This window comes from Helianthus annuus, chromosome 2 (genome assembly GCF_002127325.2).
Source record: "Helianthus annuus cultivar XRQ/B chromosome 2, HanXRQr2.0-SUNRISE, whole genome shotgun sequence".
NCBI classification, from domain to species: Eukaryota; Viridiplantae; Streptophyta; class Magnoliopsida; order Asterales; family Asteraceae; genus Helianthus; species Helianthus annuus.
The window spans coordinates 152,553,391-152,625,479 of record NC_035434.2 but is presented as its reverse complement, the minus strand read 5'-3'; the positions used below and the strand labels follow the sequence as shown (position 1 = coordinate 152,625,479).

Here is a 72,089-nt window from a genome sequence, read left to right as displayed (position 1 = left end):
AAATGACACAAAGCAGTTATCGGCTCCAGTATCAAACAAACATGATGCATATATACCATTCACAAGGAACGTACCATTGACCACGTTGTTGTCAGCTTGAGCCTGACGTGCATTGATGTTGAAGGTTCTGGCGTGAGCGGCTTGCTGTTGAGGCTGTTGTTGTTGTTGCTGTGGTTGTTGAGCTTCTTGTTTCACCACCCTGTTCGGGCACCGGTTTGCGAAGTGGTTAGGGTCACCACATGCAAAGCAGGTCCGAACATTGTTTGCTGGGGCCTGTGCAGCTTGAGGAGCTTGAGGAGCAGGGAGTAGAGCTTGGTTAACAGCGGCTTGAGCTTGAGCTTGACGGGGACCATAGCGACAACTCGCAGTGAAATGCCCGTAGACGTTACAGTGTGCACAGAATCGGCAAGCCACACCTACCGGGTGATGATAAGAACATGTAACACAGAGTGGGTGGGGGCCGGTGTACGCACGCTTTGCTGGCGGCGCATTGATCACTGGCGCTGAACGCTGTGGCTGTTGCTGCTGCGCTGGTACAGACTGTAGTGGAGTAGCAGTGGTTGCGGCAGCGCAACTCTTCTTCTTTCTTCTCCTTGAGGACTTGGAGGCTTGAGCAGTAGGGTTGTCGGTTGATGCTGCGGTGACTTGATGCAGAGACTTGTTTGGCTTATCCCAGACACCAGCCTTAACTCGCTTGTCGTTAATCTCAGCGGCGAGTAGGTAGGTTTCCTCGATCGTTGCGGGTTTGGCGGCGTGAACAAAATCTGCGACACAATCCGGAAGAGCACGGATGTATTTCTTGATGGTCATGTCAGAAGTCTTGACCTGGTCGGGACATATGATACTCAATTGCTTGAAACGAGCGGTGAGACCAGCATTGTCTCCCTCCTTCTGCTTGATACTCCAGAACTCATCCTCCAACTTTTGGCGTTCGTGGGGAGGACAGAACTCGTCCATCATGATCGATTTCAACTCCTTCCACGTCAGCTCGTATGCAGCGTCGTTCCCGCGCTTGTTCCTTTCTGCGGTCCACCAGTCCAAAGCTCGCGACTGGAAGACACCGGTAGCATTGAGAGTACGGAGGTGATCTGGGCATCCGCTTTGACGAAGGGTAACTTCCACAGAGTCAAACCAATGAAACAGAGCCGTAGGGCCATCTTCACCGGTAAACTCTTTTGGCCCACATGCCTTGAATTGTTTGAAGCTAAAAGTAGCTTTGTTGGAGTCCTTGGGCGTGAGGGTTCGGGATTCCTCAGATGACTTGCTTGCGTTCTCGAATACTTCACTCACAGCCTTTGCTACTGTTTTAGAGAGGATAGCAGCAAGACGACGATCTCTCTTCTCCCGACGAGTAAGACGTTGACGAGGCCTTGATGATGACGACATGGTCTGCAATTGACATCGCCATAGGACTCAACACAACGAATTCGAATCTCGCACGTCTTAGTTTACTAAAGCTTAGAATCACGTTGCATCTCACGTCACGTAACACATATAAACACATAAACACATAATCACAGAGACACATAAGCACAGAAGCAACTAAAGCACAGAAGCAATTAAGCAAATAGAGCACTTAATCTCCTAAACACGTACGAAATTTTATCACAGAAGCAGTCAGAAAACAGAAACCTATATCCACATGTCGAGTGTCGTTTGTTTTGCATATCGGATAGCATCACATTGTATCGTCTAACTTAGTCGTATAGCGTAGCCTAGCACACTGGTTTCGTTTAGATCACATCTCCAGAGATTTGAATCAAGATAGGATAGCAACAAAAGTCACGCTGATTGATAGCAAATGGAGCAATCAACAAATCTTAAAGCACGTAAACAGGTAAATCATATAAAATCAACAAAGCAACACTCAAATCGGAAAATGGATTGTCTGCGGCTACTAGACTTTGACTAACCATGGCAATTTAACTATTCGCAGTTGACTTGTCGTCACTTTCGACTCTAGGGGACATGTTTCTGCCTCGATTCTTGGGCATTATGCATGCGCATTCTAGGCCATACTCGTGAGTTCAGGTCGTTGGAGTCCGTCAATTGCCTTGGTGAGATGAAATAAAGTTGGAATGACTGCTAAGGTTAGGGTTTCACCCCTAGCTCAGCAATTTCTTCCTTGTTTTAAGAAAATTCAGAGGAAGTTTTTATCAATTTATGGGCTTCAACCCCGAATTTGGTATAACTTTCCCCCGTTTTGTTGATAGAAAATCGCACAGAATAATTGGCAAAAATTTGTAATTTAGGCAGGAATTTGCGGGTTTCACTCCTAATCCCGTCCAAATTACAAAATTTGGCTCGGAGTTCGGATGTAATGATAGAATAGAAGGAAACAACATAGAATAAGCACATAAACTTAGTCTCTTGGTTCCTAACTATAGTCTAGGTCTCTAAGACAGCGATCCGGACTAGATCGTGTCTAACCTAATTCCCTATAGTTATGGCTCTGATACCAATCTGTCACACCCCAACCGATGGCGGAATCATCGGGGCGCGGCACTGAGCGAAACAGATTGTTCAGAAGTTTCCACAACAACTATCATACAATTCAGTTATATAACACGTCCCATACCGTGTCCCAAACAATAACAAGTTATCATAGAAATCAACTAAACAATATGGGAACTGTTCCGACAACTCGGATTCTTAATTATTACAAACCAAAGTAAACATTGTCTTAAGACTTCTAGACAACTACTGTGGATCTTACTGACTACAGGTGCCAGTGCAAGATCTACAGATAATTATGGCCCTGGAACAGGTACGTGGACACTGTCCTAAGGACACAGACTCCTAGAAGTTTATTATTGCCTCGTTTCCCTAGCACGCTAGTAGCTTAAACACCTGTCACATACGTTAAAATAAAAGTCAATACATATAATGTAAAGGTGAGTACACAAGTTTGATATAGCATATAGAGTTCGAATAGTTTACGCATAACCAAGCACGTACACAAGGGCAAACGATGCATGTAAATTATCAACATGGGACCATCGGTACCAACGACTTCGGGTTGACTGTCCGAGACAGTTCGCAATACATGATTACCACCGTAATCCATGCAAGTAATTGTCCTTAGCAACCCCCGTGTGAACGGGTGCTGAGTCCAAACTATAGTACTATGTTGCTAAAGCAGGTAGATAGCACTCCACGTGTAAACATAATAAACAGCAATCATTTAGACAAGTAACACATGCAAATAGGTTAGCGTTCAAATAGTTTGTGTTGATTGTGATTTTGATAATTTACGTATGTAACACCCAAAAGTGCTGAAAGCAAAAAGGGGTCGAGTATACTCACAGTGGTTGATTGTGGATTGAAGGGAGCACTGAGAATAGGTTAGCCTGAATAGTTCGATAACACAACGATGAGTAACGCGGAAAAAGTAAGCAAAGGAAACTGGATCGGATAGACCAATCGATCGGACAGCAGTTCGATCGAGTGGGCTGTTCGATTGGTTTGAAAGTCCGTTCGAACGTCCATTCGATCGGCTGACTGGCTCGATCGGCTGGTTCCTTCAAGTGGATTGTTTCTTCCTTTGATGTGAAGGAGGTGTTTGTGTATGATGGTTTGTACTACCTTTCAAGTTGGTCGATCGAACTGCTGTTCGACCGGTTAGCCCAACCGATCGGTTAGCACTTTGTTGTTTTCAAGTATGTCACTCGATCGGTTGGTATGTTCGATCGGGTGACATCCCAATGCTTTGAAAAGTCTAAGTGTTTTTAAAGTATAGTATCTCATGATCCGAGCAGTAATGATTACAATCGAGTGGCGTAGTCGATCGAACAGTACCTCGTCAATACTACACTTTGTGAGTTGGTGAGTCTAAGTGCTGGTCGATCGGTTAGCCTAGTCGATCGGCTGGCATAGTCGTTCGGTTGGGCTGTTCGATCGAACAGCCTAGCCGTTCGGCCAGCTTCTCGATTTGGTTAACTTATCACCTAACACTTGGTTATTCCCGTTGTTTGTTGGTGTTTTAGAGATATTTTGACTACGAGTTGAACCACAAAACTGAAGTCCCCATTTAGCCTACTGACTTGAGCAGGAATCACCCAAACTCGGTCAGAGACGGTTTGGAACCCAAGTTTAAGTTTAACCCGAAATCGGTATATCTCTCGGTAGGACCCGAATCTTGAACCATGTGTTTGTTTAGAACGGTTTATAAATCGGTTCAAGCCTCGTTTTCACCGGTTTGAGTGTAAAAGAGCTGAAAGATAGAGGAAAACCCATCTTCCAATCCTTTTCCACCGTGAAATGTTAAGATCTTTGGAAGATTTTAGGTTATCTATGTGGAAATCGGTTAGATCTAGCTTTATTCATGGTTGAATGAAGTCAAGAACATGAAGTTCTTGATGAACACCAAGAACACCATGATGACATCACTCAAGAACACCTAGATCTTGGTGATTTCATGGATGAAAATCAGATTTTGAAAGATAGAAAGATGGAGAATCGATTAATGAACAAAAACGTACAAGGATTAGAGTGAAATACTTACCGGTTTGAGAGAAATCTTGGATTTAGTGAGAAGAAGAGGCTGGTCGGTCAGAGCTTTTCCAAAAGTGGAAAGGTTGACAAAGACAGCCCTATTTATAGGCTTCCAAAAGAGGAAAGGTCAGCTGATCGAACAGCATCCCTGATCGAGCAGCTGTCCGATCGATCAGTCCTGTTCGATCGGCTAGCCTGTTCGATCAGGTTGCCTTGTTCGATCGGCTAGCCTGTTCGATCAGGTGGCCCTGTTCGAACGGCTTGCCTAGTTTTGAGTGTTTCGCGACGATTTGATATTTCGACTTCGATGAACGATGATTTGAGAATGATAGAATTCCTAATCAAATTACTTTTAGTTCCAACTACTATATCTAACATACAAACATCCTTACAACCATTTCGGGTTCGATTTCCATTGAGTTTGATTCACCTTCGATTCTTGATTTATTTGATTGATTCACCACACACTTTAACATCAAAGTAAACATGCACAAGTAACACATAAAGCACACACACACACGTATAAAAGTACTAAAATCCCCACACTTGAGTTCGATGATTGACTTGATTAGCTCGATTATTGGTTGACTAGCTTTATTGCGTTGTTACTTCCTATTATTCACAGTCGATCGTTGACTCACTGTTCGATTATCGGTCGATTTAGTTTGATTATACAACACTTACTCCAAATAATACGAAAATCAAAATGAAACTAAAATGAAAATAATCTTTATTAATCTTTAATTCCAATAACAGTCAACACTTGACTTTGACTTTGACTTTGGAAAACACGGGGTGTTACATGGTATGCTTAAAAACAAAAAGTAATATTTTTAACATACACATAATATGGTATGCTTAAAAACAAAAAGTAATATTTTCTTACATACACATAATACGAAAATTAAGTAACTAACAGCTATATAAACTTGGCCCTAGCGAAATTCTGTGATTTTCGGCTATAATTCTATATCCTAACATTTTCAAAGAACATGTACAGTAGTTTTTTTTTTTAACTTTTTCTATTTTTGTCTTTATTATTTTTCTTTAAACTTTTACCCCTTTAACTTTTAGTGTTAACAATTTCAACCTCTAAACTTTCTAAAAATTTTGTAATGAAGCTTTATTAAAAATTTTGTAATCAAGCTTTATGTGTTTATTTTTATGTACGTGTTTCTATAAATTTAAATTGATTTGCGTTTAGACGTAAATAAATCCCGTTAATAAGTTGGGTCAAATATAATATATTCCTTATGCTTATTATTATATACATTTTCTGTTGGTTTACATTTTGATGTATTTTTTTTCTATAAATGAGCCGGGTAAAAAATATAGGGAATATTTCACAGAATAGTAAGTGTTCTAATTAGGTCACTGGTGTCGTTTTTGTCCCAATTAGATAACTTAACATTCAAATCGAGCCATGTACTTTTTTCCATTTGTCAAGAAAAAAATGGAGTATAAGATGTTGAGATCGAATTATTTTAATATATGAAATTATATTTATTAAAAATAGAAACCATTTAATTACATTAAAAATTAAAAAAAACAAGTTACAATCCACGTCATAACTCGACGTTAGCATCAAATAAAAGAGAAAAAATAAACAAAAAAACCACATCACCACGGTTACCTATGAAATGGATAAAAAAAACCCTTAATTTTAATGAAGAATGAATATTGAATGACCTGATTGGAACATTTTTGAAACTTGAGTGAACTAACTACAACAAAAATGATTTGTTTAGGCGGTGTAAATGGGGATTATGAACGGTTTTATGACCACCTAAACAAATGTCGCAGGAAAAGATGTACGATTAATTTCAGCGGTTAAAAACCTACCCAAAATGAAACAAACTCCGCCAAAAAAAAAACATGTCAAAAATTTATGATTTTGTGATTTTGGGCGGTGGTTTAATATCCCAACCGCCGAGAATTAATAATGCCTAAAACAAAATGTTGGCTCAAAATAATGGGTAATGTTGGCTCAAAATAATGGGTAATGGAAGAGCTCAAAATAATGGCTAGTTAGAAAAGTGTATACACAGCAAGAACAAAAACAAATAAAACTCAGTCACTATCATAGAACCTTTTGATTACATAATAACTTTCAAAGTTCACAAAAGTTGTTCAAATACTACACTAACCTAACCTACAACAATAAGCTATCAATCTTAAAAAACTACATCATGATGTATTCAACCAACCTAAACTCTTAAAAAACCGCGTCATGATGTTTTCAACCGACATGTCAATTTCCTCTTATGTTACGCTTGTTATTTGGGTCCAAATCTAAAAAGAAATCAAATAACATATATTAGTTAACCCGAAACACCAAAAATAAACACAAAACCCGAATAATATAACTGTAAACTCGGATTGATAACCGCAACATGCTAAAGTCAAAATAAGTAAATTCTAAAAGGAATACTTACATTGTTTGGAAAACAAAATTGCTTCTTCAAACGAAACTGGAACATAAACCAAATCACCATGAACCCACACTCCCAAGACCTGTCTTGTTGCATACACTGCTTTAAATTTAAAAGAAAAATTCAGTTACTAAAATAATCACTTAATTGTATAAAATATAAGAGAATTAATCCGTGTATATTACTGATAACATACTTGAACCATGGTCCATGTAAGTCCATTTCCAAAAGAAGATTCTATTGCTCTCGAAAGAGGATAATCATCTTTATTCTTGTGGGCCTTAACCAAAGTCGAATCTAAAATCCAAACACTTCGTTCCTTAGGAGAAACGATAAACAAAACCCAATGGGCGCTAGAAAAAAGAAAGGTATAAAAATAGTGTAATAAACTAAAGAAAATTAACTTGAATACACTAAAAAACAATAAAATATATATTACCTATAAAAAGGGTGGAAGAAAATATTTTGTGCCCTTTTTAAGTTTGTAGACACTTAACAAGTGTTCTTTTACACTTGCAAAATTTGTCTCGCACTCTTTTCCAATTATTTTGTGGATATTGAAGTAGGCAACTTTAGGGTCTTCTGGAACTATTTTGTAAAATACTTTGTTATACAAATATCTGATATCAAACAAAAAAAATTACAAGGTTAAAAATTCAACTATGTTTAAAAACTCAAAGTGTTGCAATATAAAATATATATTACCTAGACCAAAGTAACCAGATCACTAACCTGTGGCTCATAACATGTGACATCTTCCACTTTTTTTTGTCAGTCTTGGTTTTGGGGAGTTGTCTCTGTGTTCAAAAGCTACAATTTAACAAACACATTAGCAGAAGTCTTATTAAAAGAGTAAATAAAGTCATATGTATAACGTATATTAAATTACCTTTATGGCAAAACGTGGCCATTGAACATATTTACCATGAGCATCACCTAAATCTGTAACCTCGCCATAACATGAAACTGGAAGGAGAGGACTGCTCTCGAATTTTTGATTGATAATATCTACTTTGACTTTCACATAGTCGTCCTCCCTTTGAACCTCATCTAATAACCTATCCATAGTAGGATACACAAGCCGTGGACCGACTACTTTTTCTTTCGTAGAAGGGCCCGAGAATAACAATTCACATTCAGCATGCTCCTACAAAATGAGACAACATTTTTAAAAATAATATTATATATAAAACATTGTACAAATATAATTACCTCTATAGGTGGATAATGAATATGGGATCCACCAACATCACTCGCGCCACGGATACTAGGGCTCAAGCCCACCCCTCCATAATCGCAAACCACCCCTAAACTTTGAGTGGTGGACACGTCCGTTTGACTATTTAGTGCTCCCTTAGCCTTTGTGCGTCCTTTAATCAATATGTAACCAATATTTAACCACAAGTATTAAACACTTAGTGCTCAAGCCCACCATGAAATAATCCTTCCTTAACCTGTGTGCGTCCTTTAATCAATATTTAACCACAAGTATTAAATCCAAAAACTCATTATATATTTATCTATATAATAATATAATATTACCTATAATATTAGAAATAGTACGTCCCTCCATGTTCCCGTCCAAGTAGCCTACTTAGCGGATCCTCCACCCCAGAAAAATAACTGCCATCTGCCTTCATTTCTATTTTCGGACTATGTAATATATACAATTGTTAAGAAATTTGACTTTAACATATATATATATATATATATATATACGTATATATATACACAAATAAATATACATTCACTTACTAGTTTAATAGACTCTACTCGTGCCTCTTTTGCATCTTTAATAATATAATATTATCTATAATATTAGAAACGGTACGTAATCACCCTCCACGTTTCCCTCTCCCACGTTTAGACATTTTCCACACTAAAATAAAAAAAAAAAAAAAACCCAAATTAACGAACATCATATAAAAAGAGTAAACAATATGATCCACACAGCTTCATAACCTCATAAAAAAGAGTAAACAATATGATTCAAATCAGTAGATGACATAGAAAGTCTCAACTAAAAGTAAACCATATATATATAAAACACGGGACCACATGAGATACGCGCATAAACCACTCAAAAGTATATCGAATCTGACATAAGGGCCACACATGGAATCATATTTATCTAGCAAAATTCAACATATATCCAACATAATAAAGAATTTTATTCACAGTTTTGTACTGAAATAAAGAATTTAAGAAGATAATTGATAAAACTAGGGTTTCTTACCAAGGAGTGTTGGAAGAAAAACTGAAGGCGATGATTTTCTATGAAATCTGAACTACAGCCAAGATGAAATCTCTGGATGAAGAATTTATGAAGTTAATCTCTGGATGAAAACTGATGGTGGTTTTGGAAGAAGATCGGCGCGGGATGGTGAAAAGTGATGGCGGGGTTTTGGGGGAGGGTTATGCTTTAATCAATCCGTAATTAGCCTGTTAAGATTTTTTCATTATTAAATACGATTAAAACCCTTTATTCGAGCTAGTCTGTTATCCATGCACCAAAAAAAATGTATTTTTTTAGCCATGATTTAAAACAACTCAAAAAAACCATTTATTTGTGCGTGTAAAATTATTTTGTGCTATGTTTGTATGATTTTGGGCGGTTTATGTATGTAACCGCCCAAAATAATATTTTTTTAGCTAAAAAAATCATAATTTGTACTAGTGTAATTGAAACACTTTTAAAACTTGGTTACTATTCTACAAAGTTACCCCTAAAAATAAGAACGTAAGAAAATAGTTATGGCGTGTCGTAGCGGTGTCGAAACGTAAAGTGACTCGAATTTATAGCGTTTAATGAAAATGTATTATATTTTACTCTACGTGTTTCCGAACAAAATTTACGTCAAATTTAAGTTGGTTTACAATTCGACGTAAATTTTCTTCGGAAATATGTGTCAAATATAATTCGTTTTCATGCTTATTTTTATGTATGTTTTCAGTTGATCTACGTTTTACGCAAATTACAATTAGCAAGTTATGTGTATAGTGCTTTTATCCTATTGACTTTTTTTATTCTTTCTTGATTTTTTTTCTGGACTTTATTATTTTTACTTTTAGTTCTTCATGTTTACTGTTTAGTTTTAGGTTTCTTTTCATTAAAGCTGTATTTAAGATAACATTTACGTTTCCAATTATAATTAATTTAAAATCAAATCATCCCGCTGTCCAATTTAAATTTATTTTTATGTTTTTTGGTCGATCTAAAACATGTGTCGATATTCTTTTGAGCGTATTTCTTTTGGTTGTAATACTGAACCAAAATAGATATCGACCGAAACCCCGCAGCGTAGCGCGGGTATTCCTACTACTTTATGTATATTATAAAACTTGCGCTTTAATTTAAACATGCTAGCACTCACCTTACCATGTATGTGTTACCATGTTAAATTGTGATTTACTATTTTTTAATTGTTCAGTATGTTTTCCAGGATTACAATACATATTTTAAAACTTTAAATTTGTATAACTCAACCCTTCTTGTCAACTTGAGGTTTACGTAGCACACTTTTATTATACATTCATCATAACACATAGCTAAAAAATTATGGATGCATGTGACACAGCCACGTGACAGTTTAATACACCGCACGTCCTGTCTCCTTTGTGTATAATACATAGTGCAAAAATACTGTCTCCTGTGTGTATATATACATAGTGCAAAAATATACATATTGCAAAATGAAAAGGAAAATATATTTAAATAAATTCTGCTTCCTAGTTGTTCGACGTGTGGATTACTTTGTGTTCACGTTTATCCATCATATATGATAAGATAATAAGATAACCACTATGTTAAGGAAATAACGTGTGTGACAAACCCCTTATTATTATTATTTTTATTATTGTAAGATGACCACCATGTTAAGGAAATAACGTGTGTCCCAAAATTCTTCCTCTATAAATATTCAAATCTTTGTTTAATTCTCATACCTACCACATTCACAAAATATCATATCCTCTAGAAAATTGAAGAACGACACCAGAGAAATATGCATCACCACCACCCACCACCGCATCACCACCATAATCACCACCACCCTCCTCCTCCTCCTCCTCACCACCACCACCACCACGATACACCGCCTGCTCCTATCCACCATCACCATTGCCATCCACCACCTCCTACAATTCATCACCATCCACCACCACCGGTACATCACCACCATCCACCACCACTAGTGCATCATCACCATCCACCACCACTAGTGCATCACCACCATCCACCGCATCACCACCACCACCCAGCACCACCACATCATCATCACCACAAATGTTGAAGCAGCAGCTGAAGATCTCATGCAGATTTCTAGTACTACTTAAGTAATATGTAGTTTTGTTTCTATATATGTTGTACCGTCTTTTGAGGGATTTGAGTGTTGATGTGTAGTGATTTATGTATCGACTTTGAAATAAAAAAAATGTAATAATAACATGATTATCATGTATGATGTTCCGCTTGAGGAGAATATTATTAGATAGATCTCGATGTATTATGTTTTGTAATTTTTATACTTAGTTTGTGTTTGTTACTCTTTTTTTATCTATCTTGGCACCTACGCATATGGTTGCCTAGCATTGTATTGTTGACATATGTGAGATGAAGATTTTCACTCGCCCAGCAAACTCTACTCATATTTTTTAGGATGATGTATAGCGTGCAATTGGCCAATTGCCTCGCATAACCCCCATAACGGTGTCACCTTTGACGCTTTTTAGACCTTCCACCCTAATATGTATCACATTCAACCTTTGACGCTTTTTAGACCTTCCATCCTAATATGTATCACATTCAAAACCGGATGTACAATTATATTACGTGGTATTCACAATTCTCAACGTTTAAATATGTTCCTCGCAATTCTCAACGTATAAATATGATCCTTTCTTTTATGATTTTAACCATTCTCAACGTATAAATATGTTCCTTTCTTAAATGATTTTCATAATTCTCAACATATAAATATGTTACTCGCAATTCTCAACGTACAAATATGTTCCGTTTTTAAATGAAACGCGTATAATTACAGTAGGGTGTCAAACATTGCCAACTCTTTGTATGGTTATGATACGAACCAAATCGTTAACCAATTGATCCAAAGAAAATAGATAAGAACTTGAGAGAATTTAGAGATTTTTGAAACTGACTAATTCATTTCTTCTCATTCATATCTCTAAAACATCCAATGACTTACATTATAAATACTAAGCTAAACAACTAATTAACCACTATCCCACCATCTTGACCCACTATCTATAACTTAAAACATGCTTAATTAATAAATAAGCTACGTACTAAAATAAACTTGACAACTACTAAAACATGGAATGAGTTAGTGGGCACATAACAGGTTATTGTATGTTGTATTTAGTTTTGAATCACAAGGTCATAGCATTTCTTCCAAACATGTAGAATACCGTGTCGACATTATTGTTGTATTTGTTTTTGACACACATTTTATAGCACTGTCAAACATGTACAAAACAACGCTTCCAAACCTCAAAAACAAAATGTCAAAACATTACAAGGTTACTACATTGTTGTAATTAATTTTGATGCACATGTTTGCAGTGATGCATCAATCATATACATATGGCAGTGCGTCCAAATCTTAAGAATAGTGCGTCAAACATTGCAAGGTTAATGTGTGGTGTTGCAATTGGTATATTTGATCAGCTTCACAAATGCTCGTCAAATATTTACAATGATGTATCTTCGCAAGATAGATATATCGTTGTAATAAGTTTTATGCACAAGTTTCATAACAATGAGTCTTTCACATATTACGGCAGCGCATCTAACTTCTTAAGCTTAAGTAAGTGTGATACTTCATTTTGATAAATCGATTTCGTCCAACTTTACGGGTTTGGTTCCTTGTCGTAACTTAGTACAGGTTTAGAAACGTGTGTCAATCCAATAACTTGATTTTTAGTTTTGACACTCAAATATGTCATGACTTAATTTTCTCAAAGATAGAAAGAAACACGAACAATATAAATACAAATGACAACAAAAAATGATATTAAAACCTTATAAAGAAGCAACTTATATGTGCATATGTATGTTGTAACTTTAGCTTTGGGAAGCTTTCAAAAAAAATGGAAATTTTCTTTTCTTTTCTAACCTTAAACTTTTAATTTTTTGACAATTTAAGTTTAAAGTTTTAATTTTTGTTTCCTTTTAAACCCTAAGGTTTTAATCTTTGACATACCCTAAAGTTTTAATATTTGGCAATTTAAGTTTAAAATTTTAATCTTTGTTTCCTTTTTAACCCTAAAGTTTTAATCTTTGACAATTTAAGTTTAAAGTTTTAATCTTTGGTAATTTAACCCCTTTGATTAATTTGATTTTTTCACTTCTAATTCAAAAGTTTCCATCTTTTGCGATTTAACCACTTTGATTTTTTTTTACTTATGTGTTGTAATATTGGCTTTGGGGTTTTTTCAAAGAAAAAATGGTTATGCATATGGTTGTTGTAACCTTGGCTTTGGAGGTTTTTCAAAAAAAAATTGATTTTTTACTTTTCATCCAAAAGTATTTTATAAATTACTTTTAACCCAAAACTATTTGTTTTTTTTTACTTTTAACACAAAACTTTTAATCTGTTGCAATTTATCCTCACAACTTTTTTTACTTTCAACTTTGGTCCTTTATATTTTTCATTTTCCGCAAATTTTTAGCTTTATCATTCGTTCTAAATTTTGTGACTTAGCACACCACAATGTGCGTCTTTGGTTTAACGTTTTTACGTTTCGTTCTAAATTTTGCGGGTGAACGTTTTTACATCGTCTATTTTTTCCTGTTTGATAGGTTCAACATAACGTGCGCGCACTAAATCGACTTAGTTATCACTAAAGAATCTCCGCCGCATTGCGACGGGTCTTAATTCTAATTGTTTTATTATTTAGTATGTAAAATTGCATTTTCTTTACCCCGTCTAGTTACAATTATTTTATAAGATGTTTACAAAAATATAAAAAAAAAAACAAATCAAATAGACATATTAACATAACCTTAATCAAAATATGGAAAAGAAAATCAAACAAAATCTTTGTTTTCGTCGATTTATGAAACAAAATCAAACTGTAAATTGCACATCATCTATGTGATAATTATAAAAAATCAACAAAAAGGAAATCAAACATGTAAACATATAAATTATACATATTATATATGTATTTTTAAAACACATTACTTTGTATTTTTAAAACACATTAAGTTTGATCTAATAGTTAGGTTGGAGAGGGTGTGGTAAAAAGCCATTAGGGGCTTTATCGCACCATATAAGTGTCATGTCACATAGGGAGTTTTAAAGCTTCTCTCTTTAACTTGCATATAACGGTTTAAAACCCCTTTAAAGCCCCCCTATTAAACAAAATAAAAAAAATAAAGAGAAGATATTTGATGATTGGTTGAAAAGAATGGGTCCCACCTTCAAAGCCATTTTCTGGCCGTTAGCGTACTGGCGGACAAGGGGTAGCGCCCCCCTTTTAACATGTAGGGGGAGGGAGAGGCGCCAAGGGGCGATGCCACACGCTGTGGCCTTAGCATTAACTATGGATTCTTGGTCTTATGGATTCTTTATGGGTAGAATTTGAACATTGGGGCAAATTTATGGATTCTTAGTCTTCTCACGTATATTTGAATCTCATTTTCTTGTTCGTTCGATTCGTTTGTAGGCCTAGTGCCAACACAATTTAGACTTTATTAAGGAACCTGTTGAAAGTTGAAACTACTACAAAATAGAGTTATATCGGTGATAACTTCATTGACGGTATAATCCCGGACGAATCATACAAAAACCGAACAAACAAAAGTTAATTGTATAACGATACCTTTGAATCAAAGATAAAATGATTTTTTAAATATTTCTCGGTGATATCCGTTTGCGATGATGCTATCCATGAATATATTGTATTGTCGGTGATCCGTTAGTGAAGTGGCATTCAGTGATCTTTGGAGAATGTCCAATGATCCGTGGTGTAGTATACTCACATCGGACTTTCCCATGGAATTTCGTCGTCGATTTCCGATAGTTAATTGGGATCTTCTTGTTGGAAAGTAAACTGGCTAGGCTCACGCGGGGTCCGGGGATAGTGTACACCTCTAACGACGATGAAAATAAGGAAACAAGGCAATAAGTTTTTTGGGGGACGAGTTTTTTTTTTTAAACAAAAAAAGGTCAACAAATTTATTTTAAATAATTTTGATCTGTAACAGTAATCCATTTCCATTATGTTAACTACAAGTGGAGAGTTCAAATGAGAAGAAATTTTTTGTAAGAAGATAAAAGAAGAAATTTCAACCAATAAGAAAGTTTTATTTTACTTCATTTAATATAAGTATTTAATGTTACTATAAGGGTACATTGGTAAATCTACATATGTAATTAAATTGTAGTATTCCTCTTTAATAGCTAACTACATTAAATTTTTTGTAACTTATCTTCAATATATATATTTTTTCAAAAAAAAATAAATAAATAAAAGAGTAAATTACGTTTTTGGCCCCTGTGGTTATGTCAGTTTTACTATATTAGCCCAAAATAAGATTTTTTAACGTTTCTGCCCCCATGGTCCCTATATCTAACCATTTTGGCCCCTAAGTCTAACCAAACCCCTAACCCTGGTTAATTAATTGGCACATGGGTTACACATGATGGGTAAAATTGTAATTTCCCCTCCCCTTTACTTTTACTGACTTTATAAAAAATAAAAGAAACAATAATTATCAACTGCACATCAGATCTTCAAACCCACTTTCAAACCCAGAACTTCAAACCCAGAACTTCAAACCCAGATCTTCAAACCCACTTTCAGATCTTCAAACCCAGAACTGCAATTGAAAGCCACCGATTCAGCAATTTTTGAAGTATTTAAACCACAAATCTGGACCATAATCACTAGCCTCATCAAGAATTCAAGAAATGCAATCAAAAGCTATATCGAATCAACAAAATTACTGAAATCGTTCAAAAAAATGTAGATTATTCAAATCTAAAATCGATCTCAGATCCAGATCTGAAGCTTATCATGTATGATCAGATCCAGTGATGCTCGTATGAACAAGAATGCTATTTTCACCATGAAAATTTTTGATTGAATGCAATTTTCATCATGAAAATTTGTTATCAAATCCAATGATGCTCGTATGAAAATTTTTGATTGAATGAGTTTTCATCCGGATGAACAAGCAAAACGAGTCTTAGGCTACTTGTTGACTTGAGCTCGAGAACCACCTGCCATTGTTGTATGAGCCGAAGAACAGAAACTGCTTCTGATCCATCTGGAACTTTCCTTGCTCGTCATAGTTCACAAGGAGGTATTGCAGGTGAACCAGTTGAATCTGAACCAGAAGGTAACGGGTCGGGTTTGGGGTGGTTTTTTGGGTTATAGCTTTGCGACATACTTACTTTGTTGTTGTTGTGATCAACTGTTTAAAACGCCGGGAACGAAGCGGTTTTTTTTTAAGTGAGATGTTGGGGGTTTTTGGCTAGATCTGGTGGCGATGGTGGCTTTTGATTTGGCGAATGACAGGGATGATGATGGCTTTTGATTTCAGGTGGAGAGGGAGAATGTAGAGAGAGAAGTTGCAGGAAGATGAAGAAGGAGGAGGAGGGGGGTTTTAGAAGAAATGAGGAAGAAGATGAAATCAGAAAGAAGATGAAGTGCCAAAAAAATATCTAGGGTTTTATTTATAAAGGGGAAGGGGAAATTACAATTTTACCCATCATGTGCAACCCATGTGCCAATTAATTAACCAGGGTTAGGGGTTTGGTTAGACTTAGGGGCCAAAATGGTTAGATATAGGGACCATGGGGGCAGAAACGTTAAAAAATCTTATTTTGGGCTAATATAGTAAAACTGACATAACCACAGGGGCCAAAAACGTAATTTACTCTAAATAAAATAATTTAAAGAGTAGGATAAATTATGAGTTGTTTAGGATAAATTACGAGTTGTGTAGGATAAATTTCAACGTGTAGGATGAATTTCGGAATATGTAAGATAACTTTTGATGTGTGTAAGCAAAAAAAAGTTAGTGTGGAGGATACTAGTCTTTATGACTAATTAATTAGTCAAAAATGATAATAAATGAGATAAGTGAAAAAACTATTTAATGTTTTACAAAATTACCCTTTGTTCTTTTTCTTCTCAATTAAATTTTCTTCTCAAATGAACCTTCCCCTTAACTACAATATCCAATTTTTAGCTTCATGAAATCGAAATCTATAGCAAACACAATACAATGGGACTCTTACTAATAGAAGCTTCAAGCTCTTCATAGCAAGCTGCACCAACAACAATATTCATGTATGGCCCTACTTAACCACCTTTACAACTACATCATATACATTTCCATTCATACACATCCTAATTCTACAAAAAGATGAACCACCCCACACTCCTCTACCCTAATACACATATAGTACATTCCCATTTGATACTACATTCATCTTTTGTCTTTGGAAAGTAAGGATTTAAACTTTTTAACGCCCCTTGCCCGCCAACTCTAACGAACCATTCTTCATCAACTTCATACAAAGATCGTTAAATCTTTCTTCGGAATACTGCCTTGATGTTTTTCTCCAATCTGCGCCCATCTTCATCATTATGACAAATTCCTGATAACTGATACGCCCATCCTAGTAAAATCAAAACAAGGCTAGTTAGAGCATTGAACAAACAAAATAATGAGCATATGCATCTATAAGTGTGAATTCTGATATGACATAAACTCATATAATCTCTGATGTTACTGTCACATCCCAATCGATGGCGGAAATATCGAGATGAGACATAATAGATTTCTTAAAGACAACATAACACTAAATTTGCAACAATAAATTAAAATTCAAAATTTCATTTCATCAAATTCATACATTACATTGTCTCAAAAGAAAATACAACAAATTGCAAGTTTTAAGACTAAAACATAAAAAATCATAATAAAATTTGGTAAGTTCTAAATCCACCCTAAGTAGAATTCTTGCATCATCAAACATTTTCTGCAACATGTATAAAATATCCGTCAACACAAATTATGTTGGTGAGCATACTAGCTTGTCTACATAGCATAAGAATGAATAAAGTCTCAAATCCACATGTTTAAAGTATACCAATCATGTAATCATACTAGCATGCAATAGCTAAAAATCAACCCAAAGTTTCCACTAGCGTAACCTTATCACCGAAGTGAATAAGACCGTAAAGATTAAATACTTAACAATGACCCAACAAACGGGGCGGTTGCTACTCCTATAGCGCTATACATGTTAAGGGAGGCTTTTTAAAGTTATGATAGATAGCATGGCATAAGATTGTTCTAGCATATATGACGATTTTCCATAACAAGTAAGCATGTTAAAGGATTGATTGTTTGCGTAAGATTGATTGTATGTGTGTGATTGTGTACTGTTGCAACCCAAATAGCGCTTAAAGCGTAAAATGGGTCAAGTATGAACTCACGCTTTGCGAAGATTTTCCACAAAGTGTGAGTGAGTAGTTTTGAAGGATGGAACACCGAAGTTACCCTAAAAAGGTAAACAAAGGTGTACGAGTATTTGGAATTGAAGATTGGGGACGTAAACGAAGGTCACAAGTCTGAAATTACATAAAAATATATCACGTCTTTGACACTTATTAGGACACTATTATTTGTTTGTGTTTTTCATGAGTCATATTATCCATTAGAAATCCGAACTAAGGAATCCAAGACTTTGGATATTCTCCACCTTAACATAATATATTCAACCATGGTTTGGTTGATATCATAGTTGGGTTTTTGGGGTATGTGTATATATATATTATAAGATATATTGTCATCACGCATTAGAGGTAGGATAAATCCATTAACCTCAAAAATTCACCAATGCACAAATCATCAACATGGACAATTCAGATCATCATGAATCAAGTATGAGGAACACAAATAAACTATCTAATTCACTAAGTAACCAAGTGAGGATAACTAGACGTGTGCTTCCAACTTGGTGTTGTTGGAGACTTGGTGTAGTTTGCTCACTTTATTGCTTGGAAATTACTTAAAGATTTACAAGAACACAAAAAGAGAGGTATATGAACCTCAAGTTTCTGGAACAAAACCTTAACACAAATTCCTCAACAATAGAACTTTTTGGTAACTTGGTTTGGTGTGTAAAAGTTCCAAGAAACAAAGTACAGATAAAACAAGTTCAAAACTTATTGTGATAATCCTAACTTGGACCTCAAAAATGGTGGTATACTATCTTTGTTTACCTTGGTAAACATGTGGTAATACTCCTAGAAGTGTTCCAAAGAAGGAGAACAAGAAAAAAAAGAAGAAAGAGTGCAAGAGCAAGCTCAAAACTTATTGTTTTGAACTTAGAACTATCAGCCCGAACTTGGAATTCTTGGAGATTAGAGAGAGTTTGGAAGTGATTACAAGGTGTTGAAAGTGTTTAGGAGGTGTATGAGTGTTGTATTCATAATAGGGTGAAGTAGTTGGGTGTTTAATGAAGGTGGCTGGGAGTAAGAAGAAGGGAAAGACCAAATTTCATGAGTATACAAAGTTTATGCCCGCTAACACCCTTGCGAACCATAAGGCATATTGTATACGGTCTGCAAGGACCATTTAAACTTCAAAAAAATTGCAACTTTGGTCCCTGCACTTGTCTTGTATGTTATATTATGTTGTAAACTCATAGTTAAGCACATTTTTGGGTATTTAAGGGTATGTAAGCATGTATAATATATAAACACGTATGAATGTCATCCCGAGAAAATATAATCTCGGTGTATGTCCCGGTTTTTAATTAAAAACGCGTATCTATGAATGTGTATGTATTATGCAAGTATGATTAAACAAGGGTAATATAAAACATAGTTTCCATTATGATCAAGTCTCAGAATTACAAGGATTGAAATTGAAGTACGAATTACAAATAAATGAAAAAGAATCGGATAATAAGGAACGTTACAATTACATCTGCCATGACTCTCTGACTCGGCCCTCGCTCTAGATAGCGTATGTTGCTTCATGATATCGATAATAAAATATTGCCCAAACTATGAATAAATAGGCAATAAGACACGTTGCTACAACCATGATCACCTCGTATCATGGCTTACCTAAGTAAGCATGAAGATAGGCCAAGATTTCCAGTGTGCTAACAGATAAGTCATTCGTTCCTTGAATTGTATACGGAACCTTGGTTCAAGACATGGAAGTATAACAACTACTTGGGAAATATTAGGTGGCTTGTATATTGTTTCAAGCTCGGGTGGTTGAATCACCACCTTAACCAAAGGTGCCTCAACTTCACGTCTAATGAGATTAGGATTTTGTACATCATCATTCTGAGGTTGTGCCATGTTCTTGATCTAGAAACTGTAACTGAAAATTGAATTTACGATGTCGTTGTTGTTGAGCAGAGCTCATGAGAAAGATCGCCAGAGATTAGATTTTAGGCCTTTTTTAGTTAAAAGAACTTCAAATATGCAACGCAAACAAAACAGGGATAGAGGTAAAGTTTAACTACATTCCCTAGACTTTACTAATAGCTTTGCTATTAGTAGGATTGTTTTCAAACAAAAAGAAAGGAGTCAACAAATTTATCTCATACAATATTGATCTATAACGACCATGGCGAAGCTTTTAAGGGACGGGAGGGAGCGGCCGTCCCCCGGACTTTTCGCTCAGTAGTGGAGAGTATGTACTTATCGTATAGAATTTTTTGGGTATATACGTTTTCGACCCCCAGTTTTATAGACATTTTTAGGTCCGCTGACTTCCACCACCTCGGTCGGAAATCTCAAGTTTCGCCACTGATAACATCCATCCATTGCTTTTTATGTTACCTACAACCTGTGTTGTCAAAAGCGAGCTAGGCGCTCAGGCGCAGCGAGGGCTAGGCACAGATCTGTGTCTTTTTTCAAAAAAAAAATGCACTCAGGCGCTCGCCTAGAGCTAGGCGCAGACGCAGCAATCCACCCTAAAACAAAAAAAAAACAGCCTGAAATGGAACAATATAGAGGGTAGATGGAGAGGAACCTTGTTTAGCAACTTCTTAAAGGGGAGAGGAGAACCTGATTTACACTCTAGATCATGGTCACCATCAGCGACGTGGTGGACTGGTGTCGGCTGCTTTTTTTTTGACAGAAAACCTAATTTGATAAAACAGACTGACTGCATTTTGTTGATTGTAGACTGGGTTGGGCCAGTCTTTAGTTTAAATAACTAAACTATTTCATAAAATAGACAGATGGCCCAATTAAATATCTTTAAATTGTTTTAGTTTGTTACAAATAGTGATATATTTAGAAGTATTAATTATTATTGATATTATTATATATATTTTCAAAAGATATTATGATTTTTTTCTATTACATTTGTTTAAATAGGGTAATACTATTAATTTTATGCCTATATATATATATATATATATATATATATATATTATTTTTTTATTATGACGCCTTACTTAAAAAAGCCCTCGCTTTTTTGCGCCTTGCGCATAGGCTCTGGGCGAGGCCTTTGCGCCTTGAGTGTGCCGCCTTTGACAACATAGCCTACAATATCCAATAATTAGCTTCATGAAATCCAAAATACAGCCAAAGACTTTACAATAAGACCTCATGACTAGCACCTTCAAGCTCTTCATAGCAAGCTGCACCTTTACAACTCCATCCTAATTCTACAAAAAGATGAACCACCCCCACCCCCTCTATCCTACTACACAAATAGTACATTTCCATCTAATTTTACATTCATCTTTTGTCTGTGTAAAGTAAAAGTTTGAACTTATTTAACGGCCCTCGCCCGCCAACTGTAACGAACCATCCTTCATCAACTTCATACTAAGATCGTTAAATCTTTCTCGGGAATATTGCCTTGATGCTTTTCGCCAATCTGTGCCCGTCTTCATCATTATGACGAATTCCTCATAACTGATACGCCCATCCTAGTAAAATTAAAAACAAGGTTAGAAACCATAAAACATGTAATGCAATGTGGGAATTTCAAAAGACGAACCTTATCCATATCGACATCATGCATAATCGCATTGATTACTTCATCGTTGATGATCTCGCCTTCATCGCTTAACACTTGACAGAGCTCTTCTACCTCTATATAACCAGTTCTGTTGTTATCAAAGAACTCAAACGCTTTGTGTAGATGTTCATCGTTCGCCATTCTTTTAAGATGCAGAGTGACCGCAACAAACTCCCCGCAATCCAGGGTCCCGTCTCTATCAACATCAGCCTACAAAATCATGATTCCGGTTGCTATTATAAACTGTCTTTGTTTAACAGATGTGAACAAAGATGATACTTACAGATTCCATCAAATTTTGAAGATCTGCGTCGTTTACTTGATGACCGAGCTTTTGTAAACCGATTCTCAGTTCGTCAAGATTAATCTTTCCGTTGTTGTTTGTATCTATCATATGGAAATCTTGCCTTATTCCAGCCACTTCCTCTACTGATAAATGTTCAGCCACCACCTGTGTATAGCACCGTTGATAAGTTAACTAGGGACGGGCCTATGTTACACGCACCAGTCTCTCGTGACAGTGGTAAGAAAAAATTTGTATCCAACATTCGAGTAACACTCTGTATTTCTGAATATGACACCTAAAAGAAAGTTGGCTACTACTACGGGTGCAAACGAGTCGAGCAGCTTGAGAAAAAAGCTCAAAATGAGCGGAGCCTTATCGAGCTTGAGCCGAGCTTTAGCCTAAAATAAAGCTCGTTTATTTATTGAGCTTGAGTCTGGCATGTGAAGCTCGTCAAGCTCGTTGAGCCTTAGTGTAACATTAGTTTTTATTTATATTTAATAACATTTACCGCTTATTTTAAGTTGTCTAATAAACGAGCCGAGCCGAGCTTATTAAACTTGTTTACGAGTTGAGCCCAAACCTAAAAATAAGCTTGTTTAGTAAACGATCCCGAGCCCGAGCTTCACTTATCGAGCTTATGAGCCTAACCGAGTCTATTATTTTGTATTATTTTTATTTAATATATTAATTAACAGATAATAAACGAGCCGAGCCTTGGCCGAGCTCTAGCTTTGAAAACATAGAGCTCGAGCTCTCATAAGTTTATCGAGCTCGGGCTCAGCTCGGCTCGTTTGCACCCCTAGCCACTACAATTTAACAAAAGAGTAGCCTAGTCTACTGACTGATTACATATATCATTTTTATGAATATATTTGAATGAAAAAAAAATTTACAAAAAAAACTTATATAAGTTCTTATTAGTAACAAAACTTAATGATTTGTTATTATACTAATAACGTCATAAAATAATCCTGTAGAATGACGGAACGATAAATGGATTATAAATCATACCCTCAACGCTTGTTTCTTTAGCTTGTTCATCACCGAGAACTGTTTAAGCCTCGACTTAACAATATCACCCAATGGAACATTTGGAGCCTTCTTTGAGTTCAACCACGGGTGTTCTGCGATTGCAATACGCAAGTAAATTAGCCGGCCCGTTATTCAAGTAACGTGCTTTCAAACAAAACAGTACCTATACAATGTTACATTACCAAGAACTTGTTGAGCTGTAAGCCGGGACTTTGGGTCGGGTTCAAGCATTTTCTTAACAAGATCCTTCACGTTATCGGAAACTTTGGGCCATGGGTCTCTTTTGAAATTTATAACCGAGCGAATGATTGCTTGTGCGACTCCTTGTTCAGTTTCTATAGAAAAAAAAATACATTTTAAATCCGAACACTCCTTAAGAAAGTAAAATCGTCGAGAACGATTAAAAAAGGAGAAACATACCTGCCCAAAACGGCGGAACGCCACAAATCAAAATGTAGAGAATAACTCCCGCACTCCATACGTCAACCTCGGAGCCATAGTTGCGTTTTAGAACTTCCGGAGCCATGTAATAAGGACTTCCCACTATCTCGCTAAAGATCTGCCCTGTATAAACCGAATTTATATGTAAATTTTGTAGATTTTATATAATAAATCCAATACCATTTAACACAGTCTGTAGGACATGGTTATATACCCGGTTGAAAGAAAACCGAAAGCCCGAAATCAATGGCCTTCAGAGGAGCCGTTTCCTTCTTGTTTCCGAAAAGAAAATTTTCCGGTTTGAGATCCCGATGCATAACACCATGACTGTGACACATCTGTGATCCAACAAAAACTAAAATCAACAAAAGGAAGTGTAAAAATTTACCTAATTCAAATTCGAACACTAACAAGATTTTCTATTCGTGTTCGTTCATTAAGAAAATTGAACGTGTTCGTTTTTTAATTTTAGGTAACAGACACAAACGAATGTTCATGAACACAAACCAACGAAAACAAGCGTTTATAAACAAAAACGAACACAAACAAACATGTATTAAAGATTGAATAAAATCGGCATCTTTCATCACAAACATTACATAGATCCACCTAAAATATAAACATACGTTGACATAATCTTGATTGACATAATATTTATAAGTTGGAATTTTAAAGTATTTAAATATTTTACAAAAATTAAAAACACTAATGAACTATCGAACCCGAACGAACATAAACATAAACGAAAATGTTACCAAACGTTCACGAACATAAATAATAAACGAACGCGACCTCTATTCATGTCCGTTCATTTAACTGAACGAACGAAATTCCTTATTCGTGTTTATTCATATATTATATATTAAACGAAACGATTCACAAACTGTTTACTGAACGTTCGGTTCGTTTGCACTTTGCAGACGGCTATATCCAACTAAACACTGATAATAAAACGCTAAAAACTATAATTAAAATAAAACAAGCAGACCTGCACAATTTCCACAATGGTCCTCATGATAGAAGCAGCAGCGCGTTCGGTGTAATGTCCTCTAGCGACAATCCGATCAAACAGTTCTCCGCCTTCACATAACTCCATCACGATATGAACCGCATTATCATCTTCATAAGTGTCTCTTAACGTCACAATATTCGGATGTTTTGGCAAATGTTTCATAATCTCAACTTCTCTTCTCACATCCTCGATATCCACTGCGGTTCTAAGTTTCCTTTTTGATATTGATTTGCAGCCGAAATTTTCACCTGTTTTTAAATCTGTACACAAGTAGGTTATTCCAAATTCGCCCCTACCGAGCTCTTTACCAAGACTGTAGCCCTGTTTGATATCGTGGCCCGTAGGATGTTGTAATACAAAGAAACTTTCCGCACTGTTTGGAGATGTAAGGGTTGTAAAGTTAGCGAAGAAAGAACTCGGTTTGTAGTTTTTTCTTCTTTTCTTGTTCTTCTCCTTCCTCTTAGCAGGGGTAACACAGCAATTTCCCATGATTTAAAGTAACCAAATCTTTAATTCTGATTTGAAAAAAAAAATTACTTAAATATAAAACAATTTACTATAGAAATTAAAAGTTCAAACCCAAGTTCATTAAAACTGAATATTCATATAACTATAGAAAGATGATATGATTTCTAACTTAAAGCGGACATAACTTTCGTTGTATTGAGTTACAGGGCCCATAAGTAACAGACAAAAACGTGTCAATAGCCAGATCATGTGACAAGCTGACATAGGGGATCCGCCCCACCTGTCCGACCCAAATTCATCATTTGGAGCCCTTTGTTGTGTTGACGTTTTTACTTCAATTTTAGCGACTTTAAATTATTCCGTTTTAATCGTATAATAGCGTAAATTTTCATTTAAACAACACCCAATATATCATGAAAGGGAAAATAGATTCAATTTAAAGACCAGCATGATCATGTAACAGAAGAAAATAAAACCCCATTATTTTCCGAAATGAAAATAAGAAATCTTGAAATTGCATAAATAAATCCGAAAAATGCATAACATAACCAATTCAAAATCATAAAACATAACCTCATACCGAGAGATTATGCAAACATACCTAACCCACAAAATTGACGAAATTGTCATTCGATTCGAGGGACAATTTAATTATATCAGAGAGGGTGAAAATTGAGGGGTGTTGATCAATGAAGCATGAAGGGTGTATGTATATCATTCAATCTGTAATGAATAATGATGATGATGATGATGATGATATGAGAGAAATGGAGAGTCAAAAAGATCTTTTTCAGACTTTTTTCCCTCCAAATTCTCCTCTCCCCTTTTCTCTTTGTTTCTCTCCTGTCTGTTCTTTTGTTATATAAAATTATACCTCCTAATCAATGGTATTTGGCTTTTATACTCGTTGTAATAACCCACTATTTATTAGAAAAAAAAAAAAAAAAAAAAAAAAAAAAAACTATTTCTAAAAAAGATAGCAAGGCACTCAAAAAAGGTTATTATGCGTTTGATTTTTTTCAAAAGATTGTTATTATGGGTATAAACAAATAGTAATTTTCTATTAGTTGTGTGTATATATTATCATAATGTGGCTATATAAGTTTGTATTTGACTTCTGTTTTATAACTTTTTAAACTTGCATAGATCTCAAAACATATGCGTAATTCGACCAAGTAGTAGTCCAACGACGACAATTTTAAGGTCAAAGAAAATTAGGTTGATCGGGTCAACGAATACTCAGAACTCTAGTTCCTAAAAAAACGCAAACCAACATCCACAGTTCCAAGGTACCAAAGACATCCATAGTTGTATAATTAATATTATAGCGAAGTCAAAAACGTTGCCATGTCATTTTTCTTCTAATTAAGAGTCGACCAAAAAGCACTAGATTTTAAAACATACAAAAACAAGGATCGTCAGCAGCCTTCGCACATTGGCGTTTGACCAAATTGAAAAATGAACCCAGTTTTTCTCTATCAGCTTCAACCACTCTAAAACATCAGCATACACCCGTTTTTGGTAATCACGAGAGCCCGTTACCCAAATGTCAGATAACTCACGGGCCCCACCAAATCATCAGCATACACCTTTTTCCTGTAAAAACAATTCAAAATCAATCTTTCTGATGTTACAAGTCCAACAAATATTATGTTGCAGAGTCAAAGAATTGAGTAAAATGCCAATTTCGTTCCTGAGGTTTGGCCAGTTTTGCGACTTTCGCCCAAAGGTTTGTTTTTCCACATCTGTATCCAAAAGGTTAGAAATCTTGCCATTTTCATCCAGTTCATCAACTCCATCCATTTTTCTCCATTAACTTAAAAGGGCAATTCGGTCTTTTTCACTTAATGTACAAGCATTTAGCATAATGTACAGGTATTCAAAAGACCGAATTGCCCTTCAAATTAACAAAAAAAGACAAAAATACCTGACTTAACGGGAAAAAAGGAAGATGTTAACGAGCTGGGGAAAATGGTATGATTTTAAATCTTTTGAATCCACGTGTGAAAAAACAAACCTTTGGACGAAAATCGTAACACTGGCCAAACCACTGGGATGAAATGGCATTTTACTCCAAAGAATTTTAAGACCACTTACCATTTTGACATCATCGACCAGGCCCAGATCAGTCAACGAATGATCCGACACACAATTTACATGCACAATAACACCATTCTTCGCATTTCCAACTTTACCATTGGTAATGTCGAGATACGCAGCTCCTTTAAACATCCATTTACTCCTTTCTAAACTGTAAAAATCATCAAACACTTCGCCACACAACACGCATACAACTTGGCTTTCGTCTGCATTAACCATTGTCTCACCATCAACCTCCAACGCGCCCTCATTACTCGACCCATTAACCCAATCCTCACGGTTAAAGAACCACTTTCTTGATGAGTCAGCATCGGAATTTCTCAATGTATGCCATTCCATATGTTTATCAAACCGTTCTTGAAGTTTAAATCTTAGACCACATATGCTGCATTGATGCGGAAGATCGTCGATAAGGTCATTAATCACACCAGGATGAAACTCCCTGATGACATCAGCCCTAAATTCGAAACCGATAGGACACTTGATTTCTTCATTGGTGGTAGTTTTAGATACAGGATCGGATGGAGATAGATCACTGCTAGTAGACGACGTAGATATCAACGAAGATGATACAATTGGGGGAATCTTAATCTTATCATCACTCGGGCTCTGGTTCTTAGAATTATCATCTGATGCGGAAATTAAGCCTTTGGCGACTAACGTACTTAAAAGACTTGACACGTTATTTGACGCAGTTGACGCAGTATTACCGACAGTTGAACTCACTGTTGACGAAATTGGTTTGTTACCAAATATGCTGCTAACAGCAGCTAACAAGCTACTGGCATTTGTCGGGTGGGCCAGTGGGCCCAATGAGGTACTAGTTGTCGAAACAGGATCCGATACAGGTTCGGGTTGATAAGGCGGCAGGAACGGATCATGCTTTATCGGTAATTGAGGTGAAGGCGGGCGTAAATTTTGAATCTTCGATTTTTGAGAGTTACTCGCTTGTGAAATCGGAGGTTTTATTTGGAAAGAATTCTGATGAGATTGACTAGAAATAGGAATCCCTGTGTTCTTTTGACCTCGAAATCGAGGTGCTTTATCATCTGATTCTATTATATCTTGATCAGCTAAATCATACGGTACCCTAGGACGCTGACGTGGCGGTTGTTGACCAGATGGTGTTGCGGTTTTCGTTACCGGTCTTTCCGGGTCAAAATACAACCGCGGGTCTCTCTTTGAGCTATTAGACGAAGTGGGCTTCGTTGCAACCGAACTCACATCGTCCCACATGTACTCCTCTTCGTCTGAGTTCTTCCAGTTTCTACTGATTTCACCGGTTCCTTTATTCATAGACTGTAGTTTCACATCGGGAATTGCGGATCTCGAGGCCGAATAATTGTGCAATCCATGCTTTACGTCGAAAGAATTTCTTGCCAGCCTGGATATTGTCTCCGTACCATGCTCTGCAACTCTTTCGCTTGATAAATCGGAACCAAAATCGAAATTATTATACGATGCACCGCTGTTCTCATGAGTTAGATCGCTCTCCGCCTCTCGTTGTGCCTGTTGAATATTCCGCAAAAGTTGTAAATTATAACAATGCTGAAAAAACGCAATCGACAATTTTACTATCTTTAAGAAAACTATTACATTGAATTTAAGCCGTGGATCAGCACGCGATCTCTGAAGATTGGTATTAACAGCCATACGGTCTTGTCTGCCAGTATCTTCAGGTGAATTACTAATCAAGTTTCGAGTTATGTCACCTGCTGTATCTTTTGCCTTCATGAGAGTTTGAGATATTAATATTAAAACGGAACGTAATGACTAAAAACGCAGATTTTTTGTGTGCTTACCCTTGTTGGATGTTGGAGTTTCTGTCTAGCTTCCAAATACTTCGGATTTACATGAATACTACGCGCAGGAGGACGTTGAGGCTGTGAGTCGGGTCTAGATGTGGTCAGCCCTGAGGTTGACCCATTCCCGGCTGATTGAAAACCGAGTTCTTTCTCTATCGATTGAAGCGTTTGAGGAGGAAATACTCCTTTCCAAGTCCCGAAAAGATGCCGCATACCGGAATGTACTGTAGAATCAACCTGTCTGTACGCCTTGCAGAAAACCTATACGACAAAAATATAAAGATATCAATATAATTCGTTGATAGTCACGTAAAAATATTGCATGATTTAAGATCTTACCTCGGGGAGTTTGGTGGAAAAGTGTTTAATGTAATCCCGCCCAATGTTTTTCACGATACTGTCGAGAAGATACAGTGAAGGTAACTTTTGATCACTCGGAACCTAAAAAATCATTGCCTCAATAGCATTATGAATCAGTCAAAACAACTTCGCGTGTATACACAACTCTTGAAAAATAAAGATAATAAATCTTGATCCATACTTGCACCAATTCTAATATCCTCTACAACTTTATAAATCAATAAAACATCTTCGAGCGCATACGCAACTCTTGATCAATAAAGATAACAAATGCTGTTTCATTCACCTTATTAGACCGGTTCAGCCAAAAGTATCAATTCAGTCAAACTAAGTAGCAAAGTTTACTACAAACGGGTCATTCAAATGCACAGAACACAACGCGAATACAAAAATTCAACAGATAATCAATTTAAAAGTTAAAACATTTCATCGGTAGTTCTCAAGCAGATACACAACAAAACACCTAAATCTGTACAACAATAGTAACCAAAATCATTACCTCAACAATAATATTTCATCGAATACAACAATAGACTATAGTAACTAAAACTCTAAAATTCATCACCTCAACAATATTATTGCAGATAGTGGCAGCAACAGCTTTAGCAGCCTGCAAATTCTCTCCAGCAATAATCGTCAAATTCGTAATAATCGGTTTCGAATTGAACGTAAGCTCAGCCAAAGCAGTCCTATACTGACTCACAAGCTCCTGATGCTGCTGCTGCTTAATTTGCGACAACGACTGCGGCTGATAACCATCTCCATCCCCTACCACCGGAGGCCGAAACCCTACCGCCTGCCTCTGAACAACCACAGACCTATTCTCTCCACTCAGATTATATCCGCCACTGCGAATAACATTAACCGCAGGCTCTTCGGTTACTAATCTCGGTTTCTTCATCAAGCTAGGGTTTCCGTTTCGAGCCGATCGATGATCGAACGATCTACCTCGAGAATTATTACTATTACTATTACTGTTACTATTCATCATCTCTAGATTACGAAATCATACATATACATGTATAATATGTGTATACAATTGACAATTTACATACATAGTGATTGTTAGTTACAACAGAAGAATTGAATTGAAATATGAACAAATCGGAAACCCTAAGGCTAGCTACTGGATGTAATTACGAAAATCGGAAACCCTAACCCTAGGTATTAAGATGTAATTACATATGTATAGATCTGATAACGGAGAATATGAAGATTGGAAGATGAATAACCGATTGCAGGTGGTGGAATTGAAAATGGTGAATTTGGTGACGAGATTGGGAAGTCGTCAGGTATGTATTGAGATTTAGAGCTATAGCTGGTTGGTTCTTGATGTATGTATTTATCGTTGAGGATTTCACTGTGTCTTGGGTGAGTGTAAGACCGTTGGGAAAGGTTAAAGTTGAAGCCCGTTTAACTGGGCCTGTAAGCCCAATAGGACTGGGCCGTACTTCAAAATTAATAAAATCTATACTCTATACTATATAATAAAAGAAACATATTAGGGACACTTGTCATCATATTAGCACTTCTCTTCTTATAGATAATTATTATTATTTTTGTTTAATCTCTTTTAATTTAATTAATTAACAATTAATTATAGATAATCATCCTATTAAATATTATTTAGTTTAATATCTTATGGATAATTACTATTAATTTAATCTCTTCTAATTAATTAGATAACTCTCATACTACATATTATTTAGTTTAATCTCTTCTAATTAATCCCTCCTACTAAATATTATTTTGTTTATTCTCTTTTACTTAAGTATAGATAATTATTATTTATTTTAAATTTAATGCATACTTCTCATTTATAATATTAAAACTAGGTTAGAACCCTGTGTATTACACGGGTTGAATAAAATAAATATACTTAGTAACTACATACGGTTTTTGTAATAAGATATTATTAACTTTTTTAATTAAAATTTTAAATTTGAATCCGAAAGTAATATATTAGTAAACTTAATACATAAATCGAAAGTTAATATCAAACCCGACCGTGAAATGAAACCGATGACCATTTTGATCGGTTTCACGGTTTTAAATCGAATTGTGAACATCCTTAGTAATAACTAATAAGGTTAATTTGTGTTTTTTTTTATAATAAGTTATTAAAATAACCTTTGAAAATAATGTAAAACAACAAAGTTTGAAATATATATATTTTTTTTATTTGATGAAGATATAACTTAATTAGTTTTATTATATATCTAGAGTTTGAACCTGGATTATAAACCTGGTTAAATCAGTATTTAGAGAGAACAAGTATACTTTATATACTTTAATATTTCATTTCTTAACTATTTCTTTTATTTTCTCTTCTTATTACTAACTATTTAATATTTCATTGATTCAACTACGTGTCTCCATAGGTATATAATCTGAAAGAGGGTGAAATAAGAGGGGAAATAAATCTTCGACTCACTAAATTATTTTATTATTTAGTATATCAAATTTATTTATTCAACCCGTGTAATACACGGGGTTATAACCTAGTCTATACTATATAATAAAAGAAACCACTTAGTGACAGTTGTCATCATATTAGGCCATCTCTTATAGATAATTATTATTTTAATTTAATTTCTTCTAATTAATTATAGATAACTCTTCTACTAAATATTATTTAATTTAATATTTTGTATTATAGATAACCCTCAAACTAAATATTATTAGTTTAATTTTTTATTAAAAATATTGAACTACTAACACAACCATGAAAGTAAATTACGCATTGAGAAGACAATGGATCATGAATATGTAAAAACCTTTATCCATTTATGTAAGACATTCTCTAAGAAAAATATTGAGAAGAAAAATGGATTGAATGAAATTTAAAGCATAACTTCGTATAAATAAAAAGGAAATTGGGCTTTGTATAGGAAAGGAATAGAGCTAACTTTAGTGGACAATTATAATCAAAGCCCAAATCGATTCACTGAAATGGTTTTATTTTTTTGAATCACTTATATCTTTGACTTAAATCTATACAATATATAATAAAAGAAACCACTTTAAGGACATTTGTCATCAACTAAATAGAAATGAGTACTTGCTACGGATGAAGGAGTAAAGAGTTTCAAGAAAAAAATCTTCTTAATGCGACTGCGGGAAGGTTGTTCCTGCTACATTTCGCTGGGAAAGAAAGAAGGAATTGAGTCCTTTCACATTATCACAGAAAAAGGGGATTGCCTCTTAGTCAATTTTGACTGAAAAAAGACCCGGAACCCCATACCCTCTCATTCACTTCCTATAAACCGAGGAGCGTAGATTTATCTTACTTTTTATAAATGGAAAAAGAGACATAAGTCACGTATTCAAGCACCATCTCTTATAGATAATTATTATTTTAGTTTAATCTCTTCTAATTTATTATAGATAACCCTTCTACTAAATATTATTTAATTTACTATTTTGTATTATAGATAACCCTCTAACTAAATATTACTTATTAGTTTAATTTCTTATTAAAAAATATTGAACTATCAAATGGGTCCGCATACTAATCTTAATACATGAAATGGGCTTAGCCCACTTTTGATTCAGTCTAACTTAATTAGAACTAAAACAATTTAAACCTTAATTATGTCTAGCAATATATTAAAGTATGAGATATTAATATAAAAAAACTTAATCTATCTATACTATATAATAAAAGAAACCATTTTAGGGATACATTTACGGAGTTTTAAATAACTGGTTAAATTTATTGAGATTTCGTTAACAAATTTTGCAACAACAGAATAATTTATTTTTATCATGAAAACCAAACTTTGTATTAATATATTAAATATTTTTATTTTCATTATACAAAATTACATTTACTCGACCCATGTAATACAAGAGGTTTTTTAAAATATAACTTTTTATTATTTGATAAATAAAATTAGATTTATTCAATTCGTACAATACACGTGGTTATTTTAAGAATATATATTTTTTATTATTTAGTATAGAAAATTACATTTATTCAAACCGTGTAATGCATATATTTTTAAAGATGTAATTTTTTTATTATTATTTGGTATATAAAATTACATTTATTCAACCCGTGTAATAAATGAGGTTTTTTAAATATGTATTATTTTATTATTCGGTAAACAATATTACATTTATTCAATTCGTGTAATATACGTGGTTTTAAAGATATAACTTTTTTATTTGGTATATAAAATTACATTTATTCAACCCGTACAATATGGTTCTTATAGATATAACTTTTTATTATTTAATATATAAAATTATATTTATTCAACCTGTACAATAAATAAGGTTTTTAAAGATATATTGTTTTATTATTTAGTATATAAAATTTATTTATTCAACCCCGTGTAATAGACGGGGTTATAACCTAGTTATTAATTTAAACTTTAAAGAGTTGGCTTATATTGGTGAGCAACTCTCAAATTAATTAATCGATCTTCAAAATTTTCATGTTCGTTCACTTTACCTATTTAAATAAAACAGAAACAAGGATCTTCAAAATTCTCGTGTACATTCACATATTAATGAACTTGTCAAGTTCAATGTACATAGATCTAGATTAATCACTATAGAATGTCTAATGATAAATTTTAAAATCACATCAACTATGGCTTCTAAACTAAAAGGTATTCAAAAATCAACAATGACCAATCAACAACGAAAACTGTTATGCGAGTATAAGAGAGATCACCAAGGATGCACTCAACAAGATTTTTGGGTGGTGGTGGGGTTTAGGTTTTTGGGTGGTGGTGTAGTGGGTTTAGCTTTTAGGTTATTGGACACTTATCACTCTATAAATCCTTCTTACACTTCTTACAGTTAGGAGTTCTTGTAGAATAACTTAACCTATAGTTATTAACCTATAACTTAGATAAAGGACTGGCTGCAGCTTTCAAAGTAAAATTAAAAGGCGTTCAACAGAAAGGTCAAAGTAGAGGATTCATCTTCTTCAATTTCTCTTCTCCAGTCCGCACAACAAGCCATAACGCCGGTTCAACCAGCTATAGTCCAATTCAAGCCGGTTTTTGTGTCGTTCTGGCAGGTTGAGGCCCGTTTTGTCGCCAGATTGGACCAAGGTGCTCACCTCACATTCGCCTTATGAAGAACATCATCTTGCGTGTGTTCGAGATGCCTAGGCCTCGCCTACAAGGCGCTAGCCTTTGACAACATAGTGAATATTAACTTTTAAAGAAATATTAACCCAAGTTTCACACCCATGGTTTAAAAAACGGTTGAGGCATGCGCCTCAAGGCGAAACACTTTGAAAACGATTCTAAGGCGCGCCTCAGGGGGCTTATATTGTATGTGCGCATCTGAGGCGCTAAAAAGGATGTGCCTCAAGGGGGGGTTTTGATATTTGTTTTTTATGTTTTCGACTTTTTGTGTCAATTTCAAGCAATTTATGTCTTTTTTATGTGTGTTTTTTATGATTTTGATGATGAATTTAGTTAGCATTATTACTTTTATAAGATATATAATTTTTATATTTATTTTTTACTTCCGCCACAGGCTTACGCCCCGGTTCGTCTCTAGGCTTACGCCTCGTTGAGGCGAAGGAAAAACGCCTCGAAACTCGTTTCCGTTCTTTTAAACCTTGTTCAGGCGTAATACAAGCCATCTAACAATCATTTATAACTCTTAAATAATATTGTTGCATAACAGTTAGCCCACAGTTTTTCCTCCTGCAGGCTGCAAGAACACTGCTAGTTTTAATCAAATGAAAATGAAAATGAAAATGGCTGCACACCTTAATTCTAATATCCCAAAACTAAATAACAAACAACATACAATTAGTAAACGTATGGCAGAATCCTCCATGGGACAGCCTGCCGGTATTTCACCCAAACGTCTTTATATTTCTCTGCACATCGAGCTTCGTCTCTTCTCTCGCGCCATATCAGCAGAATCAGAAGATATGTCGGATAAAAATATGGAACCGGAGAGCTGCAATCATATCGTTCATATTAAAATGATTAGTTGTTTGTTGACTTTCATAGTCAAAAGTCAAAACATAGTGCGTTTGAAACTTTTCAAAACTTAGCATCCTTTCAGAAAATGAGCATAAAAATAAATTTTTATTTACTTTATGATGTTATATGAATTAGTGTAATATCATAATTATATGAGTAAATTGCCCGGATAGTCCCTGTGGTTTGTCAGTTTTTCACCTTTAGTCCCTAACTTTTTAAAATTACATGTTTGTTCCCTGTGGTTTGATCGATTGTTACTTGGGTAGTCCCCTGACTGGATGGGTGTTAGTTTATCTGGTTAAATCTGTGTAAAATGACAAAAATAACCCTTATATTTAAAAATAAAAATAAGTATATTTAATTACACTTTCCCTTCCCCAAGACCCCATCCCGTCATCCTCTGTTCTTCTCCGAAGAAAAGCACCACCCACCGCCTTCGTCCAATTTACTTTGGGTATGATTTAGTGGTTTGTCTAATTGGGTAATTAGTGTTTTAAGGCTTGACCAACCACCAGTAACTGATTTGTAAATGAATTGATTGATGAAGCAACCGAAGAAACTGAAAAAAGACTTGATGCTTCTTGGTGCCACCACTGCTATTGGGGACAAACTCCAAAACGGGGTAAGTTTTTTAATTCAAGATTTTCATTTTTTGAATTTATTCATATCAAAGAATGACATTAAACATGGTTTTACAAATCGGCTGACATTAAACAAGATTTTCATCTACATTGATTAACGGATTTCCGGCGACTCCAACAGTTGCCATAACTTGCAACTGGTGACACCCTTCCACCGTCGCACCGTTGGAGGCCTCCCCTCGAATCACAGTTCCTCCTTCGGCGCCACCCTTCCACCCTCGCACCACCCTTCCTCCGTCACAGCCTCCTTCCACCGTTGGAACCTCCTTTCGCGACACCCTTCCACCTCCTTCGATTCACAGGTACGGTTTTTGAATGAAGATGAAGGTCTAGATTTAATTGTTATTTTTTATATGATGGGTCCCATATAATTCAGGTTATATTATTTTATTCTTTAATATATATTATTAATTATTATTTTATAATAGTAAGGGTATTTTTGTCAATTTATATAAACTTAACTGAAAAGACTAACACCCATCCAGTCAGGGACTACCCGAGTAACAATCGATCAAACCACAGGGAACAAACATGTAATTTCAGAAAGTTGGGACTAAAGGTGAAAAACTGGAAAACCATAGGGACCATCCAGGCAATTCACTCTAATTATATCATATATCATACATTATATACCATATATTATATATCATATATTATATATTATATATTATATATTAATATATTAATATATTATATATTATATATTATATATTATATATTATATATTATATATTATATATTATATATTATATATTATATATTATATATTATATATTATATATTATATATTATATATTATATATTATATATTATATAGAGTAGGGTTCGCACGGAAAGTGTGTTTTTCCTAGAAAGTCTAGGAAGCGATCTGGTCCATTCGATTGGTGTGTTTAAGGGTTGAGATTAAATCAATGGCAATCTTGTAATATTTGAGTTTAATTAATTGATTGTTTTAAATGAGTAGGGGCAATTTTGTCAATTACCGTGTTTTAAATCAATTAGATAACTGCCCAGTTCCTAAATTCAAGCGATTTTCCCTCTCTCTCTCTCCAAACCCATCTTGGAAACCCCAATCCCTACCAAAAATAACTACAATCATGGAAGAAGATAACTTTAGAAACGATGGAGAGCACCGGATCAAATTAAAACACTTCTCCATCTGCACCATCTCCGAGTTCATCATCACCATTCAAATATTGTTCTTATCATCTCCGTTTTCTTGACGATGTGTTTTAACAGCAAGCAAATTAATACAGTTGTGTTTTAGCAGCAAACAGATTCATACAGTTGTGGTTTAGCATCCAGATTCATACAGACGTGTTTTAACAGCAAGCAGATTCATACAGTTGTGTTTTAGCATTCAGATTCATACAGATGTGTTTTAACAGCAAACAGATTTATACAGTTGTGTTTTAACAGCAAACAGATTCATACAGATGTGTTTTAACAGCAAGCAGATTCATACAGTTGTGTTTTAGCATTCAGATTCATACAGATGTGTTTTAACAGCAAGCAGATTCATACAGTTGTGTTTTAGCATTCAGATTCATACAGTTGTGTTTTAGCATCCAGATTCATACAAATGTGTTTTAACAGCAAGCAGATTCATACAGTTGTGTTTTAGCATTCAGATTCATACAGTTGTGTTTTAACAGCAAACAGATTCACACAGTTGTGTTTTAACAGCAAGCAGATTCATACACTTGTGTTTTAGCATTCAGATTCATACAGTTGTGTTTTAACAGCAATCAGATTCATACAGTTGTGTTTTAGCATTCAGATTCATACTGTTGTGTTTTAACAGCAATCAGATTCATACACTGTGTTTTACCATCTTTATATTGTGGGATCTATAAAAAAAATTGACTTTAGCCCTGTAAACTGTTAAAACACAGCACCAAGAACATGCTGATAAATTCCAGTAATCTTCTGAACAATGGAATATGCGATGTAATGTGACATGGAATTTTAGTTAATGAACACATTGACTTCCAGATTTGAATTCGAAAATAATAAAAATTCCGAAAATCATGGAATTTTAGTTAATGAAGATACATTCCAAAAATAAAATTAAAATGTGAAATTACCTGATAGCCCTTCTATTTAAAATCCCTCAATGACACATGTCCAATTCCTATTCCTTCCTAGACTTTCTAGGAAAAATAGACTTTCCACCCAACTCCTACTCATATTATATATTATATATTATATTATATATTATATATTATATATTATATATTATATATTATATTATATTATATATTATATATTATATATTATATATTATATATTATATATTATATATTATATTATATATTATATATTATATATTATATATTATATATTATATTATATATTATATATTATATATTATATATTATAGGTAGAGGATCCTGTAAAAAAGGTTTAAAGTGTGAGAAAGATAAGAAAGAATCTCAGCCATTAGATCTTTTGATCTAATGGTTGAGATCAATAGGGACCAAATTGTAAAATATTTTTATTAGTTTGGACTGATTTGAAATATCTAGGGGCAATATAGTCTTTTAAACCCACTAGAAATTAGGTAATGCACATGTAACTTCCCCCATCTTTTTTAAATGTCAATAACTTTTTATACGTAACTTTTTTTAAAAAAAAAATTATACCATAATAACGAGCGTTTTTTTGTCTTTAGTATAAGTACCATATTGCTATACTTATATAGAGAAAAAAATATGTTTCGATCAGATGTTTAGTCAATGAATGGTGTTATATACTTGCTGAATGGTGTTATATACTTGCTGAATGGTGTTATATACTTGCTGAATGGTGTTATATACTTACTGAATGATGTTATATACTTGCTGAATGGTGTTATATACTTACTGAATGGTGTTATATACTTGCTGAATGTTGAATGGTGTTATATACTTGCTGAATGGTGTTATATACTTGCTGAATGGTGTTATATACTTACTGAATGGTGTTATATACTTGCTGAATGGTGTTATATACTTCCTATAATTAAGGTGGCGGTTATGGGAAGTTTTTAATTAATTGAATTAATGATAAAATTACTTGTTTACCCTTTTCAATTAATTTAGATCTAATGGCTGAGATTCTTTCTTACCTTTCTCACACTTTTGGTCTTTTTTACAATAACCATACCCATATATTATATATTATATATTATATTATATATTATATATTATATATTATATATTATATATTATATATTATATATTATATCATATATCATATATCATATATCATATATCATATATCATATATCATATATCATATATCATATATCATATATCATATATCATATATCATATATCATATATCATATATTATATATTAATATATTATATTAATATATTATATATTATATATTATATATTATATATTATATATTAATATATTATATATTATATATTATATATTATATATTATATATTATATATTATATATTATATATTATATATTATATATTATATATTATATATTATATATTATATTATATATTATATATTATATATTATATATTATATATTATATATTATATATTATATATTATATATTATATATCATACATTATATACCATATATTATATATTATATATCATATATTATATATTATATATTATATATTATATATTATATATTATATATTATATATTAATATATTATATATTATATATTATATATTATATATTAATATATTATATATTATATATTATATATTATATATTATATATTATATATTATATATTATATATTATATATTATATATTATATATTATATATTATATATTATATATTATATATTATATTATATATTATATATTATATATTATATATTATATATTATATATTATATATTATATATTATATATTATATATTATATATTATATATTATATTATATTATATATTATATATTATATATTATATATTATATTTATATTTATATATTTATATTTATATTTATATTTATATATTTATATTATATATTATATATTATATATTATATATTATATATTATATATTATATATCTAATACAGTTTGCAACTTTTGTGAATAGTGGTTCACTTTGCTTGCTTTATTTTGAAATTTTTTAATTTTTTTTTTATTTTCACTCCCTATATAACTAATAATATACGCTTTTAATCCATTTATGTAATTTAGTTTGATTTTAGTAAGAGCTTGCGTTCGTTAACTTAAAAAAAAAATTGAATACAACTGTGTTTAATTTTTTTCCTCGACAATCCGGTAATTTTTTTTTGAAAACGGAGTTGTGCCAATAACACAACGAACCAAACAGATTACAGCCAAACAATATCGGTACAAATATTTGTTTTTATGGTTTTTGACAAATGTATCGATATCATTTTAGGCATATCACGACTTTATATTTTAGGTTTTCTCTTTCCGGTTGCAATAACAAGTGCCGGTGCCGTAGTGAACCAAAACCGATAATGACCGAATTCCCACGGTGTAGCGCGGGGAATCCCACTAGTTCTTCAAAAGTTTAGGAAATTATACAATTTAAAAAAAAAATCAATAGTTGCGTGAAATTTAGAAAAAAAAATTACCTTATTCCGCATGGTAAGCTGAAGGATAGTGCCAGTAACAAATCGCCAAGGTAATTACAGTGCCTTGCTATACCCCTTCATACATAAAGGAAAAAAAAAACATTATTATTATGCATATTAAAAACTAAAAGAAAAAAATATTAGAAAGAAAAATATAACATACCAATAACCAGAAACAAGTAATTTTCCTGCGATAACTTTCGGTGGTTGACCCCAAATTAGGGCTTTGGGATTTTTCTTAAAATCATGTTTTTGCTTGTTAGCACCTCTAAAGACAAGATACCTACGATAAGTAGAAATCAAGTTGAAACGTTAAGCATATGAATACGGAGAATTGGGTCAAAGTCAAATTTCATATTGTAAAACATATTAATTACCCTATCAGAAATACAAAGCAATTTGCAACGATTGCGGCTGTTGGTAAGTCCACATTGTTACTCAAAAGCCACCAGCCCTAATTACAAAGTATAAATAAAAAAAGATGTATATTAGATATACTTTGACTTTCAGGGTCAAACCAAACTCTTTAAAGTATTGCAATGATATGTAAATGATATAGCTACCTGAATGCTAAATGTGAAGGGAATCCACACCAAATCTCCAAATACTAGCATGAACCCTAATCTCTCTGCAATTATATCCCATCTAAAAATATATATGTAATTTAAGAATTAGGAGAATAATAAATGTAGTAAGGAAATCAAGCAAATATATAATTTAAACACTCCAAAGATGTGTCGAGTAATTTAAACAAGATCAAAAGAATTATGAGTCTATGACATATGCACCAAGCATTAAGAAATACAAGATCAATTCAATAAATATTTTAAAACATGCATTTTAAGATGTGTTCACTATTCAGTAATTTAAACACTATATATATATATATATATATATATATATATATATATATATATATATATATATATAATAGGGTGGGGTTCTAGAGTGAACACTAGTGTATTTGCGAACTGAGTGAACAAATGCTGGTCATTGATCTACACGTGTGTATGGCCAGGATCTCATCATCAAATCATAAAATACACTAGTGTATTTCAACATCAAATCCTGGCCATTGATCTACACACGTGTATGGCCAGGATTAGTTCACTCAGTTCGCAAGCTACACTAGTGTTCACTCTTGAACCTAATCCTATATATATATAGTGAAAGTGTAAAATACAATGTCCCTTAACGTATAATACGTACATTATTGTGAAATCGCACGTTATAAAAAAGCATGTTGGAAATCGCATGTCGGTTTTTTTTTATGAAATCGCATGTTGGTTTTTTTGTAGCAATTTCGCATGTTGGTTTTTTAGCACAAATCACATGTTCAAAAGTGAATTCGCACCAGATCGAACGGCTGAGATGATCGCGTACATATTGTACGATAAGAGCTATTGTACATTAACCTAACCCTATATATATATAATTAGAAAAATTCATATAAAAAATAATAAAATTACTCTTATGATGTATGTAATGATAAAACTACATATAATAAATGATAAAATTATCCTAAAATAAAAATATATAAATAAAAAGATTGTTTATTAGGAGTTCTGCAAGTTCTGTAAATATTTAGGGTTCTGAAATGATCCTCACCCTATATATACATAGGTGAAGTATATAATTATAGAGAGATATTTTCAACTTCCACTCCGAAAATCCAACTTTTGCATTTGGAAATTCTCTTGATAGATTGTCAACTTCGTGACAAAAGAAATAATTCCAAAGACTGTCTGAACTTCATGTTTGTTTCTTTGTGGACATTTATTTTCGAACAAAAGGAGTAAAACAAATAATAATCATGCATCATGTGACAAAAATAACTAACTCGATGAAGTAGTTTCAACAAAAAAAGTCAACTTACGTAGATGTCATGTATTCCTCGTAGAAGAAGTAATCCATAATGTAGATCTGACATGGTAAACAGCAAAAGTGATCAAAAAGGTCAAGATGAGATTGTGACAAATTTAAGTAATTTTTTAGTATTGGTTGAGTAGACCTGAAATAGCTTCTTATAAATAAATAATATGTTAAAATAGTTACAAAAACGACATTATTACAGCAATAAACTAACTTCTTGAATGAGTAAATGAAGAGCATTTATGCATTTTTAGCAACTTTCTACCCATTTAACGAGTCTCATTTTCGCATCAGATTATATACATTTGACACGTTAGAGATAAAGCCAGTGGCGGACCCAAAAATTATTTGCTGGGGGTGCGGATGAGGTGTTCAACCATAATTTCAAGGGGTGAGGTCGGATTTTTTGCCTAAAATATACACTAATTTTTTTTTCAAGGGGTGCGGCCGCCCACCCTGGCCAAAGGGTAGGTCCGCCACTGGATAAAGCACAACCCGAATCATAACAATGATAATGACAACTAATTACCACACAAAACAGCTGGTAGAGGATCATTGATCGGCTCAAGTTAGCATCTTGGATAGATTTTGCAAGCACGGAAAGATTGATAAGAAGCCATCCCATCATTCCAGCTCTCACGAAGAAAAATCTACGCAAGAAAAGTGTTAGAAGTCATAAATACTAAACCGTAAGACCGCAATACGATATACTTCAGCAATATCGTAAACACTAAATCATATAAATTAGTAGAACCATGGTTCGTGTATTTAGGAAAGGCTTGACAAAAGTCCGAGTTGAAACTTCATAAAAGGTTTTATAGTATGTTTACAAAGAAAACCGAGCTGGTAAATAAAGTCAAAGGTAAGAGATTTACATACTTGAGGTCAACGCCCAAGAAGTTAGGATTTAGCTGTATCCCAAACCACCTGTTTTTTTTTCAAAAATTAGTGAACTATATATCTCATCTCATAAATAAATAAATAAATAAATAAAAATAAGAAGAGAAAATACAAGTCATCAATTATGTTTCCAGTGACGTGAGGCTTCAAAGATGCACTCCGGTCTTTAGATTTACAGCCAGCCACATAAAGTAACAATGTAACCTGCCATTTATTTAATCATGACAAATAGTCGAAAACGACGCTCACTGCAGTCTGGAGAACTAAAGATATTGAAGCATATTACTTGTTGGAACTTACAATAACACTGAAGATAAAAGTCGTAGATAAAAGCTCAAGCCCTCGGTCTGAAATTGCCTGCAAAATGGACACGTTAAACATAATTGTGAATGCATAATATCATTCCGATGCAACTAAAATGAGAAAATTAACTGCTACATAATACATCCAAGTCGCGCATATTTGGAATGTATGTAAACATTTCAAGGGGGGGGGGGGGGGGGGGATGCAGAAGTTCTTTAAAAAACAAAGCATGCAGCACATTCGGATAGCTTAATGTCTATACAAACATTTGTTATCCAGTTTCAGTCGAACATACGGTAAGTGACACAAGATCCATCCAAGCTCCAACCAAAAGCAGTCCAACCAGCAAAAGAAGTGATATCAGTCCTGAAAAAAAAAATTTAAAAATAGATAAAATCAGTGCCGTATCATATCTTTGCCAAAAACATAAGAACTAACTACATTGGGTACTTTTAAGCATAAATGCACTCAATCAGGCAATACCCATATGAGCTTTTGTGATAGAACTTTGATTTTGATTACATCATTCAACTTCAAAAATCAAAGTATAATCCAATAGTTTAAATAAAACCGTTATACCAATAATATTCTTCCTTCCACAAAACAGTTGACAGTTTCAATGTTCACAAACAGAATAGCTCTCGCTAAAACGAGGCAAGTTGTATTTTAATAATCCAAACTATGACCCATTGGCCGATAATATTCGATACTGACAGTTTGACCAATGAGTCAACGACACTCCTAACTTTCACTTTCGTTGCCAAGGGTAATCCGTTATCCGTCGTATAATAATCATAGTTTTTTTTTCCCACTCAATCTAGCTCACAAGGATGGTTTACTAACAACATGAGAAAACATAGCTTATGCTCTTTTGATTGCCCTTGACAACATAGGTAAAAGTTAGGAGTGTCCTTGGTTTTAAAAATCGAGAAGCGCACAAAAGCGAAAAGGTCTAAAATCGAGGTGTGAAGCGCCAAGCGCAAAAGCACACCGCTTTTCACACCCGAGGCACAAAAATTTATATAATTTTTTATATACTTCCTATAGGTTTCTAGCATCATTAACCAAAATATTTAGATACAAGTACGCTTTATATATGTTTTACTATGGAAATTACATACATGTACAACCTGAAAAGCATGTTGTACAACAACCAACTGCACAAAAATATAGAAAAAACATGAGGCGCACGCCTAAGGATCGATTTTTTGCAAGAAATCACGCCTCATGTGAGCCTTTTGAAAAAAGCGCCTAATGCTACCAAAAGCGCAGCCGCTGAAAACGAACCAAACGTTTGGCGAACAGTTCATGAACCGTTCGGCCAGAAGTTCGTTTGTGTTCGTTCATTAATTAAACAAACGAACACGAACAAAAAAAAAAGTCGTTCATTTATTTAAATGAACGAACATGAACAGAGACCACGTTCGTACATTTATGTTAGTGAACATTTGGTAACGTATATTTTATTTAAATACTTCAAAATTCCGACAAATAATATTTAATAAGTGTCAGTGCATTATATATTATGTTCTTGAACGCTTGTTTGTGTTGTTTGTTTCCATTTGTGTTCATAAACATTAGTTTGTGCTCCTTTGTGTTCATCAACGTTCATTTTCCTTCGTTGCCAAAAATTAACAAACAAACACAAACGAACACGAACAAGTTCATTTCCTTAGTAAACGAACACGAACATAAACTCTCGTTGTTCAGTAAGTGTTCATGAACATTTCGTGAACACCTATATTTCTTAACAAACAAACACGAACAAGATCTTGTTCGTATTCGTTCGGTTCGTTTTCAGTAATACACAACACTTTCTCAACGGGTTAACTGCACATAACATAGATCCAAAACCAAACTCTACTTCTAAAAGCTGCAATAATTGTTGCTAAAAACTTACCATTACAACGATAATGAAGTCTAGTTCCATCAGCTAAACTCGCACCAGCAACAACATTCCCAGGCAAAACAGATCCAGAAATCCCCAAATAACTCAAGAATCCCAGTAACAAATACACCTAAAAAACAAAACCCATTATTAATCTTTAAGAAATCATCACACACACACACACATTCAAATCTATTTTAATGCAATACCCAGATCAAAAAGACAATAAGGAAACAATAAAAATTGAATCTTTTGATCGAGTGATGACCAAAAACCCAAACTGAGTATCGTTAACATAACTCACGTACAGAATTACATGATGGAATGAAGGAGGTGAGAAGGGGAGTGAAGAAGTCCATCGGCATCTAGTAGATTTCTTCTCTGTTTCTTGTTTCACTCTTCACTGCCGATTTTTTGCAATTGAAAGGGGGCCGGTTTAAAGGGTTCCCTCTATACTAATTTAGTTAAAAAAAAAAAAAAAAAAAAAAAAAAGAGGGGGGGGGGGGAGAGAGAGAGACAATAATTTAGGGGGAAAATAGGCTAGCGGCACCAGAGGTGTAAAAAAACCGGGTTTAGAAATGAAATTGGTTTTTTAACCGGTTTTAAGACCGAATCGAACCACTGGTCAGTATTTGGTTACGGATCTTGATCTTTGAAACCGGTTAAAAACCTTTTTTTTTTTTTTGGCAAAAACCGGTTAAAAACCAAACCGGTTAGACCGGTTACTGTTTTGGGCTTGAAAAACCGGTTAATAAACGAAACCGTTTATTAAAAAAACGATTTTTGTTTTGGATAAAAAAACGGTTCGGTTAAAAACCGGACCGCTTTTTAAAAAAAACGATTTGTACACCTCTAACTGACACTGTGATAAGGTTTAGGGACTGTTAGATTCTGGTTTCGATTCTTTTAAAGGATGTTTCTTATATTTATTAGATTTTCTTCTGAATTTGTGTATAGACATTATTGCCTAGTGGAGATGGATATGATCAGATGGTTCTGTTGATGACACGATAATACTCCAGTGATACGTCAGTGATCCAGATTTTCAGTTAAAAAATATAACCTTATAACCATAGAAAAAACCTCATAAAGTCAATTTCATCCGCACCATGTAAAGGAATACTAAATAAGCTACAATTTTGGGCTAACTACTTTCTATAGTAACTCTTAGCCAAAAACAAAAAGAAGATTTGGATTCAATAGTGGGACAGGAGTTGAGTTGATGATGTGTGATGGATTTTGAAGCTTGCGTGAAATGGCTTAAAAAAGACAAAAATGCTAGACGTGTGGACCACTTTTATGAAACGAACTTGAACACTAAATGTTCCTCACATACAAAATATGTAAATTAACATATAGATAATTTTTTTGAATGTGACATATCTATAGTTAGGGTGGGCGAGGCGTAGTCGGTAAACCTAATTTAGAAATCATACCCGGTTGGGTACACCATCTTCAGTCAATCGGGTACAGAATTCCTTGACTAGTTACTGAAGAAAACTTGTGTGTGTTTGCGAGGGAAGATGGTGTAGGCTTCGGGTAGCTCGGGACAGGGGCAGATCTAGTGTATAACAGAGAGTAACGCCCGCTATCCCTTGGCGCTCTGGTGGTAGTGTAAAATTAGTGTAAATTTTGGAAAAATTTAACGTTTTTTCTATTTCATTACCGCTTATTTATAAAACGTTACCGCTTGGCGCGAATCCTAGATCCGCCACTGGCTCGGGAACCCGTTGCCGATGGATGCGGGTTTTACGGGTTCAATTCGGACCAGATGAGGTGTACACCCTGTGTACACCTTTGATTAGGTGTTGCGAAGGTACTGGTGGGATATACCTCGGTCACCCTCATGTAAGTGACACATGGGTGAATGTAACATTAAGAAGTATCTATGTTAGGACAAAAGGGCATCACATGTAAAGTAATTAAAACATAAAGGATGTCTATCGTAATTTCGTTAGTTAAAGGATACCGTCGAAAATTTGGTCAAAAGTTAAAGAATGTAAATTGCAATTCACTCTTTTTATTTATGACAATAGTTACAATTGTCATTAAAACGAGAATCAAACAATACTAAGACATGACAAACGCTTAAATGTTTTATTGTTCGAGTGACATAGGTGATGATGCCAAGTCATGGAGTTAGTTGCACGTTGCATAGTGAAAGCTACATTGGTGGATGTGAGGAACGAAGCTCCTATATCCCGCGAGTGGTTGTGCATGAAAGGAAAGGTTGTTCAGGTCGTTTTGTTACGGTGCACTAAACAGAAGACGATTTTAGCGAAACCATTGAGAAAAGTCCTTATGAGGGACAATGGCGCCTTTTGTATCGACAAGAGGGTTAGAATATGAAGGTTCAAAGAAGATCAAGACTTGATGAAATCAATTGCATTAATTTACATATGAAGATTACAATATATAAATGTACATGAGAGAATACAAAAAGCTATAACTACTTGGATTTAGTCTACACATATGAAATTCAATTTAAGGACTTTCACTCATATTTTTTTTCATTTTTTGTATCGCTTTCTCTGTACACCATTAATTAAAATAATTTTTAAATGAAACGAATTTAAGAAAAATAAAACAATGAGTATGGTGTGTTTAAACATCATCGGCTGAAAAAATATAACACCCCCTCAAGCCCCATGTCTGCATATTCAAATCGTGAGAAGAGGCACGCTCAAAGGGGCTAACGCCCCTCACGCCCAGGTTGGATTGTGTCACGTCCGAAAATCTTCTATGTTAATAGGGACGTTAATACACTACACATTAGCTTAGTTGTTAAATCTATAACGTGGGTATATCAGGGGCGTAGCTTTCAAGGGGACGGGGGGCGCCCGACCCCCCGAACTTTTCGCTCAGTAGTGTTATTTATATACGTTTCGTATAGAATTCTTTAGGTATATACGTTTTCGACCCCCCGGTTTTATAAAAAAATTACTTATATAGAATTTTTAGGTTCGGTAACTTCCGACCTCCTGGTAAAAATTTTCAAGCTTCGCCACTGGGTATATAAAAAAAAAGAGAAACACCATCATTAGCTTTTGTGTAAAATCCACATTTTACACTAAGCTTTTCTCCCGTGAGAAAAATATTCCGAAAATTTTGTTTTAAATGGTGCAGATTTGTACATATATGCACATGTTGAGATTTTTTTTTTTTTCTATTTTTTGTTATCTTGTTTATATTATCTTAGTACTCTTCACCTATTTGTTTATTGTTTATGGTAAAATCAAGAATTTTTAATCAATCGGTTTTCTTGATTGCAGTTACCAACGCAATACTACTTCAAATAGAAGAATTACAAATGTTAGGAGTTCATAACATATCTTGAAAGATCATATTTAGTTGTATATTTATTTGTAATATGTTATAACAGGTCTTATAGAGTCACATTTGATTGTAACGAGACATTATTGTTTGCAATTAATGAATAATGCTCGTATTTTGTATTACAATAATTTTTAAAACTTCGTAAATATCTATGAGATTCACGTTTGTAACAAGCCAAAAGTAGAAAAACAAAACAAACGAGTTTTAGAAGTCATGTAAACCATTTCATGATCGTTAAACCCTGTCGCAAAACACAAATTGATTATGTTACACGCAAATTGCTCCCATCACAAAGTATGTCGTAATTTCGTTGCAAAAGAACCTTCGGGAACTCCATATCAAACATTCAACCCCATTGTTGATTTAGCGGCTACAAAAATAGTTGCTAAGTTGCATCACAAATTGATTCCCTTCGCAAATTTGTTTAGTGACGAAACATCGCCTTACCTAAAATTTCTGTCACAAATCCGCCATAAGTTCATAAAAAATGTCTCACGAGCATTTTAATCATCAATAACCTTTTTTGATTAAACATATTGAAAGGGAATGAATTGAAACCATGTAAAGGACCATCATGAGGATACGTCCTGGGTCGGACCGAATACTTAATAATATAAGAACGGACCGATGACTCAAGGGGCTGGTCGGACCCAGTGTCCCCAGTCGGAACGATCAACCAATAGATCTTCCTTAACTAACTGGGGGCCCACAGCTTTAACTACCTGACAGCGATTGGTCCGACCCTAACTAACTCGCCACGTCAGCATACCCAAAAAGTATAAATACCCCGTCAAGACCTCCATCAAAGGGTAATCGCTACTTTCTCTCTCTAAACTCTCCTCTCTCTCTCTCTCTCTCTCACTGACTTATTTCTCCTCCTCAAATACTTATTCTCCCGCCCGAGCTTGGTCACAGAGAGGCCCCCCTCCCTGTGACGAGGCTAACGGTGTGTTTTCTTTCCTGTGATCTTACAGGTCTCTGTCAAGGTCATCTGAAGCTCTGCTCAATCCAGCTCGGAGCATCTAGTTTTTGAGTCTTCAGTGGCGCTATCCCCTCGAATTCACAAAGTCTACTGCGTTGATTCTCTTCATTTGAAATTATGGAATCTACAAACACTTTCCCATCTTATAATGACATTCTAGAAGGTAGGGCTGCTCCTGTAACAGCTGCTTTCGCAGCTCCCGTCATCTCGGCTGCTTCGTTGGGTACGGCAACGATACCTCCACCTGCAAGTTCTTTAGTTGCAAGTTCTGTAACTACGGTTTCTGTCACCGCTCCGGTTTCCACGTTGTTGCCTGATTTTGATAATGCTTTCCTGTTGCGCAATGCCGATTTGCTACGACAGCTCCAGCAGCAGCAACATCGGGAAGAAATGTTACAGAGTCTCCGGACAAACTTGTTCAGTTGTGCCTACCTAGGGGCTAATCCCATCTCCACCGGAGTCTTCGCTTCTGGATCTATGGTAAGTCCTGTAATCTCCACTCCCATAACATGTGTTTCACAAGTTTCCACTCTCACGAATGCTCCAGTAAATAACGGTCTGTACGACCTGTTTCGCCAGGGATCTATGGGTCTAAATCCTCAGGATCAAGAGTTGATCATGCTGTATCAGCCAACATTCATGACTTCTCAGTCAAAGTTCATGTTAAGGATCGCTAATGCACCACTACCGGCGAAGCTAAAAATGCCTCCAACGTTGAAATTTTGCGATGGTACGTCCGATCCGGACGATCATATGTTCGCCTTCGCCGGAGCGGCCAAAGTCGAACAATGGCCCATGCCAGCATGGTGTCATATGTTCGCTCAGACTCTCACCGGATCGGCACGGGTGTGGTTTGATGGATTACCGGAAGGATCGATCGATCATTTCGAGGACTTCCAACGAATGTTCCTGCAAAACTTTTGCGAACAGCGACGCTGCTCGAAAGACATCACGGAAGTCCACCACATAAAGCGTCGTGATGGGGAATCGGTTGAAGATTTCATTGATCGATTCAATCGGGAAAGTATGCGAATCAGTGGAGTAGTTGATCAACTCCGCGTTTCCGGTTTCTGTCACGGAGTACGAAATAATCAGCTCGTAGAAAAACTCCATGAATATCTCCCAAAAACCATAGAAGTACTTATGGAACGAGCCTGAGCCTTTGTCCGAGGAAAAAGCGCTTGTGGACAGCCGAACGAAATAGCAGCAAAAAACGCAAAGGCTCGAACCGCGTCATGGAGGCGGAACGCATCACCACCAAAGGATAGAAATAACAATTGGAGTCGCAGTCGTGGTCCGTACCAAAAGTCTGATCTAAGCAGTTTTCGAACTGGTAACGTGCGTTTCAATACCTTTTCCGAATTAACAAAGTCGCCAAGCGAGATCTTTAGTACGGAAACCACTCGATTTCTTGTGCCTTCGAAGCAACGTCCTACATCCGACAAACATTCCAAAAAGTACTGTGAATATCACAGAGACAAGGGGCATATGACTGATGAATGTTGGGCGCTAAAACATGAAATCAAAAAAGCTGTACGGTCCGGAAAACTTTCTCACCTCGTAAAAGAAGTAAAGGATGGCAAGAAGTCAACAGCCGCAACCGACAACCCAAATACCGAAGTTGGAATCAATATGATTCGATCCGCCGCACCAAGAGGAGTAAAGCGATCGAACCAACACATGGCAGCTTGGAAGCTCCAACCTACGTACTTCCCCCCAATCGATCCGGAGGATGCTCGGGACGGTCCGATTACAATATCGGCTGTGATCGCAGGACATCTGGTCCGATGAATATACGTAGATGAAGGAAGTGCCTTTGAAATAATGTATTTACAGTGTTTCCAGTAGCTGGCTCCCCAGACAAAGAAAAGGCTCGTTGAGGTATCCACTCCGTTGATAAGCTTCTCGGGAGAGGTTGTTCGTTCGATAGGAAAAATTACCCTCCCAACTACGTTTAAAGATAATGATAAAAACAGGACCGTTCAGTTAACCTTTTTGGTCGTCGGTACTCATTCATCACACAACGTGATACTCGGGCGTCCTGGGCTAAGAGCTCTCGGAGCAATCAATTCTACAATACATGGAGCTATAAAATTCCCTACCGAAGCAGGAATCGCCACTATCCTTTCTGAGTCAAATTCATTCGTTGCAAAGGTGAGACACGCCGCAGAAACGAGTTCCAAAAAATCTGAAGTACCTACGAAACTCTGGGCAATTAATCCGGAATTCCCAGAGCAGCAAGTGGCAATTGGGGCACAGCTCCCGAAGCGAACTAAGAAGCTCCTATGGGAGTTGCTAAGCAACTCAATTGATGTTTTCGCCTGGCAGCATTCCGATATGCAGGGAGTCCCCAGATCCATGGCCCAACACGGGTTGAATGTGAAAGAATCAATTAAACCGATAGCACAAAGAAAAAGGCACATGGCACCAGATCGAGCCAAAGCAATCGCCAAAGACGTAAGAAGTCTCTTGGATGCTCGAATCATCCGAGAAGTCCGGTATCAAAATTAGGTATCAAACCCGGTTATGGTGCGGAAGAAAGACAACACCTGGAGAATGTGCACCGATTTCGCCGATTTGAATGACACATGCCCGAAGATTTCTTTCCATTACCGGAAATTAATGAAAAGATCGATTATGTTGCCACATTCAGGCTGAAATGTTTCTTTGACGCTTACAAAGAGTATCACCAGATACAAATGGCGGTCGAAGATGAAGATAAGACAACCTTTGTCACTAACGAATGGATCTATTGCTTTATAAAGATGCCTTTCGGTTTGAAAAACGCCGGTGCTACATATTAGCGGTTAATGAACAAAGCCTTTAAAGACCAAATCGAGCGAAATTTGGAAGTATATGTCGATGATATCGTGATCAAAAGTCACGACGAAGAAGTTATGTTGAAAGATATTCTAGAAACATTCACCCGACTTCGAAGCATCAACATGAAGTTGAACCATAAAATGTGTACATTCGGAGTAGAAGAAGGGAAGTTTTTAGGTGTCATGGTTGGGTCACGTGGCTTACGAGCCAACCCCGACAAGATAGATGTTGTTCTCACTATGAAGCATCTGACTTCGGTCAAAGAGATCCAGTCCTTAAACGGACGGTTGGCTGCCCTCCATCGTTTCTTGTCGAAAGCTGCAGACAGGTCGCTCACATTTATGGACGTATTACGAAAGACTTTCAGATCAGAATTTAAATGGACCAATGAGGCTGCTCGTGCTTTTGAAGAACTCAAAATCTACTTGGGCACATTACCGACTCTCACCGTCCCAAAAGAAGACGAGGTGCTAACAATGTACTTGGCCGCATCACGCGGCGCCAACAGTGCAGTTTTAGTCGCCCATCGAACCGGAGCTCAGATTCCCATTTATTACGTTAGTCGAACGTTAAAAGATTACGAAACAAGGTATCCAAATTTGGAAAAATTAGCTCTGGCCTTGGTCCATGTGTCACGAAGGCTCCGGCGATATTTCCAAGCTCACCCAATCGAGGTTCGTACAGACCAAAGAATCCAGCACGTCCTCCGACGACCTGAAGTATCGGGTCGAATGGCAAAATGGGCGATTGAGTTAGGCGCTTTCAACATCACCTTCAGAACCAAAGGCCCATTGAAAGGGCAGGTGATAGCCGATTTTTTTCGAAATGCCGGAGGACAAGGAAGTGGAACGAATGGAACAAGCTCCAAACAAACCCTGGTCTTTGTATACAGATGGAGCTTCGAGTGCCGAAGGTGCAGGTGCCGGACTAATACTAACTGATCCTGATGGCATAGACATAACGTATGCACCCCGACTAGAGTTCAAGAGCTCCAACAACGAAGCCGAGTATGAGGCATTATTGGCCGGCTTACGCTTAGCAGCCAAAGTTGGAGCAAAAAATGTCGTATCCCATGTTGATTCTCTACTTGTAGCAAACCAAGTAAATGGTGGATACGAAGCAAGAGAAACTAACATGATCGAGTACTTAGAGCAATAAAGCAAGCAATGGCACTGTTCGACTCATGCAAGGCGGAACACATCCCCCACAGCAAAAACAAAAAGGCCGATGCTTTAAGCAACCTAGCATTCGTGTCATTCAGCCTCCTCGCAAAGGAGGTACGGGTGGAAGTGTTGACCGCACCTTCGATTGTCGCTCCACAGGTCATGCAAGTAGAAGCCCCAGCCCAAACTTGGATGACTCTGATCATCAACTACTTAGTGCATGATGTCTTGCCAGTTGATAAGGCGAAAGCTAGAAGAATCCAGATCAATTCACTTCAATACCAAATGCAAGAAGGGGTTTTATACCAAAAGACCTTCCTAGGTCCTTTATTAAAATGTCTTGATCCGGAGCAAGCCAGCTACATCATCAGGGAAATACATTATGGTATTTGTGGTATCCATGCCGGGCCAAAAATGATCGTAACTAAAGTAAAGAATGCAGGGTATTATTGCCCCGGAATGCAGCGCAGTGAAAGAACTCCAGCAATGTGACGAGTGCCAAAAGCACACACTAATAAGTCTCCGAGCAAAGAATGAGATGATCAAAGTAACTGTCGCGTGGCCTTTTCAAAAGTGGGGAGTAGACATAGTTGGGCCTTTCCCGCGATCGAGTGGAAGCGCTCAATATTTGCTGGTTGCAGTAGACTATTTCACTAAGTGGGTGGAAGCAAGGCCATTCACAGTCATCTCCGGTTACAATGTAACAAGGTTTTTCTGGGAACAAATCGTGTGTTGCTTCGGTCTCCCGCTATACATAGTGAGCGATAACGCAAAACAGTTTGCGGAGAATCCGTTCAAACGATGGTGTGAAAGTTTGAAGATTAACCAAGTCTTCTCTTCAGTCGCTCACCCTCAAAGGAACGGACAGGTCGAACAGATGAACCGCCGAATCGTCAGTGGGATCAAGAGAAGGCTCGGTTACGAAGGAAAAGGATGGGCAGATGAGTTGCCGAATGTCCTATGGGCTCATCGAACCTTACACAAGACAATAACGGAGAAACGCCATTTCGTCTCACATATGGCACCGAAGCGGTGATCCCTGCAGAGATTGGACTCCCAAATCAAAGATGCAAAAATTAGGAAGAAAACGAGCAGAAGCTCTGATCTAATCTCGACATGCTAGAAGAACGCTGGAACATAGCAGCCATCAAAGAAGCTCGGTACAAAAAGAAAATCGAGAAGTACTACAACGCCCGCACCAAACTTTAAAAGTTTAAAGTCGGAGATTACGTGTTCCGGAGCAACGACGCAAGCCGAGTCAAGCCTCCAGGAAAATTGACCCCCAAGTGGGAAGGACCGTATCGCGTGAAGGAAGCTAGTGACAAAGGGTCCTACGTGCTCTAAAAAATCGATGGAACCCCTATACCGAGAACATGGAATGGGGTCCATCTGAAGAAATGTTTTATGTAATCGCACGGTCGCCACGGCTCAAAAAGATTGCTCTTTTTTATTTTTATGTTTCTCTTTTCCATGTAGTATCGGGAGGGTAATGCCCCGAATATATTTTCAATTTCCTGTAAGAATCGGGAGGGTTTGCCCCGGAAACTATGCTATCTGCTATTAAATAAAGCGATCTACGTTCTTAGACAAAACAAACGATATCTTATCTATGTACAAGTTCGAACAATATAAAATATGCACGAACGGGCCTCGATCCATGCCTCGCGCCGATCGAGAAGGCTTAAATAGTTCAAAAATAACAAAAAAATAAATTAAGCAAGTGGATTCGATCCAGTCCACTAACAAAGCATATGAGATAGACAATAAGTAAAACTTATAAAAATCTTTGCTACGATCCGAGCAATCAAATTGCCCGAAAAATGCAAGTGGTTGGCAGAATAGTATAAGTTTGGACGCAAACTAAAACTATAAACCAAACACGAATACCATTAGCAAAATCATAAACTACCTAACTGAAATATGTTCGGTGGAATCATAACAAACACACATTGTACGATTACATGCCACAGTTAAAAAACGAAGCAAAATAAAAAGAGAAAGGCCATGTCCTTCAATCTTCCTTGACAATCGGAAGTTTACTCTTCTCCTTTATGAAATGAACCTTTTTGCATTTGGTTTATTAATTGTTTTTCTTTCTTTATCGAGCAAACTACAAATTTTGTCCTATATCTTTATATCAAATTTCAACGTATGTCCTTTGTCTTTAAAACTGATTAATTTTGTACTTGATGTTTCCAAATGTTACACGTTTTATCCTTTGCCTCTAACCCAGTTATTATTATTATTATTATTATTATTATTATTATTATTATTATTATTAATTAGGTAAGTGGACCACATGTGAGGTTTGTATTGTCATTGTTTATCCAAATACATAAATATCTTTAAAAAAACCCCACCCACTCGCCTCACCCTACCATTCGCTTTCTCTTTCTAAATACACTATCTCTCTCTCTCACACGCATACCCCCTCTCTATCACAACAACCACCACCATCCCCTCAGATGAAAATTAAACCCTTCTAAATCAAACCTTAAATCTCGCTGATATGAAAATCAACCCTTAAATCTCAACGATCTGAAAGTCGAACCATCAAAAATCAAACCCTAAATCTCACCAATCTAAAAATCGAACCCTTAAACATATATTTGGTTTGAAAATCGACTAAATCTAAATAATTTTACCAATTTAAATGTTTTATCTTCCTTATAGTGATACAAACGTTTATGTGCGTTGTTAGGGTTTCAAATTGTGGTGGTGGCGACGACAGATGGCGGTATCGGTGGTGAAGGAAAGATGTGGGTTGCGCATCACACAGGGGTCCTTTATCTAATGGCGTTGTCGCGGTGGTCTGATGGTTTATGGAGGGGTGTAGGGTGGGTGGTGCTAGTCGACTGGTGGTGGTGAACTAGCAGTGACGGTGGTTAGATGGTGGCAGTGGCAGTGGTGGTTGCTAGTGATAAGGGAATGAGTGGTGGTGTTGGCAGTAGGTTTGTGCAACAGTTCAGAAACGAACTAAACCAAACCAGGAACCGTTACATGATGAATATAAGAACCATAATCGAACCGTTTAAAAACCGGTTCAGTTTATTTTGGAACCGGGTTAAACGGTTCTCGTGTAAAGTGTTCTTGCTAGAAGCGGTTGTCAATTAAATCTCAAAATTATCAATAAAATAAAAATAATAATTAAACAAATTAATACATATAACTAAAAGTTGCAACATTCAAATGTAGAATGGAGAATTCTACTGAAATCATACAAGTACAGGACTTCGATAATGGAGAATCCAACTAAAAAACACGTAAAATCATTATGGAATGCGATTAGGGTTAAGGAGATGTACCTGAGAGACGTAGGCGAATTGGAATGAAACCTGAAGATGGAATTATGGAATGGGATTGAATATAAAAGGAAGGAATAAGAATATGGAAGGTCGTAGACTTAGTCGTATGAAGGTGAAAACCCCATTAAATAAATAGAGTTATAAATATTTAAAATTCCAACTGGTTCTAGTGGTTCTTTAAATAGACCCGACACTCTTGAACCGAACCGGGAACCGTTTCACCCAAATTTAAGAAGCGGAACCGGACCCTAAGAAAATAATATGGGTCGGATCTAGTGGTTCCGGTTGGGTTCCCCGATTCTGGTGGTTTAGAACCGTGAATTGCTCAGCCCTAATTGGCAGGTGGGCGTAATGGGTGGTGGTTGGGACAAAGAAAGAGAGTGGGTGATGGGGGAGTGGTGTGGTTGTAGAGGTTTAGATGGTGGTGTGTGGTGCTTCACCGGATAGAAGACCAGATCGTGGGTGATATTGCTTCGTCGGAGACGCCAAAATTTAGAGAGAAAAAGAAAGAGAGTTGAGAAAGATAGAGTATTTTGAGAGAGAGAGAGAGAGGGGGGGTTTCAAGATTCTATATCTATATATATATATATATATATATGTTGTTTTTTATTTATATTTATTTAAAATATTATTTTATAATAAAAGAGTGAAAGGTCTAAGTTGCCCTCATGTGCCTTGCATATGACCCAATTTTGCGTTTAAAATTAAATGAGTTAGTGCCAAAGGATAAAATGTGTAACATCTTAAAACATTAAGTACAAAACTCAACAAATTTAGAGGAAAATAATACCGTCTGAAATTTGATATAAAGATAAAAGGACAAAACTTTTAATTTACTCTTCTTCATCCCACATTTCCTATTAGCAATCATGATTTTATATGTTTAGTTCGAGGTAAAGGGAACGAATAAAAATGCTTGAACAATAGATAGTTAAAACTAAGACAATACGTAGTGGGGCGGTATGCCCAAACATAGCGCCGCCAAAACGCCGGTAACACCAAAACGGCAGGCGCTATTAATGTGTGTAAAATGCAACATATAAATTACATCAAATAAGGCATAAAACTAACCCTTTTTAAGTACTAATGTTGGAAAAAGAGTGTTTTTGTCTTCCTTTTGTATTTTCAGGACGAAATGAGCTCAAATTCACAAAAGAAGCAAAAAGACAGCTAATTCTAACATAAATACAAGAAAAGGAATAAAAGTAGACTGCACGAACCCTCAACGGCATCTCCCCAAGCAAAGAAGAGAAAACAGAAGCCTGAACACGCCCCGTGCTCAGCCAGCACGGGGCCGTGCCCAAGAAGCAGCAGAAAAGACAAACCTGTAGAAGCTTCTATTACCCACCACGGGGCCGTGTCCAGTGAGCACGGGGGCGTGGCGAAAGTACAGCAGGCGCATTAATTGTAATTGCGAATTACAATTAATGAAGAGAGAGAGTGTCAGACGGGCACGGGGGCGTGTCCAGCGGACACGGGGCCGTGCCCAGCCTTCTGTTCAGCCTATAAATAGGAGTGCTTGGTTTCATTCCAATCCATCCCTTGGCACACCACCTCTCTCACACTTCATCCACCACCCACCACCACCATAACACCATCATCCACCACCATCATCCATTGTCCATCGTAGAGTGTGTGAGTCGTCTCGGGATCCAAGATTGATCGTAAGAGTTCTTGACAATCAAGGCCATGTTTGCCTAAGTCTCTTACATCACTTGGTGAAGACAAGTGTTTAGTATAATACTTTTTATTTTTAATCTTTTGCACTTTTTATTTGGTTTTGTATTAATGACTTTAATAACTAGTTACTTATGTTGAAGGTGATCTTTCCTTATCGTTTGTCTGTGGTGTCTTGGCATTATTTTACTGTCTATATAAAATAAAAGATTTTCACCATTCATATCTCCACGGTCTATATGGAGGTATGTTGGCTACCTGGTCGGGGGTTAAGGGAACGGTTTGGTAAGGGTCTTGCCCTTGTTCAGCGTTTAGAGGTCCTGCAAGGGACCTGGGTCAAATTTAGTAGGATCTCCTTCAATGCCCATAGGTATTGGATGGCGGGGATCCAAACTCTTTGACCCCCTCATAAGTTAACTACTATTAATACTATAACCCGGCTATTTAGGACTGTATCCCTGCTGACTCAGACTACTTAGTCGAGGGTAACGTCACCGCTAAAAGCGGGGCCTACCATAATTTGCATTAATAACTTAATTCATTATCTTCCAATAATCCAAACCTTTAGGATTGTATCCTTGCTGACTCAAACTACTGGGTTGAGGGTAACGTCTCCTTCAAAAGAGGGGCCAACTACAATAACTAAGATAATCTCTTAAACAAGTGCAAAAGTGCGAAAATAATCAAAGGTTATACTAATACACGAGTCGGATCCAAGTGATTCATCTTGTCTATCTGTTTTTATTTTATTTTTATTTTTCAGCATTTACTTAGTTTTTATTTTCTTAGTTTAAAAAACATTTTTTCTAACTTTTTGATTTGATTAGACGTTGAGGATAAACCGGTACTAAAAGCTCTTGTGTCCTTGGACGACCTTGGTATCTTACCAACACTATACTACGTCCACGATGGGTGCACTTGCCCATATGTGTGTTTAGTGTTAGTGAATATCGTGTTTTATAAATTTAAAACTTGGCTAAAGGTGTAAAAAGGGCTTAATTATATATCTAAATTATATTACACTACACACGCATCAAGTTTTTGGCGCCGTTGCCGGGGACACAAGGATTTTAAGAAAGTTAGGAATCAACGGCCTAATCATATTTTTATTTTTCTTTTTAAATTTTTTAGGATTTTCTTAGTTTTTCAGCTTCTGCAGAGCTCAGCACGGGCCGTGCCTGGTCGGACACGGGCCGTGCCCAGCATCGTTACTGGCAGTTTTTAGTTTTCCAAGTTACAGAAGGCTGACCACGGGGCCGTGTCGGTGCAACACGGGCCCGTGTCCAACTTCCAGTAACTGGGATCTGGAAAACATTTACTGTAACTCCGACCACGGGTCGTGTTCGCTGAACACGGGGCCGTGGTGAACCTTCTGACCAGCATTCTTTTCTGTTTTTATTGCAGGACTTGGAACCCGACGCCAATCTTACATAGTGTATGAGCTCCAGTTCTAATAAGGACATAAAAGAACCTCTAGAGGAACCCGAACGCTTTCTCAGAAAAAGATTAAAAGCTAAAAACCAAGAGAAGGTTTCGGGTGATCCACTTCCAATGGCGGACCAACGTACCCTCATGGATTATCTACGACCCACCGTAGGTAACCTAGGCGCCGCTATCAATGCTCCGAATGTTGAAGCTAATAACTTCGAACTTCGGCCGCATTTGATACAAATGCTCCAAAACTCCGCAACCTTCCATGGGCTTGCGGACGAGGATCCCCATCTGCATATTACTAATTTCTTAGAAATATGTGATACCTTTCGGATCAACGGAGCATCAAATGACGCCATCCGCCTCCGAATGTTTCCTTTCTCACTAAAAGACCGAGCGAAAGCTTGGCTCAACGCCCTCCCAGCTGGATCGGTAAACACCTGGGATGAACTAGCCCAAAAATTTCTATATAAGTATTTCCCTCCCGCTAAAACTGCTAAATTAGTGACTGAAATTAATACATATTCACAAGAGGACGGGGAATCCTTATATGAAACTTGGGAAAGGTTCAAGGAGTTATTACGCAAGTGTCCACATCACGGCCTTGCGATATGGCAACAAGTATCCACTTTCTATAATGGATTGTTGCCACACACAAGGCAGACACTTGATTCTAGCTCCGGGGGACTTTTAGGTAATCGACGCCCGCATGAAATATATAACCAAATTGAGGAAATTGCTCAAACCAATTTTCAATGGCACACCCCCCGAGGCAATAAATCTATTGCCCCGGGCGCCCATAAGGTCGATGAAAGCACTTCTTTACAAGCCCAAATCGAGGCCCTTTCTTCAAAAATAAAAAAATTGGAAATGACAAAAACAGTCTCGGTTATGGCTTGTGAAGGGTGTGGTGGGTCACATGAAAATTGGAGTTGTATGAAAGAAACGGACGATCAACAAGAAATGGTAAACTACATTGATAATAGACCTAGGACGTCGGGTCCCCCAACGGGAACTTACAACCAAGGATGGCGAAACCACCCAAACCTTGGTTGGAGAGAACCCGGCAATAGTAGTAACCAACAAACACAACGAACAAACTTTCAACAACCAAGAAATGAGTCACAAAATTTCACTCAACAACAAAGTGGACGAGAAAGGCTTGAAGATACTGTATCTCGCCTCATCTCCGACACTGAAAAGAAAAACTCGGAAAGATTTCTACAATTAGAATCAAATTTTAGAAATCAACAAGCTAGTATTCAAAACATAGAAAAACAATTAAATCAAATAGCTCAAAATTTTGCCGAGAGACCGCAAGGCGCATTACCTAGCAATACCGAAACAAACCCAAAAGCGCAAGTTCACCTCATCACGCTACGAAACCGCACCGTAGGGCCTGCAGAAGCGCCGCCGCCAACAGAAGAAACGGTACCCACACCTCTGCAGGAAAAGAACTCCCCTCTATCGCCAGAACCTACCAAGGCTCCTCGAGTTCCGTACCCCGGTAGGTTAATTCGTCAAAAGACCAATGAGCAATTCGCAAAGTTCGAAAGTCTATTGAAGCAATTGCATGTCAATATTCCTTTTATTGAGGTCCTAACCCAAATGCCCAAATACTCTAAGTTCATGAGGGACTTCCTCACTCATAAAAAGAAAATTGAAAATTTGCAATTAGTTAATTTAGGCGAAGAATGCTCTGCCCTCGTACTCAATAAACTTCCCCAAAAGAAAATCGATCCCGGAAGCTTCACGATTCCCTGCTCAATAGGGGAGTCTCCCGTTCGTAATGCCCTAGCCGACCTTGGGGCTAGCATTAACCTCATGCCCTCATCAATGTTTAAAAGACTCGGCCTGGGAACCACGAGTCCTACAAAAATGAGCATACAAATCGCTGATCGATCCGTCAAATTCCCACAAGGTGTCATTGAAAATGTCTTGGTAAAAGTAAGCAGATTCGTCTATCCAACCGACTTTGTCATACTCGATATGGAGGAAGACACCGAGGTCCCCCTCATACTAGGGAGACCATTTCTTGCCACCGCACAAGCGGTGGTAGATATGAATGACGGAACACTCACCTTGAGGTATGGGGATGATGAAGTAAAATTCGGAGTTGGGAAGAGAATAGAGGACGACGACCCGGTCAACTACATGAAGGTTATTGATTCGAGCTTGGATGCTGCTCTCCGACGGTGTAACATGGGACGCCAAGCATCACACTCAGAAAATATATAACCTCACATTGGGTCTAGCCAAGGACCCTTATAAACGTGGCGCACCACGGAGGCATTCCGCGGAACTATCCTTAGTCTAGTTTAATCTTTTAGTTTTAATTTGCAGGAATAAAACACACTCATGGTGATAATGGATGAAAAAGGGAACGAGAAAAATGGCCCCATGCACAAAGAACGAAGCAACCCGACACAAATCTCCATTACAGAAGGCTCAACACGGGCCGTGCTCAACCAACACGGCCCCGTGCTGAACCATCTGCAGAAAAACGCCCAGTTCAGGTAACTGGACACGGGCCGTGTTCAGCAGACACGCCCCCGTGTCCAGGCTTCTCTCTCATTTCTTTAATTTCTGTTACTGGCACCTGAACACGGGGCCGTGTCCGGTCCCCACGGGGCCGTGTCCAGACTGCCAGTAACATAAATCTTTGCTTTTTAACACCACATTGCACATCCAATCAACCTAAAAATTTATTTTTGGGACACATTGAGGACAATGTGTAATTTAAGTGGGGGGGGGGAATCTAACACTTTGAAATTTTGCAAGTCCTAACAACAAGCCTTACACAAAACTCTATTGGAACCGCTAAACACCCCAAATTTTTTCAAAAATTTTCAATTTTTCTTACTTGTCTAAAGTTTAAGTTAGGAATCACAAGATTAATAAGGTTATATTTTTATAAAATTTACAACCGAGAGCGTCGTGATAACAAGAACCAACATAAGAAAATTATGAAACGACATAACAAGTCTAGTTAAAATTTGATTATATATATTTGATCACATTAAAAACCCATTCCCACAAAAGTGAGTTTTGAGCCTTTATTGAGCATACAAATTTACATCTTTAGACTAAATGCTCATTTTTCGTTTCTTGTGTGAATAGCCGCTTGGTTCTTACAACTCTAGAACTTGCCACGACGATTCATTCCCGGTCCTTACCAACTTAAACCCAAGTAAGTAAATGATGGAGGCATTAGGACTAACCATTTTTTTTTCTTTCTACACCATTATTTTTCAATTTTTTACCACCTACCCAAAAAAATCCCCCTAGTTAACCCCTTTGAGCCTAAACCTTTCGTTTCTCTACCCTAAACCCTTTTTACCCACCAAAAACCCTTTTTATTTTTCACCCTTTATTTTAGTATCAAGCTCGGTTTTTCGCAAGCTCGTTCTTTTATGTGACTAATATATATGATGATGAAGTTAAAAACAAACAAAGCTATACAAACAAAAGCTTGTTTGGAGAAATACTTCAAAATAAAAAGTCACTAAAAACAGAATGTGTTACGAAAACCGACGCTTTTTACGCTTTTCACCCTTTTTACTAACCACTAACCCAACCACCCACCTTTAGCCCAAGCCTAACCTTTCACCCAAAAAGTCCTCTTGATATTTACAAAGGTATAAAGTTAAAAAGGAGGAGGATTGATTGCTTGGCAAGCCTATGGAAGGCGTAAGTTCCATGCCGCTCTCGAGTGATTCACTAAAAAAAATACACCTTCGGCCGAGTGTTGAGTGATCTCTCCCGTGAGGTATGTGAACTTGTATATAAATGGAATTTTAAAAAAGGCATGTTATGCCCAAATAAGTAATTTATCCTATGAAGCGTTCTAAATAAATCATAACGAATAGGATTGTAAACAAATAAAAATAAAACCCAAAAAAAAAATCTTGGATTCCCGACACTCTATGACAAGCCAAAAACCTTCTCTTCTACCTATTCCATTTGGAGTGTAAGCCACATTTAAAGAGTTTTGCTTGAGGACAAGCAAAAGTTCAAGTGTGGGGATATTTGATGTGTGTAAAATGCAACATATAAATTACATCAAATAAGGCATAAAACTAACCCTTTTTAAGTACTAATGTTGGAAAAAGAGTGTTTTTGTCTTCCTTTTGTATTTTCAGGACGAAATGAGCTCAAATTCACAAAAGAAGCAAAAAGACAGCTAATTCTAACATAAATACAAGAAAAGGAATAAAAGTAGACTGCCCGAACCCTCAACGGCATCTCCCCAAGCAAAGAAGAGAAAACAGAAGCTTGAACACGCCCCGTGCTCAGCCAGCACGGGGCCGTGCCCAAGAAGCAGCGGAAAAGACAAACCTGTAGAAGCTTCTATTGCCCACCACGGGGCCGTGTCCAGTGAGCACGGGGGCGTGGCGAAAGTACAGCAGGCGCATTAATTGTAATTGCGAATTACAATTAATGAAGAGAGAGAGTGTCAGACGGGCAGGGGGCGTGTCCAGCGGACACGGGGCCGTGCCCAGCCTTCTGTTCAGCCTATAAATAGGGGTGCTTGGTTTCATTCCAATCCATCCCTTGGCACACCACCTCTCTCACACTTCATCCACCACCCACCACCACCATAACACCATCATCCACCACCATCATGCATTGTCTATCGTAGAGTGTGTGAGTCGTCTCGGGATCCAAGATTGATCGTAAGAGTTCTTGACAATCAAGGCCATGTTTGCCTAAGTCTCTTACATCACTTGGTGAAGACAAATGTTTAGTATAATACTTTTTATTTTTAATCTTTTGCACTTTTTATTTGGTTTTGTATTAATGACTTTAATAACTAGTTACTTATGTTGAAGGTGATCTTTCCTTATCGTTTGTCCGTGGTGTCTTGGCATTATTTTACTGTCTATATAAAATAAAAGATTTTCACCATTCATATCTCCACGGTCTATATGGAGGTATGTTGGCTACCTGGTCGGGGGTTAAGGGAACGGTTTGGTAAGGGTCTTGCCCTTGTTCAGCGTTTAGAGGTCCTGCAAGGGACCTGGGTCAAATTTAGTAGGATCTCCTTCAATGCCCATAGGTATTGGATGGCGAGGATCCAAACTCTTTGACCCCCTCATAAGTTAACTACTATTAATACTATAACCCGGCTATTTAGGATTGTATCCCTGCTGACTCAGACTACTTAGTCGAGGGTAACGTCACCGCCAAAAGCGGGGCCTACCATAATTTGCATTAATAACTTAATTCATTATCTTCCAATAATCCAAACCTTTAGGATTGTATCCTTGCTGACTCAAAATACTGGGTTGAGGGTGACGTCGCCTTCAAAAGAGGGGCCTACTACAATAACTAAGATAATCTCTTAAACAAGTGCAAAAGTGCGAAAATAATCAAAGGTTATACTAATACACGAGTCGGATCCAAGTGATTCATCTTGTCTATCTGTTTTTATTTTATTTTTATTTTTCAGCATTTACTTAGTTTTTATTTTCTTAGTTTAAAAAACATTTTTTCTAACTTTTTGATTTGATTAGACGTTGAGGATAAACCGGTACTAAAAGCTCTTGTGTCCTTGGACGACCTCGGTATCTTACCAACACTATACTACGTCCACGATGGGTGCACTTGCCCATATGTGTGTTTAGTGTTAGTGAATATCGTGTTTTATAAATTTAAAACTTGGCTAAAGGTGTAAAAAGGGCTTAATTATATATCTAAATTATATTACACCACACACGCATCAAGTTTTTGGCGCCGTTGCCGGGGACACAGGGATTTTAAGAAAGTTAGGAATCAACGGCCTAATCATATTTTTATTTTTCTTTTTAAATTTTTTAGGATTTTCTTAGTTTTTCAGCTTCTGCAGAGCTCAGCACGGGCCGTGCCTGGTCGGACACGGGCCGTGCCCAGCATCGTTACTGGCAGTTTTTAGTTTTCCAAGTTACAGAAGGCTGACCACGGGGCCGTGTCGGTGCAACACGGGCCCGTGTCCAACTTCCAGTAACTGGGATCTGGAAAACATTTACTGTAACTCCGACCACGGGCCGTGTTCGCTGAACACGGGGCCGTGGTGAACCTTCTGACCAGCATTCTTTTTTGTTTTTATTGCAGGACTTGGAACCCGACGCCAATCTTACATAGTGTATGAGCTCCAGTTCTAATAAGGACATAAAAGAACCTCTAGAGGAACCCGAACGCTTTCTCAGAAAAAGATTAAAAGCTAAAAACCAAGAGAAGGTTTCGGGTGATCCACTTCCAATGGCGGACCAACGTACCCTCATGGATTATCTACGACCCACCGTAGGTAACCTAGGCGCCGCTATCAATGCTCCGAATGTTGAAGCTAATAACTTCGAACTTCGGCCGCATTTGATACAAATGCTCTAAAACTCCGCAACCTTCCATGGGCTTGTGGACGAGTATCCCCATCTGCATATTACTAATTTCTTAGAAATATGTGATACCTTTCGGATCAACGGAGCATCAAATGACGCCATCCGCCTCCGAATGTTTCCTTTCTCACTAAAAGACCGAGCGAAAGCTTGGCTCAACGCCCTCCCAGCTGGATCGGTAAACACCTGGGATGAACTAGCCCAAAAATTTCTATATAAGTATTTCCCTCCCGCTAAAACTTGTAACACCTCGAATTTTTGTGTCCGATAATGTGTTAACACGTGTCATTTGTTTACACGTGGCATTGATATTAAATAAAGGACCAATTTTGACAAACCTTGAAAGTATATAAATTCGAGGGTTATAAATGTCAACAAGGGTAAATATACTGTATAGGAACCCTAAATAACGCTTGAACCTTCAAACGAATAAATCATAGATCGTACGGAAACGAAACGCGGAAGAAAGTGAGAGATTACGAGCTACAGGGGTTAACTGTGTCAACATGTTGAATATTACCTCTGAGTGACCCTTTAACGTTCCCAAGGCTTCGTAACAGTATTATACGCTCGCTAGAATATACTGTATAAATTCCGCGAAGTTCCGTCTTAAAACGAAAGAGTTATACTCAAATTCGTATGAGAAGGGTTAAAAGCGTCAACAGTGAAAGTTAAGGCTTTCCAAATAATTAATAAACTAACCGGGGACTTTATAATGCGGGTATATAACACGAGGCCCCTATCGGTAAATAACCGAGGGCCAAACCGCAAAGTTACCCCTTCAAACCCGAAAGGTCAGGTAAATCATTACGAAAGATTTCGTTATTAATTACCGGATTCTGATAATCATTACAAAAGATTTTAAAAATCTGAAAAACAGACCTCTCGCGACCCGCGTGAAGGTTAGGCTTAAGTGTAGGCGGGCCGCGAGCCTCCTAAATTACACGCCTGATATTTGAACTTTAGGCGACCCGCGTAAAAGTGCATGGGAACTCCCATGCGGGTCGCGTAAAGTGCCCAGATGCAGAAACATTGTAGTTTCTTGCCTTTTGAGCATTGTGAACGATCAAACCTTAATAAATGAGGCATGGGCACCCTACACTTGACCCATACACCTTAGGGACACCTGCCCATGATCCATGATCAATTGTAGACTGTTGTGTAATGATCTTGAAGGCTTTTGAGCACTATAAATAAGCCACATTGGCTCATAACATTCACACAACTCAAACATACATCTCTGATCATTCTAAGGAGCTCCCAAGCACCCTTCTCTGCTCTATAAGCAAGAACACACTTCTGTAAGTCGTTCGCAACCATTTTGGTCATGCATTTCCATAGTTTTAGCCTATAAACACAACCGTCGTAACTAACGGTTGTCATTACAATAACTTGAAAATGGTTCAGTCTTATGACGGATCAAAAGTAGTTATGAGTTGGTATTTATGTGGGTAATAAACCTCTAAAAAGGTTCCCCCTGATCACCACTCTAACTATGTCAAATATCGAGTCAAACGTGCGGTTAAAAAGTCAACAGAAAGCTATTTTAGCGATTTATGCATAATCTGTAATGTATATGTTATGAAACCTGTTTTGACACTTATAAAACATGATATTAAGTATATAAACTTGTTTGCGCTCTTTTGAATCGATCATTTGCTATATTGACCCGGTTCGGAGCCGAATGTCGCAAAAGTTTGACTTTTGCTTTGACTTCAGTTCTGACCCGTTTTAGTGAGGTATAAATATACCTTAGGACTCTCTTAGGACCAGGTTACATGATGGTATACACCTCTGTGATCGGTTCATGAGCTACCCGAGTCTTTTGCGCATTTCCGTCATTCGCCTAAAAGTGACCGTAACGGCCTTTTAAAATTAAGACGAGTATTTCGGACACGTGAACGGACCAGAACCTTGCTTAGTAAATTATAAGCATGTCCTTAAAGTTTCACGTCAATCCGAGGTCTAGAATGAGAGTTATGCTAATTAGCGCAATTTAAATAACTTTTGTAATAAACGGCGCAATTAGCATAACACCTATCTAAACCAAGATTTCGTCACCAAAACTTTTACCCACTATATTAAAATAATATTTTGAGAATTTTAAAGATTTTTAATAATTTTTACCTCGCTCATAACCTGCGGTTATGGCTACGATTCGGTAAATACCGAATATGCCCTTTTCGGCCAAAACATGAGTTCTACAAGGTCTTTTGACCCGATTCCAGTTGCTACTGGTTTTAAAAAATAAATAAAGTATTTTAAGCTTTATAAGCTGTTCGGGAAACTCAGATTTCCTGTAGAACTCGAAAAGCCCTTTTTAAAGCCTTTAAAATGACCGAAAAGCCCCTACGGGGCATAATATTAACTTAAACTCGTTACGGGCGTCACGGAAGGTATCCTACTGATACCACAACCCATTTAAGGCATATTGACTTAGGAAATAAGCGTACGACTCTCATAGTTAACCGTTTCGCCTATTGCGCGCACTGTTCGGCTTATGAAACTAGTTTTCATAGTTTAGCCGATACGGGTCAAATAATATCATTTGAACCCCAAAATCCAGAGTGTGAACCATTAACCCATATAAAACAAGTCTCTGAACTTGTTGGGACAAAATCACACTCCATTCTCGGTTTTCGCCTTTCGCGCGATTAAACCATATCTATATATATCGGAACCAACCGGTCTAGGCTACGGCCATTATAAAGACTCGTTAGGATTCTAAGAGGTTAATTAAAACCTTCGTTCCAGATTAGGAGCCCCAGTAAAAGCTATCGGTGATTTAATCCAAATTAAGGAAATATACTTGCAAAGGTAAATACTTTAACTTATTTCCCCTATATGGGCTTGGGTTACGGTATATTAATACCGCTTGATTGAGCATTATATAATTCCATCGCTTAGGTGGTTAATTGATTAAATATGATCGGCTCATTTAAACAGTTTTGTTGCTTATAAGCCTTTGGGGGGTTTAATGACCGTTGTCCCGGATATCCTTGGCATCATTTTACGAAATGGCCACGACCATCGACATCCCGGTGTAGGCGTACACGCGGTATAAAGTGTCGACATTAAATTAAAAGACGTAGCCGTTGGTTTTTATACTACGGTTTTACGCAAACGTGGTGTGTCTATAAATCTTTAACCCGGCACGACCCGGGCTACTGAACGCATAAAAGAACATGTAAAACGTTCACAAGATTTTATTATAATTTTCCCAAGTTATAAAAGAGTTTGTGCCTTGTGCATTCAAATCAATTTTAATAAACATTTTCAAATGTGTCAGTTGAATGTATTTACCAGTGTAAACTGACGTATTTTCCCCAAAAAGATTAAGTGCAGGTACCTAAACGTAAATTGGCTGGTATTAGCTCCCTAGCGTCGTGATAAGCCTCGCAAGCTTGATTGCAGTATCTGATGGAACAATACTTTATGTTTATTTACGATCCGCTGTGGATTTATTCAACTTATGTAATACATTTGATATTACAATCAGAGGTTGAGTTTATATATTTATCTTATGCTTCCGCTGTGCATTATATAATTGTGTGGTTTGACTATATTGTTGCCAACATCGTCACGGTAATCCCCCACCGGGCCCACCGGTGAGACACGCGGAAATCGGGGTGTGACAGGTTGGTATCAGAGCCAACGTTGAGTGAATTAAACACTACCCTATTGTGTTTAATCTCAATGACACAATTGCACATACTTGAGTCTAGACAAGAACTTAGGACAAATTCGGATTGATGCTCCTTTTTGTCTTTATTTTTCATTTCGATGTTTAATAAGTTTTGGAGCAGGAAAATGCCACCTGTTATATTCCGAGGAAGAGGAAGGGGAAGAAGAGGCAGAGGAGAAATCGTGACACATCACGATAACGAAGCTGGACCATCTGGTACAAGACATCCTTCGATGACACGGAGCGAAGAGCCACAACGACGAAGAGATCTTTACGAACCCGCGAGGCATTCCACTTCGCACAGCTCGACGCCATCTTATCGGCACTCCTTTGGGCCAAACTCAGAGAATGATCCCAACAACCCACAACCTTCCTTCATACCTCTACAATGTTCGGTATCGCACCGGAATTATGACGACCCTACTCCATACTACATAGGTCAGTTTAATCCGGCTGACTACATACAGGAACCATCAGGTTTTGTTCCACTAGGGCCACAAGACCACTTTTCTGAAGATCCCATGGAGGAAGATGAGGATCCTACTGAACCAGCTCGTGGTACGCCCACGCATCCGATAGAAGTTTCTGATGGGTCATCCTTCCATGGAACGCCCTATCAAGGACCTGACAGTTTCCAAGCGTTGTTTGACCGACATGAGTGGTACTACACGCCACCTCAACAGACATCACAACAACCGCGACATCCACAGGATCCTTCTGAGGATTCACGCTTTGTGGCAGTTATGCCACCACCTCCGCCACCGGCGCAACCAGTAATACCTGATCCGCCAAGGCGTAGGAGGACAAATGCTCGTATGTCTACACGAGGAGGAGGGGGTATGCACTTCAGCACTCCTCGACATTCTAGTAGTAGCCACTATCTGCCACTACGAGAAGAAGGACCTTCAAGTCCTATACAGGAGGCGAACTCCGCACCAGCTGCACAAAATTCGCCACCATTTGGGTATGACCAACCCATACCTGCTTACACGGGTCCAACGGCTTACAACCCGTTCGAACCGTCACAAGCACAATACAACTACGGCTATGAGCGCGACCCATACGTGGTGTCGGCAAGATATAATGCGCGCTACCCTGACGGAGCACATGGAAACATGGGACCACCGGACTACTCAGCTCATGGGTATCCAATACCTCCCAGACCTCCAGTTCCGCATCAAGCGTCACAACCACGTTTCTCTCCTCCTGAACAGGAAGAAATACTCCATCGACTAGATCGTGTGGAGAGAGAGTTCGAGGAAGAGAAGAAAAGCCACCGAGGATTTCTCAAAGGCTTGGCGAACCTACTAAAGGGCAAAAAGAAGAAACGTGACCATTAGCCCTTAATAGTTGTACTAATGTAATTTCTATTTTGAAATAAGTCCCTGCGTGGACACTTATCGTATTCCAGTCCCTACGTGGACCTATCTTTAGTCCTTGCATGGACACCTATCTTGTATTAGTCCCTGCGTGGACTTATCACTTATTTTAAACCTCTATGGAGGTATGTACTATTTGAAAGACCCGTTTAGGGCAGTATGTAACTGTATTTGAGATTTTGGAATGTATGTTATGAGTTTTGTTTTAATATATATAAAATCAATCAAAACCATTCCTCTTATATTGATCTGCCTAAATAAAGAATCTTAAAGGGTGAAACCTAGCTTGGTGTCTTTTAAGATCCAGTCAAGAT

At 36.6% G+C, this 72,089-nt stretch overlaps 4 protein-coding genes, 1 long non-coding RNA gene and 1 other non-coding gene across 10 annotated transcripts; 1 reads left to right on the top strand and 5 right to left on the bottom strand.

Moving 5' to 3' along the window:
* Positions 1–6,556: 6,556 nt before the first annotated feature.
* Positions 6,557–8,802, bottom strand: LOC118487670. 4 transcript variants are annotated; one of them, XR_004882562.1, is made up of 9 exons: positions 8,682–8,802; positions 8,469–8,579; positions 8,139–8,391; positions 7,816–8,073; positions 7,659–7,736; positions 7,366–7,546; positions 7,123–7,279; positions 6,930–7,028; positions 6,557–6,786 (listed from the first exon to the last, which is right to left on the bottom strand). It is a non-coding gene; the product is annotated as an uncharacterized LOC118487670 (long non-coding RNA). The 4 variants fall into 4 exon arrangements; XR_004882559.1 differs by having other exon boundaries at positions 6,930–7,025; XR_004882563.1 differs by having other exon boundaries at positions 6,930–7,025; positions 7,123–7,223.
* Positions 8,803–21,490: 12,688 nt separating this feature from the next.
* On the bottom strand, positions 21,491–26,098 carry LOC110924735 (calcium-dependent protein kinase 7). The gene is made up of 9 exons (XM_022168729.2): positions 25,813–26,098; positions 24,720–25,258; positions 23,946–24,069; positions 23,711–23,854; positions 23,473–23,625; positions 23,270–23,382; positions 22,256–22,423; positions 21,952–22,182; positions 21,491–21,880 (listed from the first exon to the last, which is right to left on the bottom strand). The coding sequence occupies exons 2-9, from the start codon at positions 25,230–25,232 to the stop codon at positions 21,725–21,727; spliced, it is 1,602 nt and encodes a 533-aa protein (XP_022024421.1). The 5' UTR covers positions 25,233–25,258; positions 25,813–26,098; the 3' UTR covers positions 21,491–21,724.
* Positions 26,099–26,493: 395 nt separating this feature from the next.
* LOC110924744 (polyadenylation and cleavage factor homolog 4) lies at positions 26,494–30,802 on the bottom strand. 2 transcript variants are annotated; one of them, XM_022168742.2, is made up of 7 exons: positions 30,042–30,802; positions 29,541–29,557; positions 29,456–29,501; positions 29,114–29,377; positions 28,908–29,039; positions 27,309–28,820; positions 26,494–26,807 (listed from the first exon to the last, which is right to left on the bottom strand). In XM_022168742.2, exons 1-7 carry the CDS (start codon positions 30,465–30,467, stop codon positions 26,790–26,792), a joined length of 2,415 nt encoding a protein of 804 aa, XP_022024434.1. In that variant the 5' UTR covers positions 30,468–30,802; the 3' UTR covers positions 26,494–26,789. The 2 variants fall into 2 exon arrangements, with proteins under 2 accessions (XP_022024434.1, XP_022024430.1); XM_022168738.2 differs by having other exon boundaries at positions 29,456–29,557.
* A 4,261-nt stretch (positions 30,803–35,063) lies between these two features.
* LOC110924754 (delta(14)-sterol reductase) lies at positions 35,064–46,114 on the bottom strand. The gene is made up of 13 exons (XM_022168748.2): positions 45,929–46,114; positions 45,633–45,750; positions 44,028–44,098; positions 43,730–43,786; positions 43,542–43,633; positions 43,409–43,456; positions 43,059–43,179; positions 42,534–42,580; positions 41,221–41,302; positions 41,035–41,111; positions 40,821–40,940; positions 40,658–40,732; positions 35,064–35,413 (listed from the first exon to the last, which is right to left on the bottom strand). Exons 1-13 carry the CDS (start codon positions 45,983–45,985, stop codon positions 35,260–35,262), a joined length of 1,119 nt encoding a protein of 372 aa, XP_022024440.1. The 5' UTR covers positions 45,986–46,114; the 3' UTR covers positions 35,064–35,259.
* A 6,634-nt stretch (positions 46,115–52,748) lies between these two features.
* On the top strand, positions 52,749–53,919 carry LOC118486280. The gene is made up of 2 exons (XM_035982604.1): positions 52,749–53,604; positions 53,654–53,919. Exons 1-2 carry the CDS (start codon positions 52,749–52,751, stop codon positions 53,917–53,919), a joined length of 1,122 nt encoding a protein of 373 aa, XP_035838497.1.
* Positions 53,920–60,835: 6,916 nt separating this feature from the next.
* Positions 60,836–60,942, bottom strand: LOC118489823. The gene has a single exon (XR_004887836.1). It is a non-coding gene; the product is annotated as a small nucleolar RNA R71 (small nucleolar RNA).
* Positions 60,943–72,089: the final 11,147 nt, after the last annotated feature.

Bases quoted from the DNA above. Each gene is read 5' to 3' on its own strand.
- LOC110924754 (XM_022168748.2), bottom strand. From the start codon at position 45,985: ATGCCGATGGACTTCTTCACTCCCCTTCTCACCTCCTTCATTCCATCA. The intron at 41,303-42,533 runs GTAAGTTGACTT...ATATATTTTTAG, and splicing joins GAGGAATACATGACATCTAC to ATGGGATATAATTGCAGAGA. The intron at 40,941-41,034 runs GTAATTAATATG...TACTTATCGTAG, and splicing joins TGCTTTGTATTTCTGATAGG to GTATCTTGTCTTTAGAGGTG.
- LOC110924744 (XM_022168738.2), bottom strand. From the start codon at position 30,467: ATGATGAATAGTAACAGTAATAGTAATAGTAATAATTCTCGAGGTAGA. The intron at 29,378-29,455 runs GTAAGATCTTAA...TTTGTCGTATAG, and splicing joins TTTCCACCAAACTCCCCGAG to GTTTTCTGCAAGGCGTACAG. The intron at 28,821-28,907 runs GTAATAGTTTTC...AATATTCAACAG, and splicing joins ATCCACGGCTTAAATTCAAT to GCACAACGAGAGGCGGAGAG.
- LOC118486280 (XM_035982604.1), top strand. From the start codon at position 52,749: ATGAACAAAGCCTTTAAAGACCAAATCGAGCGAAATTTGGAAGTATAT. The intron at 53,605-53,653 runs GTGGAACGAATG...CTTTGTATACAG, and splicing joins AAATGCCGGAGGACAAGGAA to ATGGAGCTTCGAGTGCCGAA.
- LOC110924735 (XM_022168729.2), bottom strand. From the start codon at position 25,232: ATGGGAAATTGCTGTGTTACCCCTGCTAAGAGGAAGGAGAAGAACAAG. The intron at 24,070-24,719 runs GTCTGCTTGTTT...GTTGGATCACAG, and splicing joins CCATTGTGGAAATTGTGCAG to ATGTGTCACAGTCATGGTGT. The intron at 23,626-23,710 runs GTATGTTTCTCC...TTTTTTCTATAG, and splicing joins CGTTCCGCCGTTTTGGGCAG to AAACTGAACAAGGAGTCGCA.